At 45.8% G+C, this 72,089-nt stretch overlaps 1 protein-coding gene across 1 annotated transcript; it reads left to right on the forward strand.

The window, feature by feature from the left end:
• Positions 1 to 27,692: 27,692 nt before the first annotated feature.
• Positions 27,693 to 50,590, forward strand: LOC144755571 (uncharacterized). The gene is made up of 2 exons (XM_078644645.1): positions 27,693 to 30,753; positions 48,439 to 50,590. Exons 1-2 carry the CDS (start codon positions 28,501 to 28,503, stop codon positions 48,631 to 48,633), a joined length of 2,448 nt encoding a protein of 815 aa, XP_078500771.1. The 5' UTR covers positions 27,693 to 28,500; the 3' UTR covers positions 48,634 to 50,590.
• Positions 50,591 to 72,089: the final 21,499 nt, after the last annotated feature.

The following is a 72,089-nucleotide window of genomic DNA, read 5'->3' on the forward strand; positions in this document are numbered from 1 at the left end:
TGGGTCTAGAAAGCCGTCGCTGGGAGGAAATGCTTCCGTTGGCCCTCTTTGCTATCCGTTGCAAAGTACAGAGCAGCACAGGGTATTCGCCATATGAACTACTCTACGGAAGACCCCCTAGAACCCTCCTGGATATGGCACGGGAGGCATGGGAAGCCGAGCCCGACCGTACCCGTCCCCTGCCCGAATACGTGGCCAACCTTAAGACTCACTTGGGCCAGATCAGGGAAATAGTGAGGCAGAACCTATCAGCCGCCCAGGCTACACAAAAGCGCCAATATGACAGAGGATCCAAAGCCAGAACCTTTGCCCCCGGAGACCTTGTACTACTCCTCCTTCCCTCCTCCGATCATAAACTACTGGGACAATGGCAGGGACCGTATCCGGTGACGAGACAGGTAACCCCTGTTACATACGAGATAGAATTAGACCATACCCGTAACCAGAGACAGATCTATCACATCAATCTGCTTAAGAAATGGGAGGGTCCCCAACCTGTACTGTCCAACGCGGTTGTTCCTGGAAGCCCACTCTTCGAGAGTTGTGTAGACCCAGACCTATCCCCGACACAACGAGAAGACCTCAGGAATGTCTTGTCCCCCATACAAAAAGTGTTTTCCACTTCTCCGGGACACACCACGGTCATAGAACATGCAATTCATACAGAACCAGGAAAGGTCGTGAGACAGCGCCCCTATCGCGTCCCAGAAGCCCGCCGGAAAATAATCCAGGAAGAAACCAAAGAAATGATGAACATGGGAATTATAGAGCCGTCTATCAGTTGCTGGAACTCACCCATCGTGCTTGTTCCCAAACCCGATGGCTCCACAAGATTTTGCATTGACTTTAGGGAAGTCAATAAAGTGTCGAGTTTTGATACGTATCCGCTACCCAGAGTAGACGAGATGATAGAACGCATTGGTCGGGCTCGCTACATCAGCACGCTGGATCTCTGCAAGGGATACTGGCAAATCCCCCTGAAAAGTGAGGACAAAAAGAAAACGGCGTTTTCTACGCCTGATGGACTATTCCAATTCAGAGTCATGCCTTTCGGGCTTCATGGGGCCCCCGCAACTTTTCAACGGGCTATGAATATTGTCCTGCAGCCCCATGCCCGATACGCAGGAGCATACCTTGACGATATTGTCATATACAGTGATGACTGGCCGGAGCATCTGTCCCACCTGACACGGGTGATCACCTCTCTGGGGGAACACGGGTTCACTATTAACCCCGCTAAAACCACTCTTGCTGCACAAACAGTCAAATACCTGGGTTACCTCCTTGGGAAGGGGGTCATACGACCCCAAGATAATAAAATAAAGGCTATCCAGTCAATACCCTTCCCCCAAACCAAAAAGGATCTCCGGGCTTTCCTTGGGCTTTTAGGTTATTATCGGAGGTTCATCCCTAATTTTTCTCAGTTAGCCGTGCCCCTAACAGACCTCCTAAAGAAGAACATAGGAACAGAATCCTTGTTACGCCATCCCTCCCTTCAGATGCTGACAGCTTTCCGGTCCCTTAAACAAGCACTACTGTCTGAGCCGGTTCTCATCAGTCCTGATTACACGCGTCCCTTTATTCTCCAAACCGACGCCTCAGAACAGGGACTGGGAGCAGTCCTTTCCCAAAAAGACCAAGCAGGCATAGAGAGGCCCATCCTCTACCTTAGCAGGAAACTCTTCCCTCGTGAGATGAACTACGCGGTAGTCGAAAAGGAAGCCCTGGCCATTAAATGGGCCATAGAGAGCCTGCGGTACTATTTGGAGGGGCGGGAATTCGTCCTATACACTGATCACGCACCTCTAGAATGGATGGCACGTAACAGGGGACATAACGCCAGAGTGCTCCGTTGGTTTTTGTCCCTACAGCCCTACAGATTCCAGACCTTGCATAGGAAGGGGGCCGAGCAGGGCAATGCGGATTACCTGTCCAGATATCCCCCGCCATCCTCCCCCACAAGAAAGACAGCTAGGGAAAGGGGATGTGGAAGGGGGATACCGCCTACCTCAACCGGGCGACGCCCGTGTGGGGGTACCACGACCTCTAACCCTCCCGCGTCTCTGACGACCGGGAGTCCTTCTTCTTTGTGTCCTGTGCAGGTACGAGACCAGAGGAACAGACACCGGCCCGTCCCAGAAACGGAGAACCCCGAACACCCGGAACCCGGAAAACCCGAACCGGAAACAGCCTACAGGGGAACCGGAAGTCCTGAACCGGAAGCAGTCCACCGGGAAACCGGAAGTCCCTCCCCCTGCCCAGGACCTGGACGTACAAAAGCCGACGACGAAGAGAGGAGAGCGTTCCAGATAGCCGACTCGTGGCAGGAGACAGCGCGCAGCGAACCCTTGGCGGAGAGTGGAAGGAGTGAGAGGATCGAAGACGGAGAGTTGGAGGACGTCTGGACCGAGGAGTGGTGGAGTCCTCTGGAGGTGGCTGGAGAGCGGCCGTAACTCTCGGGAGAGTTACGGCGGGGCACGTGAGTACCTTGTTACCGTCTCCGTGTCCCCTTTGTATATAGCTGTATCTACTTGTAAATTGTATAGATATTGCATGCACTGAGAGAGCACCCTTACGCACTGTATATATTAGAACGTAGAGACACTGCACTTAGACCTTGTATCATAGTCCCTATACCCCGACCCATCACCGGAGCACCTCGTCTATACCCTTTCCCCTCCTACTTGATCCCCTCCCGTCTACCCCCTTCCCGTTCCCATCCTCACGGTCCTCTTTAGTCCCGCACGACCCTGGTGTTGGTAACGGTACATGTGTAGTCCATACTGAAAGGACTAACCCCTGCTTCTCTATCTCCCTCCGAGGTTATCCCAACGCCCGGAAGACGTGAAGACCTCCGGACGATCCATCAGCCGGTGTATACCAGAAAGGCGACTACGGCTTCACCCCAACCCTCTGTACTGACTCCGGTTTTCCTTGTTACCCCGAATAATAAAAACATCTACCATAGCCCAATACATACGGCCTCCACGCCTGTTATTCCGGTCCGCCGCAACCCCCACTCCACAGTACACATTTAGTTTCTCTCAAGATGTGTACATTCCTAGCAAGCAATGATGTAAAACATTTTAAAGTTGAATTGTACTCACCATCTTCCCATGGGTTGGTTGAGAGAGCAAACAGATTAATAAAGGATGATATTCAAGCAGCTCTCTCGTCCTGCCAGGATGTTCAGAATTTTGTTGAGACCAAGGTATGGTCCTATAACACTTCTCCTACCGGTGTTTCACCTTTTACTCTTTTGAGAGGGAGAAAAGCCCATACAGATTTATGTCCAGATTGGCTTTTCATCAAGCAACGTGTAGAAAAAGCAGGGCAAGAAGACAATGGTCTACTGTCCCATGTTGCACAAAAGCAAGAAACTATTAAGTTTAGGAAAGATGATGGAAAAAAATGGAAAAATATAGATTTGTGCATACATGACTGGGTCCTTATTAAAAATACCAGAAAGCTCAATAAGGGTTTGTCCAAATTCTCCTCACCAGTTCAGGTAACGAACGTTAAGTAAAGGATCTGCTCTACTTGGTGAAAGGGGTTGGTGGAATAAGAGGTCATTGGTTAGACTCTCCAATACACCAGCTTGTTCCTTAATGAAAGTTAACAAAAGAGAGTTAGATACATGTGACTGGTCTAGTTGGTTGCACTATTTAACGTCAGTTGCTAGTCAGTCTCTGATTGATAGTAGCAACAAAATTTCTGTAAATACTCAGCGTGATACATCTCATGAGCAACTTGATCCCTTGCCTGTTGTTGAGGGAACTTCCAGAGATCTTTCCACAGATACCGGATGAGTAACCTCAGATAATGCAGTGATGGGAAGTCGCATGAGGAAAATTCCTTCAAAATTCAATGATTATACTTTGTTAAAATATGTAATTTTTCAGTTATTCATGATTTTCCTTGTTTATTCTCATGTTGTTATTTGTATCTTTCACTTTATTAAGGGGGGAGAAGTTGTGGTTGTAGGTGTCTCGCGCCCTCCATGCGCGTGGACATTCTCTACCAGGAGCTGCTTGCATGTTTTAATTGTTGTTCCACGATCAATGCTGGAACGATGTTTGCGGGGGACTCTGGAAACGTTTATAAAGTTTCCAGAGGTCTACGCGAGCATCGAAGCCTCGATCGGGGGTGTCTTGAAATCCTGGTAATAAACTTCGTTTAAGCCTACCTGCTACGTCCAGACTTTCATTTACCACAATACCTTAGATGGACAAAAAATTATGGGGGCCTAAGCACCAACTACCCCAAATTCCAACATGGCTGCCCGGAGCTTCAGCTCCGTGGAAACTCTGCGCACAACATCCTAACGCGGCCCTCCAAGCCCCAGTAAATTTTCTGGAAAGGGCCAAATGCCAAAATCCGACGATCTGGAGCGTCTGCCGCTGGGGCTGCCGATACTTCCAGCGGCGGCTCTGCCATGATATCGGCAATATCCACCGCTGGCAATAACACCTCAAGATGGTGCCCGAGGTGAAACGGCGGTAGAAGTGGGGGGGCCCCGGTAAAACGGACCCACGTTATGAGGTAACAATGCGGGGGCCGCGACATCAGGAGCAGGCCCCATGCTGCCCTTTCATCTTCCCCGGCGGGTGTCCGCAGCTGGTGCAGCCCGTGATCGCCGGATCTGCAGCCTTCATCCGCCTGTGTGGCCCGACCGCAGTGTGTGGATAGGGGCCTGTGGCCACAGCAGATGGGCAGGACAGGTTACACGACCGGGAGAGAATTTTAATTACAGCACTCACCCCCTACATATGACGAAGCCGCTAACGCCCCCTGGGAGACCCAAGATAGACATCAGCTTTTTGTTGAGCATGAAAGCTGGGTGGAGACCTGGGGATTTGTTTTAACATCCCTCACAAGTAAATATGTCTGCCTCCACATAATCTTTTGGGAAATAAGTGGTGAGACTAAACACAAACACAGAATGTGCTGAATTTAGACGGGACTGGGAAATGAAGAATGAGAGCCGATTTATTTCCGCAGTATTTTTTCTTACCTACCTGGGAATTTGATAGACGCGAATGTGCTGTTGAATACCCGTTCTTAACCTGCCGAGTTTAACTTCTGTTCCGGCAATTGACTTATTCTGCAACAGAAGGTGAGCTTGCAGAGTTGTGCAGGATCCATCGTGAGTGACTACACTCCGAACAATGAAGATTGTGTCAGAGACGCCACAAACCCCATCTCCAACTTCCACGCTGAGCTGCGGCCTTAATTGTTAAAGCAAGGCAAAGGTTGCGACTCTGCCTGTCTTGGGACTCATGGGTGCCGCTCGTGAAAGCAGTTTCTACTCCCTTCAGGCAACTGTGTCTGCGGACATTACCTGCTGGGGGTCACTCGGTCTGGAGAAAGTGCCTGCCACATCGGAAGGACTCCAGGGACCAGGAGCCTCTAGGACCGGCACACCTGTGCTCTAGCCTGCGGTCCCGCCTCCACCACCCTTATCACGCCTCGCGGCGCTCGTGAAAGCAGTTTCTACTCTCTTGGGGCAATTGTGTCTGCGGACTCTACCTGCTGGGGGTCACTCTGTCTGGATACAGTGCCTCTAACATCGGAAGTTGCAAAAAACACAGTTAGTTGATGGACAGAATGTAGAACAATGTCATACATTCACCCCAGTACAAGGATCTGGGCCTAGATCCATCGTTTTTTTGCACTCCACACCACCCTGGCTTAGACACTGGCTATATGCAAATCAGCTCTGACCCTGTGCCTCATGGGAACAGTTCAGTCCGAGCTACCAAGCCATGTCTTTCCCAGACCAGAATCAAGCATCCAAGGACCGGTTTCTGGCTATCAGCCTTCATCAGCCTGGATAGCTTGACTCCAGTGGTGTGGAGAGCCTGGGACTCACGTCTGAGCATACCCAGCCCACTCGGGGTGAAAATTGCAAAAAACACAGTCGATGGACAGAATGTAGAACAATGTCATACATTCACCCCAGTACAAGGATCTGGGCCTAAATCCATCGTTTTTTTGCACTCCACACCACCCCGGGTTAGACATTGGCTATATGCAAATCAGCTCTGACCCTGTGCCTCATGGGAACAGTCCAGTCCGAATTACCAAGCCATGTCTTTCCCAGACCGGAATCTAGCATCCAAGGACCGGTTTCTGGCTATCAGCCTTCATCAGCCGGGATAGCTTGACTCCAGTGGTGTGGAGAGCCTGGGACTCACGTCTGAGCATACCCAGCCCACTCGGGGTGAAAATTGCAAAAAACACAGTTGATGGACAGAATGTAGAACCATGTCATAGATTCACCCCAGTACAAGGATCTGGGTCTAAATCCAACGTTTTTTTGCACTCCACACCACCCCGGGTTAGACACTGGCATTATGCAAATCAGCTCTGACCCTGTGCCTCATGGGAACAGTCCAGTCCGAACTACCAAGCCATGTCTTTCCCAGACCGGAATCAATCATCCAAGGACCGGTTTCTGGCTATCAGCCTTCATCAGCCTGGATAGCTTGACTCCAGTGGTGTGGAGAGCCTGGGACTCACGTCTGAGCATACCCAGCCCACTCGGGGTGAAAATTGCAAAAAACACAGTTGATGGACAGAATGTAGAACAATGTCATACATTCACCCCAGTACAAGGATCTGGGCCTAAATCCATCGTTTTTTTGCACTCCACACCACCCTGGCTTAGACATTGGCTATATGCAAATCAGCTCTGACCCTGTGCCTCATGGGAACAGTCCAGTCCGAGCTACCAAGCCATGTCTTTCCCAGACCGGAATCAAGCATCCAAGGACCGGTTTCTGGCTATCAGCCTTCATCAGCCTGGATAGCTTGACTCCAGTGGTGTGGAGAGCCTGGGACTCACGTCTGAGCATACCCAGCCCACTCGGGGTGAAAATTGCAAAAAACACAGTTGATGGACAGAATGTAGAACAATGTCATACATTCACCCCAGTACAAGGATCTGGGCCTAAATCCATCGTTTTTTTGCACTCCACACCACCCCGGGTTAGACATTGGCTATATGCAAATCAGCTCTGACCCTGTGCCTCATGGGAACAGTCCAGTCCGAGCTACCAAGCCATGTCTTTCCCAGACCGGAATCAAGCATCCAAGGACCGGTTTCTGGCTATCAGCCTTCATCAGCCTGGATAGCTTGACTCCAGTGGTGTGGAGAGCCTGGGACTCACGTCTGAGCATACCCAGCCCACTCGGGGTGAAAATTGCAAAAAACACAGTTGATGGACAGAATGTAGAACAATGTCATACATTCACCCCAGTACAAAGATCTGGGTCTAAATCCATCGTTTTTTTGCACTCCACACCACCCCGGGTTAGACACTGGCTATATGCAAATCAGCTCTGACCCTGTGCCTCATGGGAACAGTCCAGTCCGAACTACCAAGCCATGTCTTTCCCAGACCGGAATCAATCATCCAAGGACCGGTTTCTGGCTATCAGCCTTCATCAGCCTGGATAGCTTGACTCCAGTGGTGTGGAGAGCCTGGGACTCACGTCTGAGCATACCCAGCCCACTCGGGGTGAAAATTGCAAAAAACACAGTTGATGGACAGAATGTAGAACAATGTCATACATTACCCCAGTACAAGGATCTGGGCCTAAATCCATCGTTTTTTTGCACTCCACACCACCCTGGGTTAGACACTGGCTATATGCAAATCAGCTCTGACCCTGTGCCTCCTGGGAACAGTCCAGTCCGAACTACCAAGCCATTTCTTTCCCAGACCGGAATCAAGCATCCAAGGACCGGTTTCTGGCTATCAGCCTTCATCAGCCTGGATAGCTTGACTCCAGTGGTGTGGAGAGCCTGGGACTCACGTCTGAGCATACCCAGCCCACTCGGGGTGAAAATTGCAAAAAACACAGTTGATGGACAGAATGTAGAACAATGTCATGCATTCACCCCAGTACAAGGATCTGGACCTAAATCCATCGTTTTTTGCACTCCACACCACCCTGGGTTAGACACCGGCTATATGCAAATCAGCTCTGACCCTGTGCCTCAAGGGAACAGTCCAGTCCGAACTACCAAGCCATGTCTTTCCCAGACCGGAAGCAAGCATCCAAGGACCGGTTTCTGGCTATCAGCCTTCATCAGCCTGGATAGCTTGACTCCAGTGGTGTGGAGAGCCTGGGACTCACGTCTGAGCATACCCAGCCCACTCGGGGTGAAAATTGCAAAAAACACAGTTGATAGACAGAATGTAGAACAAGCTCGTTTCCGGTCCAGGGAAGACATGGCTTGGCAGTTCGGGCTGGACTGTTCCCATGAGGCACAGGGTCAGACTGATTTGCATATAGCCATGTCTGAACTGGGGTGGCAGATTGGGCTAAAGAACGGTGATGGATTAAACCCAGATCTTTTGACTGGGTGTGAGTGTTTGATTGATTCAGATGCTCCGTCCATCACCACCCCCTTTTGTACCGCTTTTGGCCGCCATAAGTGTGGCAGGGTATGCTCAGACGTGAGTCCCTTGCTCACTTTGCCACTGGATTCAAGCAAGCCGGGCTGAAGACGGCTGGAATGCCAGAAACCGGTCCTCGGAAGCTTGTTTCCGGTCCAGGGAAGACATGGCTTGGCAGTTCGGGCTGGACTGTTCCCATGAGGCACAGGGTCAGACTGATTTGCATATAGCCATGTCTGAACTGGGGTGGCAGATTGGGCTAAAGAACGGTGATGGATTAAACCCAGATCTTTTGACTGGGTGTGAGTGTTTGATTGATTCAGATGCTCCGTCCATCACCACCCCCTTTTGTACTGCAACATCGGAAGGACTCCATGGACCAGGAGCCTCTAGGACCGGCACACCTGTGCTCTAGCCTGCGGTCCCGCCTCTACCACCCTTATCACGCCTCACGGCCCCCGCTTCGCAGGAGCCGCTCGTGAAAGCAGTTTCTACTCTCTTGGGGCAATTGTGTCTGCGGACTCTACCTGCTGGGGGTCACTCGGTCTTGAGACAGTGCCTGCAACATCGGAAGGACTCCAGGGACCAGGAGCCTCTAGGGCCGGCACACCTGTGCTCTAGCCTGCGGTCCCGCCTCCACCACCCTTATCACGCCTAGCGGCGCTCGTGAAAGCAGTTTCTACTCTCTTGGGGCAACTGTGTCTGCGGACTCTACCTGCTGGGGGTCACTCGTCTGGAGACAGTGCCTGCAACATCGGAAGGACTCCAGGGACCAGGAGCCTCTAGGACCGGCACACCTGTGCTCTAGCCTGCGGTCCCGCCTCCACCACCCTTATCACGCCTAGCGGCCCCCGCTTCGCGGGTGCCGCTCATGAAAGCAGTTTCTACTCTCTTGGGGCAACTGTGTCTGCGGACTCTACCTGCTGGGGGTCACTCGGTCTGGAGACAGTGCCTGCAACATCGGAAGGACTCCAGGGACCAGGAGCCTCTAGGACCGGCACACCTGTGCTCTAGCCTCCGGTCCCGCCCTCACGGGATATATATTTAACGATAATCCCCGCTAAGCGGGACGCGGGCGGGCGCCGGGCAAAGCCCGGGACAAGGGAGGGACCGTCTGCGGCCGTCCGAGGCCGGATGAGGCTGGGCTGGGCCACCCCTCTAACGCCTTGCCAGGACACTTGGGAACTGCTTCTGAGGTGCTTGTAATTATGCATATTTTATTGGCCAATTGTTTAAATATTTTATAACTTTAGTAGTAGGACGCTTTTTGACCCTAAAATGTTATTGTTTGTTTTTAGATTTTACGACTATTTTGGTGTATAAGTTTGGGTAAAGTGCATTGTGTGACCTTTTAACATATTGTAGCTATGAGTGACAAGGGTAACATGCCTAAGTCCTCTTCCTCTCGCCGTATTAGTAGGCTTCAGGTTGCTACAGCACAACCCCTTCCAAGTCTTACTGCCATTGATAAGATGTTACAGAAGACTATTGGAGTTGTGGCTTCTGCAATAGAGAATACGGAGAGGCGATTATCTATCACTCCCGCTATTCCCCCTCTTCAAGCCGTTGGGGATTTTTCAGCTGGTACAATTAACCCCCCAGACTTTAGTTCTTCTATTATGTGCTCTTTTGCTGAATTGCCTTGTGCGCAAATAGTTCAAGATGTAATTGATATCCCAGAGGCCTCTAACTCTCCCCCGCAAGCCGTAGCTAGAAAAGCCCCTAAGCCTCGTATGAAAAGTAAGTAAAGTAAAAATAAAAAAACGGTTAAAACATCTGCAAATGTATCAGATGATGTGCAGCCTGTTGCTGGTCCTCCCTTACATAATCTGGGAACTCCAGTCTGGGTGACGCATCTCCTATCTGATTTAGCAGCCCATATTGAGCAGATTATTGGTCCTTACTTTAAACCACTGTCATCTAGATTAGATAGATTGATTTCTACGATTAATAATGCCGGATTAGGGAGAGCCCAGTTGAGTAGCCCGTCTGGGAACCCCAGTACCAGTAAGCCTACTGTTATCCCCAACCCAAAAATATTACCAGGCGGCAAAAATATATCAGCCCCACTGGCTCAGGGAATTGCTAATTCTACCCATGATTCTGTGTTACCCTTGATTAGTGCTGGTAAAGTTGAGAAGGGGAAAAGCACTGTGCCGGGGGGGTCTACAGAAAACAGAACAGATGCAGCAAACCGCCAATCCGAGATTTAGTAGAGTTAGTCTGGAGGAGGGGACCCAATTAGTTCTGCCTAATCTGGACCTTACGGCCGAGTCCCTACCATATGTTGTGGTCCTTGCTGGGGTTCCCCCTCTAAGTCAGGGGAAAAGCGAGGATCACACTAAATTAAAAAACAAATGCATACAATGGCTTAACTCAAACAGGCCACTTCCCCCAACACCTCTGGCGAAATATTGAATGTAAGAAGGGTGGACTGGATAGGGACTGGGCCTAAAACTATTGCGGGAAACTGCGTAGTAATTAATTTTAGGAGTACCCAGGCAGTAGAATACATTTGCAACAGGTCACAATTCTGGACACACACCCAAATTTTCCGTCTACATTTAACATATTTCTACCCTAACCCCATTGGAGACCTGGTCAGAGGTGAGGTATTCTACAGGAGGAGGGCCAGATTATTGTGACACCAAAAACTAGACAGGGAATAACACCTCGGGAGGTCTACGAACCGCATTCCTCTTTACTCTTTCAATTTCCACAAAGAAATAGGTACGGCGTGTTGGATCAGGTCGAATGACACAGGGTGTGGCAGAATCCCTTAACTCAAATACGTAGCGGTCATGGGGAATTGGTAGGTAATGTTGCCAGTAGTACCCCTCAGGATCAATTAAGTACTAGCACAGATAGTGTTGAATCAATTCCAAGTGGGAGAGACGGGAGTAAGGGAGTTATACCGGCTGTCCCTGCAATGAACCAGAAGGTGATACAATTACTCTCCTGGAACATTGCAGGGCTACAAAAAAAAGTGGTCTTACCAGAATGGAATAACTTCATCGACAAATTTGACATTTGGGTATTCTACTTTTTATATCCCTGCAACAAGCTCAGGGAAGGGTAGACCAGCAGGGGGCCTCCATGTTTGGATTAAGATTGCATTAAACTGGAACATCACTGTCCACAAATCAGTATCTGATTATATGTTACATCTTTCATTCCAAGGGCGAGATAGGGACAGCAAGATAGATTTATACAATGTCTATGCAAGGGGATCTGCTGGGGCCCAAATGTCATACACGATAACAGTTCTAGAGTCAGAAATAGCTAACAGACCTCCGCTATCTAAAACTATTGTAGGAGGTGACTTTAATTGCACCTTTGGACCCCTAAGTAGGGAAGATTCCCTGGGGATAGAGGAGGAAGACTCTAGACGGTTTATACCTGCCCTGACATTAGAACCAAATAAAAAATGGTCCCCGAGGGCAATTCAGGTCAATGCCCTGACCCTGGAATACAATCTGAGAGCGCTAAATGGAAGGACAAGCACTGATCCAGATGGGGCAAATACCTTTAATAGGCTTATTGGCCCATCAAGAATAGACTATATCTTACTGGACATTGATCTGTGGTGAGATCTAATTGATATGGAGGTAATACCATCCCAGGATAGTGACCATAACCTCTTGTGCATGAAGTTAAGGTGGGGCCCAAAACATGAAACAAGAATTAAAGCCCCCCTAATGCAAACCAAGGAAGTTGTTCCCTTTAATTCCAACCGCAGACTAAAATGGGAAAGGGTGCAATCCCAGGAAGGGAATTTGAGCAAGATTAGTGAGCACTTAGTAGAGATGATCGCTGACCTAGAGCAACCTGCAGTTGAACCTGTAAGTTTACAGGGCCTTTCTTTCCCACTAGTGTACAAAAGCTCAATAGAGAAAGTGGGCCAATATTTCACCATACAGGGTAGTAGTGGCAGACAGAACCACACTCAGGTAAAATCAAGTAATCCCTGGTACTCGGCTCTTTGTAGGGATAAAAGGAAGGCGCTAACTGCAGCTTTGCTTAAAAAAAATCCTTGACTAGTTAGAGCGGCTAGGAAGGACTATGCCAGATGCCTAGTGCTAGCTAAACAGGAATGGGAAGAACAACATTGGCAGGATCTTAAATCCGCTTCCCAGATGAAGAACTCTTCCCTATTCTGGGATCTAATCAACAAAGCCAGGAGGGGGGTGTAGAGCCCATTTCGAATCATATAACGGAACAACAGTGGCACTCACATTATTATGAGCTATATGGCGGATCAGTCGAGCCATTCTCTCTACCATTAGTACTTGATAGTGTTGGCAGAGTACTCATGGTTGCCGAAGACCCCTTCTCCGTTAATGAGGTAAAAACGGCCATTAAACATCTGGCCCCGGGAAAGGCGTCAGGGCCCGATGGGCTCCCCGGGGATCTCCTTCTAAATGACCCTGCAACATGGGCAAACCTCATTTCCCTAATAATGAACCTGATTTCAAGGGGCCACCCAGTCCCGGATTCTTGGAAGGGGGCTGAGGTGGTAACAGTGTTTAGGGGGGAGAGATGACCCTGCCAACTACAGACCAATCAGTCTGATAGATGTGATTCAGAAAGTGGTTGGCAGGGTCATTATCTCCAGGGTAGGGTCCTGGATAGAAGAGGAGAACATCCTTTCCCATTTTCAAGCGGGATTTAGACAGAAGGTGGGCACGATGGACCAGGTCTTCCAATTTTTTGCTATTTATTGGAAGACCGTGACCATCGGAAAGGGTAGCCTGTACTTGGCGTTTATAGATCTTAAAACAGCTTTTGATCTAGTGCCACGCTCCAGATTATGGAATGTACTACAAACAATGGGGCTCCCTGTCTCCCTCCTTGATTTCATTATGAAATTACATGAGGGGAACTATGCAAGGATTAGATGGGGATCCCAGGGCCACCTGACAGAGAGGGTGACTGTGAGTAGGGGAGTCCGTCAGGGATGTGTGATGGCGCCGACTCTGTTCTCCCTCTTTGTGAATGGGGTGGTGTACCATTTGAGGGAGGAACCAGCCGATGCCCCATCCCTGGCTGGGGAAAAAACACCTACCCTGCTCTTTGCGGACGACACCCTCCTGATTTCTAAAACCCCCTCTGGCCTTCAAAGCTGTTGGACCGCTTCAGCTTATTTTGTGAGGACAGAGGTCTTACCATTAATACCTCTAAGACAAAGCTTATGGCCTTCTCCCCTTCTAAGAGATTTAAGAATAATGTCTCCCTTAATGGCAACCCACTGGAGTTGGTAGACTCATTTGACTATTTGGGGGATGGGTCAATAGTCGGATGAATTGGAGGGACCATTTCGCCAAAATGCTTTTAAATCATAAGCGTGTATCTGGAGCGATCCTGCGGGAGCAGCGAGAGTCAACGAGCAAACCTGTAGCTCCGGCCCTTTCTGTGTATGAGGGTCAAGCTCTGCCCTCTGCACTCTACGGATCAGAGTTGTGGGGGTTCAAGAATACTACTCCCCTAGTGAGATCGGAAAATAAGTTTTTCCGTGAACTGGTGTCACTCCCCACCTCCACTCTGTTAAAACCATTACGACAAGATATGGGTAGGCGGTCATTAAGGGACATAGCTTGTCTGCGCCCATTACTTTACTGGGTTCGATTAAGGAGAACCCCAGAACTCTCAAACTAGGCGGCTGTCTTGGACGAATTACTCACACTCAATTTGAGTAACAAGATCAAGTGGTTGAATAATACAGACAGCTGGTCTTAAAATTAGGATTGTATGAAGTATGGGCCAGCCAAGCACCTCCCCCCAAGCAAGTAATGAAGAAATTATACTGGGATTGGGTACTGGAGGAGGATCTATGTAGAAGGAAAGGGGGTACCCTTTCAGAGCGGTTCCTAGAGTTTAAACCTGGAAGGAAACTTGAACCGTTTCTCGATTTTATACAAAAACCCCTGAATAGATTACTCTATTTAAAATTAAGATTTGGGACCATCCCGGTGAATGAATTTACGGAAGGGTGGAACAATTTAAGCTTGCCAGCTAAATCTTGCCCTGGGTGTGCTGCCCCTAAAGAGTCTGTGGCGCATCTCGTTTTTGCATGTCCAGAATATAGGGGCGCAAGAAAGACATGGCTAAAGCCAATATGTAAGGAGCTGGGCCTTAGGTGTCACCGGATGGCCCTGCGGGTATTTATTACTGATAATTCCTCCCTAGTCCTGATCTGTGGAGTAGCAAAGTTTTTGGGTAGTGCATGGCAGACTCGCATGCGCAGGATAAAGTTCAAGCCCCAATAGACGACTCTTTATATGGACTTTTGTACGTTGTTTTTATGTAATTATATATTGTGTTTTTATTGTATATTTTACCTTTTTTTTTAAATTGTGCGTAAATTTTTGTATTTTTAATCTATAGCTGAATGTACGTATGGTTTGGTGGTCTCTTTGGTACTGTAATGAATGTCAACTTTTATGATAAAAATGTTATCGAATAAAGTTACTACTACTACTACTACATCCCTCTAGCTAATGACACGGGTGGACTGTGGTGCCCAGTACAGAAGCATGGGAGCATTTAGATCAGGGATCATGTGTGTGCAGCAGTGGTGAAAGGAGGTGCAAATACTGAAGATGCTCCTCCTCTTGACAGTCTGGCTCCTTTTCCCCTCTTGTTCTTCCTCCGTTGGGTCGGCTGCCTGGTTTTCTTTGGACTTGGCCCTCGTAACTTTTGGACTGGAACTCGTGTGCGCCCCGCCATTTTGGGACCCTCTCCTGTTGTCGCTCTTGCTTTGGGTGCATATTGCCATGTTGAGATGGTTTCCATCGATGCCCACGACCTGGGTCCGCCATTTTGTTTATTCTGGTCCCTTGGATTCCATCCTGCTGACCTTCAGACATTTCTCTTACGCTGGACTGCCTTATCTCTTTCTCCCCCTCAGGTCCCCCCCTCTTTCCTCTCACCAATCTCAGCCTCCAACTCTTCTCCTCCACATACCGCTCTCTACCCCTTTTTAGGTTTCGCCTGGCGAACAGCTGCGCAGCAGCGTTTCGCGCAGGCGAAATCTTATGTTAGAAACAGTGTGGCCTTAGTTCCGCCTCTCTCTTCCATTGGCTAGCTCCATAAATGGAGGCTAGCCATTGGAAGAGAGATCTGTCCGTCATTTACCGAGGCGATCGGTGGGCGTTCCGCTGATTTTTTTCCCTCTCCGCCCCTTTTAAAACGTCATGCGGCAGTGGGCGGTGGTTTTTTTTTTTTTTTTGGGTTTGTTGTGCTCATTTCTCCGAAGATGGCGGCCGGCGGGGGTCCTGTTCTGATGAACGCCCGTGCTCAGCTCGGGATGTCCTCGATTCCGGTGAGTGGGGAGCACTGGCACGTGTTCTTGTTGACTTCGTCTCATGGCTGTGCTTTTGCATGTTTGTACCGCGAAAAGATATTTCCTTCCTCTTGTGCATGTCCCAGTGACTCTTTGCTTTGTTTGCCTTTTTGATGTGTGCATAAGGCTCTCCACCTCTTTTCTGCGTTCCCCGCCTCTCTCCACCCTCTTGTTCTGCTTGCTTCAACCGTCGTTGCTTAAACTCATCTACCTCCCATTAACTTTAAGCTATGTTGCACATCATTCACAGTGCTGTAAAATAAGGCTAAAAACATGTAAACAAAGCCAACAGCTCTCATAGGGGAGAGCTACTGACTTTGCCAGTGCTCGTTTCAGCACACCTTCACCCCCCCTCCACCCCACTGAAAGCGCCCCCACCACCACGTCAGCCCTCCTTTCTTCCCCCTGATAACCACAGTGATCCAGAAGTTCACACAGGGCTCCCCCGGAATTTTCATAAAGTTGTCTCACCCTCTGGTTCCTCTTCCGTCACATGTTACAAACTGGCTGTTTTAATTACACTGCTCTCCCACATAGCGGTTTGCCTGTACACGGTAGGAGATGTGAATGAAATGCTTTTAGTAGCACATGCTCTGTGCTGAGGACAGGACAGTCTGTACCAGGTAGCAGAGTGAGCAGTCCGTACAAGAGATAAACTCACGCAGTCTGCATTATGGTGTGGCACAAGCAGTCTGTTATGGGTAACAGTCTATACTGGGGATCCATGGACCGCTTGAACCACGGAGCAGTGCGAGCAGTCTGTACCGGGAAGCAGTGTGCTCGGTCTTTTGGGAGCAGTGTGCTCTGTCTGTACCGGGGATGAGACTGCCAGCATTCTGTAGTGGGGATCGCACATACAGCATAAGTAGTCTGTACAGGAGATCAGTTGTGAGCAGTCTGTCCTAGGAAGGGCTGCTAGCACTCTGTACTGGATAGCAGTGGAGGCAGCCTGTACTAGGTAATAGCACAAGTAATGTATCCTAGGAAACACTGCCAGCATTCTCTACTGGGGAGCAGTGCATACGATCTGTACTAGAGAGCAGCGTAACTGGTCTATACCGGAGAGCAGTTAGATCAGTTTGTACTAGAACCAGTGCGTACACTGCACTAAAGAACAGCACAAGCAGTGTGTCGTGGGTAGCATTGCTTGCTGTCTGCAATGCTGTACCTGGCTGTAGCACATCATAGGCGACCATTACAGTACTTCCCAACTATTTAGCTAAAGGTGTACATGTGATCTATGGCCACTGTAATAGTAGATAATTTTAAATATTGCTTCATACTTTTAAATTTTTTAAGCGCGTTAAACTATAGATGTTGTTACTGTGCAGTTGTGCAGTGCCGTTTTGAATGTATTCATTTGGATTTCCAGTTGTCTGTAGAACTTAGGCTATTGAATGAGTGTTTTTCTCCATGTAATTTCTAAATAATTTAGTCTAGTTACACTTTTTGGGGCAGCTGTTTGCATTGTTTTTCTCTTACCTTCTAGGTCACACAACAAGTTAGCCCGACTAATGCACAGAGCAAACTTCATCCAAGCAATCACTTCCTTGCTACTCGTAGTGTCGGTACAAAATGTCCTGTAGCAGTGTTGTGAAGGGCACGTACACTCACTTTCAGATGTAAATTGTGCAGGCAGTCAACACCTGCAGATTAAAGCACTGCGTTGAGCCTAAAAAGAGATGCAATTCTCATACCCTGGTACTCTACCGGTTTAGGGCGATGCCCTTTACGTTCTGGGTGGGTGGGTGTGGCTCTGGGTGGGTGTGTGTGGCTCTGGGTGGGTGGGTGTGGCTCTGGGGGTTTGTGTGTGGCTCTGGGTGTGTGTGTGTGTGGTAGTAACTGCTGTCCGCTGAGCTCGTCCGTAGGGTACAATAGGTCTCACATTTGCGAGAGATTAAGCTAATGACAATGCAAATGACAATCCATTTATTCACCTGTTTTCATAACCAACACTTAAATACTAAATTTTGTCATTTACAATGCCAAGAGCTCTAACTTTTCCAAAGGCGAAACCGTTGCATTGTAAATGCTTGTTATTTTAATTTAATTCAATTTTTATTTTTTTTATTTCTCTTTTCACTCTATAAATATGTGATATATACTTGTCCATGCCGAATCGCTGGTAAAATGGAATCCTGAGAAAATCTACTGTTTGTATATATATTACTGGAAGCATGTGGTGATGGAAGGGGGGAGCCTCTACCTGACATTTGTGGACCTCAAATCCGCATTTGACATGGTGGACAGAAACCAACTCTGGAGTATATTAACAACAATGGGGATTCCACCCTATTTATGCCACCAATTCAAAAGACTCCATAAAGGAACCTATGCAAAGGTTCGTTATGGCAAATACGGCCAGCTAACAAGAGATTTTCCCATTGAGAAGGGAGTTAGGCAGGGATGCGTACTGGCCCCTACACTATTTTCCCTTTTTTTAAATGGCCTTGTTGATGACCTAATTAGTGTACATAACAGTGACGCCCCTAACTTAGCTGGTGGTAAATTTCCTGCACTCATGTTTGCGGATGACACCCTGCTGCTCTCAAAAACATCTATGGGGATGCAGCGGGTGTTAGACCAATTCACCAAATTCTGTAGGAACAGGAATCTGGTAATTAACATAGATAAAACCAAGTACATGGTGTTTAATGGCACTGCAACTAATTGTCCACGCCCGACAATGGATGGACGAGCCCTGGAAAGGGTAAATAATTTCACTTACCTAGGCCTGACCTTAAACGATAAAATGAGTTGGGAAACCCAAATGACTAAGGCTAATTTAACCCTTTCTCAGTCTATGGGGGGTATCCTTAAAGTGCAGAAATCTTGTGTCCATAAGCTAGTCAGCGTACCGCTGGAAATATATAAGGTTCAAACCAGATCATCCACCCTTTACGGGGCGGAACTCTGGGGCCATTGTCCAGCGAACGAGATCAGCACAACAGAGAATAAATTTATTAGACAGCTGCTCTCCTTACCAATTAACACCCCTCTAGTTCCACTAAGGTTGGATATGAATCTGAGGCCCATTGCAGAAGTAATTGCCTCACGCCCGCTTCTCTATTGGCGTAGATTGTGGAGTGTCCCGGAGCTTGAGTGCTATAGAGAAGAATTAAAGATTGTGATGGCACGCCCGGGCGCAGGGAGGATAAAGTGGTTATCTTTTATAAGGGGGCAGGCGTCTAGGATCGGCATGGAGAATCTCTGGTCCAACCCGGAGGACACATGCAAATCCATCTCAAAGAGAACCCTGGCTGAGTCTATAAAATATTATAACTTAGAAGAGGTCCTTCGATCAGCCAGGCCTTCTAGCCTCACTGACAGCTTCTTGGATTTCAAGAATGTCTACAGTTTTGAGAAGGAATTATACATTATAGAACCTGTCTTAGCAAAAAAACTGTATTTACAGTTCAGATATGGTACACTACCCCTCCATTCTTACACTGATAAATGGAAATTGGGTTTAGCTCGCCCTTGTCCAGGTTGCAATGACCCAAATGAATCCTTAATCCATGTGATCTTGTTTTGCCCTGCTTATTCTGTCAGCAGAAAAAAATGGATCATACAGCTATGTGTGAACCTAGGAGTCAGGAATTATATAGACTATTTTAGAATTTTAAAAACTGATACTAATGCACTGATAGTTACTGCTATTGCTAAATTTTTGTTTTCGATGTGGTTAATTAGACGAAGACTGATTCGGTAGTAGTAACCTTCTTAATGTAGGTAGACTGCTCTGCCTCAGTAATAACTAGTCTTCCACCGTGTTTTCATTTTTTTTTATCCCTTGTATTCTACTGTCTTAGTGTTTTTATCGTCACATTATAAACCGCACGCTAACTGATTTATTGCAAACATCCAAAATGAAATGTAACTGTGTATTAGTTGAGTTGTAAACGTACTTTTTCTATTTTTCGATGTACTTTTATGGTTCATAAACAAACCGAAATAAAGTTAAAATGATGATGATATATATTTTTATAGAGATATGTACAAGTTGTAAAGTCACTCAAGGAAGAGATACAAATGGATAAACTCTATCACATAGGAGTGGTAGTGAGTATAAAGGTCTACTACATATACTAGTGCTAACCACTAGTATATGTAGTAGACCTTTATACTCACTACCAATCCTATGTGATTCTTAGAGTTTATCCATTTGTATCTCTTCCTTGAGTGACTTTACAACTTGTACATTTGCATTTTTTAGGTTTCGTAACCTGGCGAGGGGCGAAGCCCCTCCCAGATCGAAATCTGTTGTTTTTAATAGTGAGGTTAGGACAGCCTCTGTTTCCAATTGGCTAGCTCCATAAATGGAGGCTAGCCATTGGGAGGCAGAGGCTGTCAATCGCGTTTTCTCTCGAAAACGCGATTCGGGGGCGTTTCTGGTGCTTTTTTTAAGCCCCGCCCCTTTGTCCCGGGCCGCGCTGCCATTGGCTGCCGGCCCGGGACACCCCGTGACGTCATTCCAGGGCCGCGCTGTGATTGGCTGCCGGCCCGGGACACCCCCGTGACGTCAGCCAATCACAGCGCGGCCCGGGACCTGACTTGTTCCCTTTTGTCACTGTTTTACCTTTGGTGTTTTAGTTTCTCCCATTTCCACTATTTGGTCGAAGCCTGGTAAAGCAAAAATAATTTATGGTCCCTACCACCTGCAAATATCGTCACAAAGTAGGCACTGGGGCTAACGCCGATGAGCGAGGGTTAGTCAGGAACAACTCTAGCCACTCGTGTTTAAAACGGTGTCTGCCGACAAGTCTCTTATATCACCCTATTTACTGTAACCATCTGACGTCTTGCCACATCAGGAACTTGAGAAACCTTGCTCAGGCACACAGGGCAGTCAGCGTTTTAGGTGTGACATTAGGTCGCCAAATGGACAGATGGGTCTGCATATTCACGCAATGACACTCGCCAAATTCATTCCCTTACTTTAATTTCTTTCAGGTTAGTTCTGCCCATCTGTCCCAGAGTTCCTGTCAAAACAGGTGTCTGAGGTATTTTCGTGCCAGCCCTTCCTCCGAGGCTGGCAAGTTCACTGACATCACGTGCCATATACCGGAAACCAAGCACTTACTGTCCGGAAAAGTGAGCATTCAGAAACTGACACACCGGAACGGAGGGAGGAAATCATCCGTCTCCGCAAACCGCTCTGTCGGGTGGCCTGCTCTACGCCTTTGCTCGAGCGCGAAATACTCTTACGTCACTCAACTCGTCAAGGGACAAAAGAGTCCCAGACACCTGTTTCCAGCCACCGGGAAAAATGTGCCTAGGAATTGTTTCAGGGCTATTGCTAAACGCCCTGGACTGCTACCATGACAGAAGATGACATTGGACGCAATTAATAATGTAATTGCATTCGTCCATTTGCAGCCGTCACCGCGTTCTGCCCGTCAGTGACCACAGCGTGCAACGTCCGCCTTAGCTGCAATTGCAGGTACGCATCCTGCCCACGGTGAGGACATTTCTCTCTGCCAGTCACCGGGTCAGACTGCTGTCTTCAACTTTCAGCTGCTGCCGCGTTCGCCTTGGATATCTGTTAAGTATGAGTTTATTTTGTGCATGATATTGTCAGCATGCTAAAACCGGACGTTCGCTTTTCGCTCTCTTAAAGGGTATTCTTGTTTAATCAGACTTTACTGTTCTCTATCCTCAGTTAAGCAGGTTCGTGATTTTTGTGGGCAGGGCTTGTTTTGTATTTTCTTTTGGTAGGGCGTGCGCTTGTTTTGGATTTCATACCTGGCAACACGAGTGGCGAGGTGAGACGCAGTCGTGGTATCTGTGCACAGACTCTGTCCATGGGACGGCTTGCCTGCCCCCTCCACTAGCTGCCCCGGTGTCCCCTTGCAGAGCCTGCGGGGGCTGGACGCCCTGCTGTTGTCGTTGGTGTGGCTGCAGCCTGTGGCCGGTAAGGAACTGCAGCTGTGTCTGCTTTGGGTGGAAGGAAGAGGATTTGGGGGGGGGGGGTAGATAATCGAGGCAGTATTGCAGAGTGTATTATTTTAGAGGATATACGGGTTATGGGCTTCTGTACGGGCATGGGAGACTTTGGCGGAGACTATGTGTTTTGGGGTATATGGTACTTGAGTAGTCAGTGTTCGGTCCTTTATGAGGGGGGTATGCGGTGGTTTTCTTTTGGGAAGTATTTTCGGTAGGTTGTGCTCTTGTGCATTGTCTACGTTTTTTCGGGATTTGTGTTGCTTTTTAAGGCTATGAGTTGTTTACTTAGAAGTAGTCTGTGTTTTTGTCCGTTTCCATTGGAGAGAGGGTATGCGCAATGTTTTCTTTGGTATGTTTCTGTTCGGGGTGTATGTTTTAAAAGTGTAGGCTTTTCTTTGAGTGCCGTTTTGTGTGTGTATGTGGGGTACGTGTCTTCGGGCGGGCATGAAGGGTATTGTTCTTGCATTACAAAAACCCGCGCACTAAAAATGTATTCTGGTTCAATGATGTGGAACTAAGGAGGGTGACTGCTTTGCAGGTATGGGATGTGGGAGGAGGGTTGAGTTTAGCAGGGTCCATTATGCAGTAGTTCGTGGGTAAAAACAACTGTTATGGTTGGGCTGCGGCTAGCAGGAAAATAGATGGGCAAGCATGCATGGTATCGGCGGACCAGTCATTAGGGCTACATGTCTGGTTTCATTCGGAACAGTCTATTGATGTGGAGAAGTGTGGCTCAATGGTTAGAGCGGAAGACCCTGATGCAGAGGTCTGGCCCCGGACCAGGGTTCTATTCCCGCCTCGGCGGGTCTTGGGCTCAATCTCCCCGGACCTGATAATTCTCGCCTTGGTGCCTAGTCTAATCATGGGTCCCACTCTGTGACTCTGGGCAATAGCTTGCTTAATCTCCACAACGGCCCCAGCATGCACCACCTCGTTTTATTTTATTCTAATTGTAACAGATCTTTGTGTAGTGTGCAGAGTAGTGAGTGTGCAGAGTAGTGAGTGTGCAGAGTAGTGAGTGTGCAGAGTAGTGAGTGTGCAGAGTAGTGAGTGTGCAGAGTAGTGAGTGTGCAGAGTAGTGAGTAGCTAGGGAGTGCAGGGGGAGTGCAGGGGGAGTAGCTAGGGAGTGCAGGGGGAGTAGCTAGGGAGTGCAGGGGGAGTGCAGAGTGAGTAGCTAGGGAGTGCAGGGGGAGTGCAGAGTGACTGCCGACATTAAGCTAATGGCAATGTAAATGACAATGCCATTTATTTATCTGTTTTCAAAACCAACACATAAATACAAATGTTGTCATTTACAATGCCAATAGCTCTAACTTTTCCAAAGGCGAAACCATTGCATTGTAAATGCTTGTACTTTCAATCTCACCCATCATACCTCGTGCAACCCTGTCCTTTTTAGTGCTGTATTGGCATAACGGGGACTTGGGTCATAGCCCTGTTAGCCCCCCTTCCCCCCTCCCAACCACCACCCCGGGTATGATTGAGTCTGCAAACACCATATATGACAGCAGCAGCATACTGCATATCAGTATATTGCCGCCATCTCTGCTCCAATGCGTGCTTCACTGCTCGAGATGCATAGGTGCAGACAACCAGGGCATACCCAAGCTGTAAATGCACGTGTGCGCAAAAAGCAGAAGTGCCTGTGTGTACCTCACTTTAAAGGAGCACACCCTCACAGTTTGTTGTGTATCTTAGTTAAAATGTTTTGCGTCCTGGAGTGGAAGCTGTGCCGCCAGGCTTTCGCCTGTCCCTGCATTAAACCTTTTTTGGATCAATACGGCGTAATCGCATCATTACACAGTTGCTGCAATAATTAAGTGCCGCATGCAAAACACGACGGACAGACGGGGATGAAGGTCAGCGGAAGCAAAGTAACCACAGGGTTGGAGTATCAAGGAGCCCACGTGCATGTTTTATTTCACGGGGTCAATTCACTTTAAAGGGGAATGCCCCTATATGGCCACTCCACCGTCTCGATGTCAAAGTCCCATTAATATATCTATCTGACAGAGGAAATTGTGCTCTACCATCACAGGATGTTGAATGTCACAGGGACTCGAACTTGGTTCTACAGTTCCAAAGCCGCCTCTTCTCCGACAATATTCCCAACATTCTTGCATTGCATTAAACGCATCTGCTGTCTGTCTCTTGATCAATAGACACCACCTTTCCGGCTCAGCCTAAATACAGACAAGCATACTCATCATGCCAACGTCAGGATATCCAGTTTGTCGTGGAGTATGGCAGCCCTTACTGCATCACACCCCCACGGTGAGTGACTGCAGCAGCAACGCTCCTCCAATCACTCATTCGCCTTCGCCTGTTATCCTAATACAGTACTCCTCTGCCTGTGGACGAAGCACTATACAAGTGCATACATTTCGTCCATCTACATATCGCATCCTACAGACAAGATGCATTAAATACTGGATTAAACAAAACACCGAGCAGATCAAATAACTTTTTCAGTGCACCCTTACGATTGCCGCCGTGAACAAAGATAAATAAATCGCACAGGTACCGGTGAGTTCAGGCTCCGTCCATAGCCCCCCCCCCCAGGACCTCCCCTTCCCGCCCCCCCCCCCCTCCCCGCTGTCCGTGTGCCCGTGCTGTTTTTCCCGTCCTTCCCCCCCCCCCCCAGAACTGCCCCGTCCGAAGAGAGGAGAGCGAGCCAGGGAGCGGATTGCCAGACTGGATGCTGCCTGCTCTCCCGCCGGTGAGTGCCTGTTCATTCGTTCCGTCTTCGGATATCTCATTTGTTTCTTGCTGCTGGGACGTGGGTTTTTTATTTCTCCTTGTCTTTATATCAAGGCTTCTCTTTCACCCATCCACCTTTCCTTACCTCTTGCCATCTTATGTCTGTTTCACAAACTCCGCCTCCCATGTATGCTTTGTCTCTTTCCCTACAGCCATCTCATCCGCTTTCTCCTTTCCTCTCCCCTCCTCTGCTTCCACTTCATCCCTCTATCCTTATCTGTACGTATCTTCCCTTCCCTTTACCCTTGTCTCGTTTCCTCCGTCGCCCCTCTTCTCTACAGTTTTTCTCTCTCACACTTACCCTCCTTTCTATATAGTTTTCCTTCATGTTCTCTTCACCACCACTACATCATGTGCCTAACCGTCCAACTGTCTCCACTCTCCCTAATTCCCTTTAACTTGACCCTTTTCTCTCCCTCGACTCTTCATTGTCATAAACATAAGGTCGAGATGGCAGTAGATGAAAGCACCCATGTAGTAGTATGTCCCCGGCTTGGGTCATCTATTTTTGTACCACGCCTTGTCAACTCTGCTCCTCTCCGACCTAGAAGGTGTGACACAGGTGCACCAGGTTTCTGCTGGCTGAGGGTACTGATACTGGCCCTATGGCCAGTACTTTAATAAGGCGAGGTAAGCTTATTGTTAGAGGACAGGGAGCACTCCAGAGTCAAACCTTCATTTTGCCCGGAGCGCTAAACATTCATGCCTCGTTCCCGAGTATCCCATTTCCGAGGTGAGTACTCTCACCAAGCTGACTTCATTCAGGTGGCCTAATTGGCAGCTGTTTCTAGTTTTTGGTATTCAGCATGATGTGCATTACCCCCTTGTGGTGTGCCCAGCAGCCAGATAAAAAGCACATGGTGACCATTATTGTGTGTTTGAGTCACATTAAGTAGATTCTTGCCTCAACGAACTATAATTAGTACTCCTGTCCTGTCAGAACCCGGAACGTTGTCTAGATTACATTTCTGGTTGTGTCTCTGCCTTTGACTCAGTACCGCACTCTACTCACTTTCGACTAGGTTTATACCTCACAAGTATGTACAAATATACATTGTGGAGCAATTAAATCCCATGTGTGTCCATCCCCCAAACTTCACTAAACCGATGTAACTTTATAAGGAGTCTCTTTTTAGAGCTGGCTTGACAGCACAGCTGTCTCATTACCTCATGTAATTAACATAAAAGAGTTACAAGAAACACTACTTAGAGAGGAGCTTTGGCCCTGCCTAAATGTTGGTTATCTTCAATACAGGATATGACTGGGCAGATGTGTTCTTTCACTACAAAAGAGTGCTTAAATTGCACTTTATGCCGTATTGGAAAGCCTAGGCCTCAAGTTCGTTATGGGGATAAACAATTTATGCCATGTTAGATGCCCAGGATCTGGTAATCTTGGAACCTTAAAACAAAGGCAATGGAATTGAAAGGCTTTTACGGGTGGCTTGTTATTCCACTGTTGTCAAGCCTGTAGATGAGTGTTTCCAATTTCCTATCGAAAAATGATGTCTGATGCCATAGATTAAATCTGTTTATTATGAAATGGTTTGACAAATGCAGTAGTCTAACATTTCTTATGAAAAGCATAAGGTTAAGCTAACAGGTCTTTAAGGGTGGCTTTTTGTTACATTGTGGTAAAGTCTGCAGAAGTATTTTGGAACATGGAATCTCACACATTACAATAGTCAGCAAGAGTTTTGGTGTTTAGCCTCGTCTGACAAGCCCCCCTGAGTAGATTTTCATTGTGATAATCCAATTTTATGCATGTGATTTAGCTTTGTGTGTATATTAATCCAATTTTTATGGTCCGGCTTGTCATATTTAGCTATTTTCCAGGCTCTTGTAGTCAGAAAAATGTATTAAAAACATGCATCCATATACATTTCGAGAGGGGCCATGGAGCATTCCTTTTCGTTGGTCAGTCTGTTCTAATATCACTCACATTCTGTTTGTGACGTGTTAGCATATAGAATGTGACAATGGGTCAGCCCACTTCTGCCATTGATTCTCATGGCCTGTGAGTGACTGCAAGGCGGGGGAGATCGTGGCCGTCCTGCTGGCCCTGTCGGGCTGGGTGCTGGTCTGCTCCACGCTGCCCACCGACTACTAGAAGGTGTCGAGCATCGACGGCACAGTCATCACCACGGCCACCTTCTGGTCCAACTTGTGGAAGACCTGCATCACCGACTCCACCGGCATCTCAAACTGCAAGGATTTCCCGTCCATGCTGGCCCTGGAGGGTGCGTCCTGACGGGGGGGGGGGGGGGCTGTGTGTGTGTCTGTGTATGTGGCTCTGTGTATGTGTGTGTGTTGCTCTGTGTGTGGCTCTGTAGGTATGTATGTGTGTGGGACTCTGTGTGGGTCTGTGTGTTTGTGTGTGGCATTTGCGAGAGATTAAGCTATTGGCATTGTAAATGACAGTGCCATTTATTTATCTGTTTTCAAAACCAACACATACATAAAAATGTTGTCATTTACAATGCCAATAGCTCTAACTTTTTCAAAGGCGAAACCGTTGCATTGTAAATGCTTGTTTCTATTTGTATCTCTTCCCTGTGTGACTTTACAACCTGTACATTTGCAAAAAAATATCTGTTTGTATATTTTATGTAACTCATGTAATCCTAAGTCTTTATGTATCGCAACTGGGTAATGTTCGCGCTATAGAAAATCGCATTAAATAAATAAATAAAAGATGGGGGGGGGGGGGGGTCGCGTGTCGGAGGACGATGGCTGGCAGCGAAGGGGTTACAAGAGAGGAAAGCCTAGTAAACAGCACACTACAAACGGCCATAGCAGTTGTAGTCCTACTTCGATGTTTATGCCATGTCTCGGTTTTTGGTTTTCAAAATCAGGGCACTCTAGTCATGCTTACTGATGCACATAAGTGTGTGTGTAACTTGAGTTTACACATGGGCTACCATAGCTGTATTCGTTCTGTATACTAAGGACGCTCGCAAGTCTGCACTGCTACTGTCCATGTTTATTCCTCGTACCGCAACCTGTCTTGTGTGCGTTTGCGAAGTGTGTACTATGTCGATGTTCGTTCTTCGCTGTGCCTTATGTTCTCGCTTTACCTAAGTAAACGTGCTTTTTCTCACCCCTCACAGGGCAATTCAGTGAATACAATTTGGCGGCGTCGCACGCCCGGTTTCAAGGGTTGCCTTAATCACGTCGCATGCGCAGCACCGCTCCGGCTGATGCAACCCACACTAAAGAGGGAGGGGCGGACACATAAAGTAGGGCTTGGTGAGGTATTTCAGATTCGCGTGAACGCTTTTGAAATAGAAAAGCCAACTGTAATGACAGAAACAGAAAAGCCTCGTTATTAGCTGGAGCAGCAGGGTGGGTAGGTCTGTCCTCTCAACAGAACGTGGAGCCCTGCGACCAGAGGCTGAAAGCAGACCCGCTTGCCTGCGTGGGAAGCGCCGTTTGAAGGCGGAGCGGGCTGCACCTAGTGACAGGCGCCAGTTCCGCCCACAACGCTCCTTGGCCCTCCCCGACAGCCTACCTCCGCTGCGACGCCATCTTCCTCTCCGCACCGGCCCAGCAGCTGTCGGACACGGAACGGAAGGGGGCTGCCGTCTGTCCGAGAGCCTGGGGAGCCGCCCGCCACGCTACGAGGAGGGGCCATCTAAGTCCCTCAAAATACTGGAACCCGGCTTCGACGCGGCCGTTTAAGTAACCTACCAAGCAACAAGGAACGGAGCTGCCCTACACCCTTGTCCTATGAGTATGCTGACCTCCGGATTGCTGTGAGTAATTGGGCTCGCGCCTTCGGGACAGTGCGTTCTGGCTCCCCTGCTGTTGGTGACAGTTGGCCTCGCGACCACTGCGGAACTTGAGGAAAAGTCGCCTCGAGCCCCTAAATTAACCAATCGGAAGCAGCGCCCCTCGGAGGTGCCTCGCGTTCGTTTTCCTGAGAAAGGCCTATGGTTTCGCAGAAGGCGCTTTGAGGTCGCCTGAGCATGGAGGGCACTCGTTTAAGCGCCTTGTTCGTCCTCTCTCCCGAAACGCCCCAGTGCCCGGCTGGGCCACAGCAAAATGCCGAAGTTCCAGGCTGTCGGGTCTGAGGCGTGCCGGCTTGGGCGGGCTCCGAGAGGTGACGGGATGGATGGCCCCAGCACTTCTCCCGGGCGCCCTGGGGCTTGGTTCCGCTCTCTGGCCCGACTTTTTCGGCCGTTACCCGCCTTGCTGCTGCGGTTGTTGCTTGGTCTGCCCGCCCGCTGGTTGCAGCTGGTCGCCCTAGCCTGGGGGGCCCTGCTGGGCAGGGACCGGTTGCTGCTGCAGGCTGAGGAGGAGGAGAACGAGTGGCAGGAGATGCTTCAGGCCTTGGGCGGAGGTGGGAAGCACTCTCAGGGGCTCTACATGGGCTCGGACCCTCTGCTGTGGGAGTCCGGGGGTAAGGGCATGTCAGCAGATGTCTTGGAGGGGCTTCCTTCCGAGCTTCTGGAAGGGATCCCCACTGAACTTCTGGCGGGGCTACCCGCCGAGTTGATGCACCGTCACCTGAAGATGATCGGGGCCGATGAGGGACCGCTACAGATCCAGACCTTCCCCGGTTTCGGCCTAGTGTCCTGTATGCTGGGGGCGCATTGGACAGAGTATCAGGCATGCGGTAAGGACACGGGTGCCTTTTCCAAGGCATACAGCCAGGAAGAGGAATTTAAGGAAGCGGGTTGTGGAAAACAAAGTCCGTGGCAAAGCCTAGACGGAGAGCTGCACACTTCTACTGTTAAACTAGGTTCAGAAACGGCCAAAAAGTGGACAGATGCCACAGAGTTTGTCAGCAGAAGAACCGAGCTCCCCAAATCTTCCAGTAAGTTGTCAGAGTCAATAGAGTGTGTCAATAAAAGGACTCGGCCCCACAGACCTGCCGGCCAGTGGACGGAATCACCAATGATGGCGAATAAACAGGCCGAGCTCCACGAATCCAGCAGCATAACAGACCCCATGACATATGCCAACCAGAAGTTACAGCCCGCCGTGACTGCTTGGGAACAGCGCCTTCTAGATGCTAGAGACCAAACACAGTCTAACATAGGCGTTTCTGAAATCAGTGGGGTAGACCCTCCTGTCCTGCTTACCGAGTTCCAGCCATCTTGCTCTGATCATGTCCCACTGTCCCTTGTAACACAATATGAAACCCCTGCCCAGGCTGTGACCGAAAGCCCTGGATCTCTGACCTCCGACTGTGACGCCACAAAGCAGGCGATCCCAGAGCTGCAGCTGATCCGCATGAAGCGCCTGGACTTCCTGCAGCAACTCAGTAAGTTCGACCAGCTTCCAACCCCTGACCAGGACCACGGCTACTGCAGCTTGGAGGAGAACTTGTTGTTTCAGCAGTCCACCAGCACACACATTTCTAGCGACCCATCTCTGCCCTCGCAGCATCAGGACCACGACACACCCACTTGTACTAAATCTCATCCCTGTTATGATACTTGGGTCCCCTACGCTTTCAAAGCATCTCAAGCCTGTCCGCACCAGTACCCAAATACCTCTGCGGACGAAAGCAATTGTCAGAGATTGGTGGACACACGTGAGTCCTTGAACGTGTCTGGCCAATTGTATACACAACTAGCTGCTAACCACGATGGTGATGGGATAGATTCTGACATTGAAGAGGATCTGCCTGTACCAGTGAGACCGGTTTGTAGCAACAAGTTGATTGATTATATTTTAGGAGCTGGCTCCAGTGACGAGGAGAGTTCTGATTCTGATGGCGACTGGGATGATGAAGAGGGTGATGATGGTTTTGGTAGTGAAGGCAGCCTCTCAGTCCCCGAGGACTCTGGGGATCTGCTTATTTGGAAATCGTTTTGCAGCCAGGACCCTTACAACCCACAGAACTTTACAGCCTCTATTGAAACGGCTCAAAAGTCTAAGGAAGAGCCAGCTGTAGAAAGGAGTGACTTGTCAGATTCCTCTGACTCGGAGGAGTCTTCCTGGGGGGAAAGCAGCCCAGGGTCTGCTTGCTGCACCTCCGACGATGATGATAGTGCATCAGAGTGCAGTGCAGACGAGGAAGAGAACTTGAAACTTTGGAACTCTTTTAATAATTCAGATGACCCCTATAACCCTCTACATTTTAAAGCTTCATTTCAGACTATACCAAGTACCAAGCCGGTGGGATGTACGGACAAAAGTTTTAAGCTGGATACCACCGGCCCCCACTCATGTGGTGTATTGCCCTTTCAAGTGCAGCCTAATGAACTCATTGGTGTCGGCCTTGGCGACCCTGCAAATTCCTACCCCAGCTGTGGAGTAAGCCTCAAGAAAACCAAGCAAAAAAAGGTATATTTCACGCTTTTTGCTGTATGTGATAGCCATTAACCAAACTGTGTTTACCGCGGTGTGCTGTGAATTTTATGCTTTTAAGGACGGCGGGTGCTTCGCTGTGCCCCTGCCACAGTCTATTCCTGGAGGGTCCAGACACCTTTCCAGCCACTGTCAGTGCTCTCCGACACATGCTGGCACGTAGTTTCGCATGACTAGGCTGGCGACTGTCTCCGAGAGTAACCATCAATCCGTAGAATATTTATTTTTAAGTCCTGACTGGGTGACCATGGAGGAAGGTGAGGCACGAATGGCTACATTATATTAAAGTCTTCGATCAGAGATATTGTCCCACTGCCCCGCTCAACAGTTTGTAACAGATTAAGGAGAATATAGTGAAATATGGTATCTTTAGAATATGATTTGCATGGTCCATCCAGATTACAGCCATCATGACCGATTCAGAAGGGCCATTTTGAGAATACTGTAGGCCTAGGTTTTTAACAGTACGCTGTTTATCACGATATCTGGTCGAGCGTAGGTGGATAGCTGGCCGTCCTTGCATATTATGTCCACTTCCGACACTATTAAGAAGTGTCCTTTGTAAGCATTTTTTTTTTTAGCTCAGCGTTGGAGTACTGACTGCGAGGGCATACTGTATGAAGGGGGGTGAGTTTGCATGTAAAGAGATGGGCTGACTAGCGAGAGAGGGAGAGATCTCGCGAGGCTGGGACTGCTGAAAGACAGGCCGGGCATGGGTTGGGTCACAGGGATGTCCGATGATCTTTGCAGTGCGCATCGCTATTCACTTATGGCGGCCATTCATTTCCCATTTGCCAGATAGGCAGTCCACTCTGCGTTGTAAGTGCTGCGCCATAAAATGGGTTTCTCTGCCACGTTAAGACCGGTAATGTAGCACCGAGTATCCTCTTAAGCATGACCTGGGTTAGGGCAAATATTATTTGTGGCGAGGAGTTATTATCAAGATTAGTCAGTTAACACTAGTAACAGCAGCAAGTTTCATAACCCGCTTCTGCCTTGTCTGTTAGCTGTTGTCATGGTTCCATGTGATAACGTACTTCAGGAATCTGTCTAATTGGCAAATGATTTTACAACACTGCTGATACACCATATTACTTTACTGGAGTAGTGAGCCATATGGTAATATTTTAACGTATGCGCCTGCTGGACTTAAATGATTTGTATGCGCATCCGCCCATTTTCAGTTGTAATATGTATTTCTGTGCCTGTACCCACACAGTGCACAAGCTGTAAAAATTCATAGGTTTGTTAACCTACTACTATGTGTAGGGCTACAAACAAAAGCAGGACTGTTTTTTCATGGCATCTTCCAAATGCTTTCTAGAAGTAGGCTTCCCCAGGCTGATTTACAACGGGTTCAGAATGCTGCGGCGAGGGCGATTGTTGGTTTGCCCAGATTCTGCTCAGTGACAGGTGTCATTCGCTCCCTACACTGGCTTCCGGTTAGGAAGCGCATCCTCTTCAAGGTCTTGTGCCTTGCTTTTAAAATCTTGAGAGGTACAGGCCCGGAAATCCTGTCGAGTTGTCTGTCTTTTTATGTCCCTGCCCGTAGCCTCCGCTCTCAATGTCTGGCCCTTGCGGTGGTTCCCAGATTCAGGCTCAGCCGCATGGGAGGCCGCTCGTTTAGGGTAATGGCTGCGTCAGCATGGAACTCCCTGCCTGTTGAAATCCGCTTGCTGGAGGACCTTCTGACCTTTCGGAGGGCTATAAAAACCTTCTTGTTTTAGCTGTTTCTTAGTTTCTGTTCTTAGCCTCTCGTTGTGTTACGGGCTACCTTGTCTCTGCGCCAGGACGCTCCTTGGCTGGAGTATCTGTGCGCACAATAAATAGTCGTAACATAACATAACATTTAGTTTCGTTTAGGGCTGCAGTTATTACCTGTGAGAATCTAGGTCATCAAGGAGCAAGTGCACCTGCTTTAGTCTCCTGCTTCATCCAATGGCCTGGGGCTTCTTTATCAAGCTGCTTAGCGCATGCGCTGAAGTAGTTCACTCAGTTAATACAGTGTGCAGTGAGCAAAGGAGTCAGCAGACTAGTTCTTGAAGCCTTCTTTTTACCATGTACATCGAAGGAGTGTGGATTTTAATTAGTTAACCTTTGGTTAGCCATACCGGCAATGATTTTTCACAATAGGCTAAGATCTCCAGACAACAATGTCTTTAACTTGTGCAACTTTTACAATCGGGATTTGATGTTACTATTCTCTGGATGTAGCAAGTGTCTGTCAATAGTGCGATCATTACGTTCCAATGGGCAATTTCCCATTTGAGCATGCTATTTCTTTGGTAACAAAGCGATACCAAAGGGGATGATGGCTGGAGTTTTGAGCAAATCACTCACCCCCAGTCAACTTATCTGGGTTTAATCCATTATTATTCTTTAGCTCACTCCACCACCCCAGTTCAGACATGGCCATATGCAAATCAGTCTGACCCTGTGGCTCATGGGAACAGTCCAGCCGGAGCTGTCAAGCCATGTCTTACCTGGACCAGAAACAAGCATCTTGGGACCGGTTTCTGGCTAATCAGCCAGGCTAGCTTGAATCCAGTGACAAAGTGAGCAAGGGACCCGCGTCTGGACTGTTCCCATGGGGCACAGGGTCAAAACTGATTTGCATTTGGCTGGATTCAAACTGGAATGGCATGGTGAGCAAAAAACACAATGGATTTAGGCCCATTTCTCTGTACTGGGGTGAATGTATGACATTGTTCTGCATTCAGACCATCAACTGTTGTTTTTGCATTTGTCACCCCGAGTGGGACGGCTATGCTCAGACATGAGCCCGTGCTCTGCATGCCACTGGAATTAAGCTATCCCGGCGGATGAGGGCTGAAAGCCTGGAACCGGTCCTAGGATGGTTGTTTCCAGTCCCGGGAGGACCTGGATTGGCAGTTCGGGCTGGCCTGTTCCCATGTGCCACAGAGTCAAGACTGATTTGCATATGGCTGGGTTCAAACTGGAATGGCATGATGAGCAAAAAAACGATGGATTTACGCCCAGAACTCTGTACTGGGGTGAATGTATGACATTGTTCTGCATTCTGTCCATCAACTATTGTTTTTGTATTTCTTTGGTAACTGCAGTATGGGAACTGACATCTGCAACTGTGATGTGCACTGGGCAAGTGGTTTGCTGTCAAGTGTGTAAGTTAAGACCCACCCACCATGTGTACCAGTTGTCCATGAAAACAGTTTGCTTTTGAGACTTGAGAATGCTGTGCATTATCCAAAACATTGCAGCACAAACTTGCACCCCATGTTTCCTTCAATGGGAAAGTTAGGGTGTTCAGTGGCAGCATAGTTCTAGGGCTTCAAAGGCCTAATGGTGTGAGGTAACTTGTTTTAGAAAACATTTCTTGTTATGCCTTTAAATAGTGAAAGTTGTTCGCTGTTGTCAGGTAACTGCACAGCAGCGAGCACTGAGCCACTGTTGTAGTCTGTCTGCACTACATTTTATGGTATCCAATATACTCTAGGGAAGTGGGAGAGGCCCAGTCAAACGTTCCTTTTAAGGTGGGTTAGTAGTGGCCATGCTTGTTTCAGTCTAAATAATTCGCATCATTTGTGAGACCACGTAAAAGCATTCTAGTCTATCTCTTGAGCTGCCTCTTGAAAGAAGTTGCGTGTGTCCTGCAGATGTTAACTAATTTTTAGGCTAACTATATTCTAAGCTCTAGAAGAGAGGCATAATGCCTTTGGATTAGGCCTGGGCGTAAAACTACGCTATGCTCGCGTAGTTTGCGCAGCTTTTCGAGTTGCACAGTGCAAACACGCTTAGCGTAGCAGGCATTTTTTTGCTTGCTCGCGGTCCTCCACGTAACATCAAGTTGTCGATCGCGAGCAAGGAAGAACCTCCCGGCTAGATTCTTAACGCGAGAGGTCAGGTTTCCCATTGCGAGTGGTCGTGTATGCTTACGATGAGAAATTACCAGTCCGCGTTGAGTACTGCCACTCAAGTACACTTCTACTCAAGCGGCAGAAAACGACCGCTTGCACTGTGCAAGATGCCGTTTGCAAAGATTGGACAGTGCCGGGTGCTTTTCCTCACTGTGCAATCATTGCAAACAGCAGTGCCTACCGCACTACACAGTTCGTGTACTGCTACGTGTAACTCGCGTAGTGCACTTCGCGTAGCTACGTGTAGCGCCACTACGCGAACTACGCCCAGGGTTACTTTGGATTCCTGATTCACCTTTTTGTTGCTGGTGTGGGCCTGGTATGTGATGTATCCAAATTCCTGCCCTTAGCAGGAGGCATTTCTTTGAGGATGAACAAGTGGGATTGTATTTGGGATAGAGGTAGTAACAAGCTTTGTTAAAAACATTAGTTTTGCCTATGTGATAAATAATAAGCAGTTTTTTGTTGTGAGTTGTAGCTTGGTAAGCAGTTGTGCATTTTAAGTTACTGAAATGTATTGTGCTGGACATAGTGTGTCTGGAATGGCCAATAATTTGGCTGGGGCAAAACATGCCCTCTCCCATGAGGAATAGGATACTACTTATTAACCCATTTACCTTTGTAAGAAAGATAGAATACAGGCAGTAGAAAGACCACCTTCACTGACAGAAGTTTGAGTAATTAAGGTTTGCAATGAGTAATCAGACTAACCTTTTGGGAGTAAGCAGGCCTGATTGCTTTCAATACCTCCTGCATGAGCAGTATAGTTAGTTGAGCCTGCAGGTGATACAACGTCTGCTCCATATCTAGATTCAGATGGTTCCATTAGTAGCATAGGTGACGTATTATACACTTCAACTTTTTTCTTGGCCATTAACACTGCTTTCCTGAACTGTAAATGGCTGCTTGTCACAGATCACTTATTGGCGCAGCCATTAAATAGCTGGACACATTTTTTTTTACATCCCTTGGTCCTCGAATGGGTTAAATGAAAGGTTGTATGCTTAACGATAGTTTGTTTCTTACCTTAAAGAGAACATGCATAATTCCGATTGTTTATGAAAGGTGTCCTTTCGTGGAATAATGTGGTAATCATTTTTAGGTCGAGCTTAGTGGAGCGCGTGCGCTGCACTAGGAAATTGGCCTCTTGGAATCACTTCATCTTGTCTAGAAGCTCGTGCATGTGGTGCTCACACGCTATTAGCCTTTGCGTCTGGCTTTAGCACGCAATTGGCCAAAGGCAAGTGGATGTCCCAGCTTTTTGGGAAATGTTTACTCCCAGAGCGGTTTGCTCTCGGGAGCCAGCAGCGGCACGCAGGCTGCAATCTGTTTTGGGTCAGGTTTCAGCCTTTGACTCCGCTTCTTCATTTCAGAGGCTTCCCTGGGAACGCGCAAGCATTTAAGCATGTCTGAACTCCGTTACTGAGAGCAGCCCCACACTAGCTCGAGCTTCGGCCTCTGGGCCCCCCAGGGAGATTTTCTCTGGTACTTTTACCTTCCTGCTTGGGTGCCAGACCCGCCTGATTAACATTAAAAATCACGGCGCGTGCTCCCATAATGATATACCCCGCAACTTGAGAACAGAGGCAGCGCCCGACTCGCGCATCGTTAGGTGGTTGTCGCCATGGCAACAGTCCATCTTTGGATCCTAATCGTCCACTCGCGTTGAGGTCCTGCCTCCCCTGACATCCCCATGCCAATTCACGCTCCTCACAATAGGAGCCCCGTGCCACTCTCTCCCAAGGGTTAACGGGACTCAACTTTACTCTAAATTTTTGCTTTTGTTACCTAAAGCCGCATAACATAATTGCCCCGTTCCCATAACAACTTGTGCGTTTTGTGGGGAGGGGGCCAGACCAGCCCACTTGCTATTTCTAATTTCCTTGTGTCTTGTGGCCTGCAAGGTGGGCACTAGATCCGAGGTTCGCTAACCACAGTGAAAAAGGCATTTGGCCTTGCAGCGTGAGTCTCGCTTCTTCAAGCGCGCTTTGTGATCCTCTACACGTCTTTGGTGACATGGCCCTATTGAAAGTCACTGGTCATTGATTGGAGAACGGTAATCTGGGCTCTCGTGAGCGGGACTCGACATAGAGGAAAAAATGCTACTAACAAATGATGCAAACTTGGAAGCAAGCGGGAACCTTTTACCCCTTGGGGGTCACTGCTTCACTAACAAAAAAAAACCTTGCCAGACCTTAGCACTAGTGCTTCATTTGTATAAACAAACAGTGAACGGGCCAGACTTTTTGTTAGGATCCCGACGCCAGTGCTGATGTATGAGAGGTTTGTCGAGCACCCAGACGGCCCGTCCTTAATGCCGTCCCGTGCCTCTTCCTTCCAACACCCACTGGTCCCTGTCTCTTAATCTCATTCTTGGAGGTGCTTTCTCACTCTTGTTCCCTCCCTTTCTAGTTATGTTCCATTCTTTCTTTGCCTCTTTATGTTCTGCCTTTCTCTCTCGTACCCTGGACAGGGTTTTAAGTGGAATAAAAAAAGGAAGGGGGTCCCTAAAAGGAGTGGGGCCAACATAATTAGGGCATGGCTTAAACACATAAACTATATTTCTGTGCTTGCCATAGTGTTAACTCCGACCGATGGTTTGGTTGCTCTGAGTTTTATTATATCCAGAAATATAACACAACTGATATAGACCCCTAAAACCACACAGAACTATTGGCGTTGTCAATGGGTATTAGCTGTTTAAGATATGTGAGTAGCAACCATAATTCTGTTCTTAATAATATTAAGTCATTCAATTCTGAAACTGAGATTGTGAATTAAACATTACTGCAGCGTGTGTAGACTGGGAGCTGTCTCCAGAGGGTCTCAATCACTCATGTGGTCTTTCTGTTAGACATGTACGTCCTCTCCACATCTCCTCCATCTGCACATCTTGCACCTCATCTCTTTCCTCCTCACCACCCTCTTTTCACTTATCCCTGAATGCACTTCTCTCATCTCCTTTGTCACCCCACCACTCGCCTGTAAGCACTGCATTGTCTTTTTCTATTGCTTGTCAATATTTTCATAGCTGTGTACCTCTTTGACACACGTTTTCTCACTCACGATTACAACTGAGATACAAGACAGTTGCTCTGAGCACTCCTTAGAGAGGCCAAGGATTGGATGAGCATGTACTCTGGGCACGTTTTTGACCCACTGACAATCACTCGCACTGCCTTCAGCCTCAAATCCAGAGCTCTCCATCGTGGCCCGTTATAACACCTGACGGTGACTCTGTTCAAAGTATGCACTACCCCAGAATAGTATGCTGCACTAAAAACATATAGAAACCCAACATCCTGGAAAATAGTTAACACTTCAAGAATTCAAAATTAAGTAGACCTGTAGAATATAAACCAAAACTAAATCACTGGTGTGGATTGACAAAACGTTTCTTACATTCTTTGTCAGAAATTAATTAGTATTTTGATGGCCAAGTTAAGGACATAAACCTACCATTGAATCATGGATGAAAAAGATTGTCATGAAACTAAACAGAAACAAAACTTGCTGCACTTATCATCCCCACTAAGTGCACCTTTTACTTCTCGCCTGACTCTCCTCTTGGTCAGTCCGTCACCACCTGCACCAGGTTCAGCCCTGTCCATCTTACCTCGGAAGGTTCAGCATGTTGTGACCACATTATATACAACGAATACCCGCGCTACCCGCGCTGGTTTCATGCTATGGTTTTAATGTATCGAAGTTGCAGCGCTCATGTGGCTATTGGCTATGTTGAGTGTGGGCATGCTAATAGGGATGCTACATGGCTAAACTTATATGGTCCCAAAGTCGAGACCTATTGGCTATGCCAATGCTTGTTTTTCTTGAGAGCTTGGAGCACGCGTCTATTATATACAAAACATTCAGGTGGGAAGGGAACACCTCAAGGCTCAAACCAGTTTGATGTGTCCTTCAGTACAACAGCGCCTGATTCTTTAACAAGTCTGGTACTTCACTACAGTCTGCTGCTCTTCCTGTTTGTTTTTTCCCTGCTAACTCTGTACTTTTCCCACTCCCATCAAACGTCAGTGGGAATATTGTTTAATTACATATCAAGACCTGCAAATTCCAGTCTCCACCTTTCCCACTTTCAGCAGCTTATTAACATTGTGTTTACACCACTGGACGCAAAACAGGACATTTTAAGACCCGGAAAAAAAACTGATGGGAAAATACGTGCCCCCATGTTTTCACGGGCAGTGTACGGTACGGGAGGGGACCATCGAATGGCACCGGAGAGGGGAAGCAACGAGGTGGGACCTGCGAAAGGCTGTACAACCATATAGAGTGAAGGGGTCGAGCCAAAGTAGGCTTTATTTTATTTTATTTTTTTACTGAGTTTTATATAGCGCGAACTAGACGCGCCCTGATACCTGATTCAGTTCGGTTTACATAGCACCAGTTACGTTACATGAGGACACGCATTCATTTTAGGCACGGGGAGATTAAGTGATTTGCCCAGAATCACAGGAGGTTTTTGGCGTCGTTACCGAGACTCAAACCCAGATCCGAGGTCGAGCGCCCTAGCCATTAGGCCAACTCCTCTCCCCTAAGGCATTGAATGTGTATGATCAAGCCAGAGGATCTGGCTCTCTGCTGTCCCCAAAACAACAATAAACTCTGTGCAACAATCAAATTAAAGAAGGTCCACCCATCAAAGCAACGAGGGGTGGCTGTGAATGAGTACTTGGGCCACGGGATCCTGATAAGAGAAAAACACAGGAAAAGAACACCTACAACCAATAGAAAGGAGGAAAAGAAAAATGACAAGTAGACGGACCAATAAGATGGGAAGGTGGGATGTAATCCCCTTTTAAGATATATTTAATACAATTGATTTCACAAGCTCAGCATAAGCGAAACCTAAAAATAAAGGAAATTAAGTGAAACGGGGTGGGGTTATGACCAAAAATGGGAATTATAAATTACTTTCCCGTTAACTGAACGTCTGCTTAGGGACCCTTTTTTAAATTGCCTATATTCATATATAATGTGGAACAGAAATCCTTAATGATTTCACTTTTTTTTTGTGTGCTTGTCTTTGAAAAAGCCTAATCTTTTCTCACAAGTATGGCTTCAACTCATCAGTTGGCTACTATGCCTTTAGGAAAGGATGTCTATGCACAACATTTTCTCAGTATTTCAATCTCTTACCTTATACCTAATTGTGGTCTCTTTATCTCAAACTGCTTTATCCTAATACAATAACCAGTAAGTAACATTCACCTCACGCGCCTACTTCCAGGGCCTAAACTATACTAGTGAAATCTGTTGGTCACCAAATACTTGTTTCCTTGCATGGACTCGTCAAGGCCATGTAATTTAACGAAGTAGTGAAATCATTGAGTTTACTCATTTTTATTTTACTTTCTTAGCGATCTTGTTCCCCATTTTCTACTTTTGCTTAGAGAAAGATACAGCAGGTGGTGATATAGAAGCATATGTAATGAAATTGAATCTATTAATGCTATTTATTCTTAGTTGAGGCATCAGGGTATCACTTGAATTGCAAAAGCTCCACTTCCCTTCGAGTGCTTAATACATCTGAAGTATACATTGATGGTGGGGTTCTGGTTTTTGGTCTTAGTGGGATATGTTCAAATTGTTTGTTTGGGACTGCTGGGTGTAGTGTGACTGCCCTACTCTTTGAGACCAGACATTTTCACAAAAGTCCTTCATTGCAGATAAAGGCCAAAAAGAAAATCCAGTTAGCTAAGTTTAATTCTATGTCCACCTCAATCATAAGTTTCTTGCATTTAGTTCTGTATTGCGCAGTCCAGATTTCAGCTTCTTTCAAAGCCATTATTTATACATTTGTTTGCCATGGATGAAAGTGCACAAAATAATAATAGTGGTATTTGTAAAGCGCAAACAGCTACCTCAAACCGAGGTGTCCCGGTGCTATGTGGAAGTCAGGTGTGTAGACTGGGACCTAGGAGCTAATCTTGACTGAAGAGCCAGGTCTTCAAGATCTTTCTGAACTCAGGTTCTGTGTCCACCATGCGCAAATGCTGTGGTAAGGAATTTCATAGCATGGCTGTCCTAACTGTGAAGCACCTTCCTCCCCTTTGGGCCTTTGCTAAGTGAGGAATGTAAAGTAGGTGCTGGGAATTAGATCTCATCGTTCGATTAAGTTGGTAAGGGCGAAGCCTGTGTCTGAGGTATCTCAGTCGTTTGTTGCTCATGGCCCGAAAAGCTAAGGTCAGGGACTTGTATTCTATTTGTTTCGCAGCCGGGAGCCAATGAATGAGCCTGATCTGCGGGGAGATGTGATGACGGAATGGCACCCATCGTATAAGTCTTTCTGCCGCATTTTGAACCATCTGCAGTCTGTGAATCGGGTACATCGGTAGTCCCAGGTACAGACTGTTTGCATAGTCCAGCTGGGATGTACCTAGAACCAACTTACCTGATATATATTTCAGCTAGCTGTTCATAGCACTGAATAGAAGGGTTGCTGCAAGACCTTTGGCAAAGATTATGGCATTAGTAACCCATGCAACCCAGCTACAAAGGCACTAGTTGAGCAGATGAGTCTTGCTAGTCCCATCAGTAACCCCATTGAATCTTGGCCTGCAGTGACTCTTGCTAGTTGGAAATCATTGGTGAAATCAATATTTCCACCTGCAGCGGGTCAGTTCCCTCAGTAACAATTAAAATATGTTGAGTAAAAACACTGAATGACTTTCACTGGAAATTATTTAGATGGTGATGTAGTATTTTTGTCCTGAAAATGCATTAGCAAGTCTTTTTCTTTTTTACTTCTCCCCTACCAGATAGTTTTAGCTGTCTGGTTGCAGAGGACCTCTTGTGAACTGTTCTAAAACCTAATGAGCTTAGAAGCCTACCCATGGTTGGCTTTCTCACTTATTTCCGTGCTTCTTCGGTGGCATTCTTTTATCTTCTTGTGTTTATCCTTAACCCTGGAGCAGAACCTCTTTATCGTTCTTTTAACTGGATGACCTGTATCCTTCCACTTCTCACTTTTAGAGATCTACTTCTTTTTTTGGTAAGAGTACATGCGTTTTCCAGCTCTCTACCTCTCTCCCTGTGTTGCACTCTCCCTTGTGTGATGCTTTTCCACACATTTGCTGGGGGAAGTAGACCACAATAGCGCGAGCTACAAAACTCATGCACGTTCATAGTGCTGAATAAAAAAGAAGAGTATTTGACTGAATGTTGGGCAGTGAAAAAGACTCAAGATGCGCATTAAAAGGGACGATAAAGAATCTATGTTTAAGGGGAGGTACAAACAGGAGTAAAGAAAGCAATTGAGAGAAACAAGAAAACCAACCAATGGAAAGCAATGAGTGGGTTCTATGTTAATGGATAGAATGATCAAATTCGTTGCTTGTAATTACTGTGGGTCACGTTTATCCTTCATTTGTTTTGCTTACTGCACACCCCAGACAGCAGCCAACTTTCTGCAAATCAGGTTTTGGTCTGCCCCAGGTGTAACAGTCGCTTTGCTGTATAAACTTTTTATTTAAAAAAACAGTAGAAGGGCTGTTTTGTCTGTACCAATGCTTAAGCGTGGGTTACCTGTAAAGGATGCATTTGTGATTCCTCTTCTAAAAATGTCGCTATTTTGTTCAATTTACACAGAAGGGTGGTGCCATGGACCCTGTTAAAATCAGCATTGAAGCCTATGAAATTGAGTTACCTTTTTTTTCTGGCCTTAAATTGCTGATTAATAGAAGGCACGTCTAATTTTTCATTAGTATGTTTTAACTATTTGGCCGTTAATGCGTCCTTGACCCATCTTGTAGGCACGAGTTTTAACAGCAACTCTAATCTGAAGCAAAAATGTTTTGAAAGTAGACTGAACCACAAAACACACACTCATGCTTAATTTCCACCATTTCATCTGAATCAGGATAGTTACAAGGTTTTTTTTCTGTTTGTATCGTAGTCCTTGGAAGCACAAACCTTTACTTTGAACATAGACAGAAACTGTTTGGCATTTGTCAAAAAGGATGAGATCCTATACCTTCTGAATAGAACTTCTGGGCAGATCACTGCAGGGTAGCGCAATGACCTCCTAATTGAAATTTGGAGTGGAACGCCTGAAAGACTTATCTTGGAAATGCAACACTATCCAAAAAACAAGCACGTTTTTATGCCTGTCCTAAAACTGAAGTCTAAACTAGGATTTCTCTAAACTGATAAAGTGTTTCTCGTGTTATAAAGGTGTTCTTACTGCAGTACTGGATGCTTTTTGGGAAAATTGCATGTAACAAATTGTATATTAAATCACAAATGTAAGTTGTGATGCACATGTTGCATTGCCGAAACAAAGTGGAGGGGGGCAGGTTTGGAGGGGTGCATAATCGGCTAGCATTTAGTTACTATTGTTTTTTCCAATCATTAAACTGTATGAGAGGTATACATATTTTTTTCTAGTAGGCCAACCCTGGTTGGGGTTACATTATAGCTGATGTCACATAACCTGGTAATTATGCCGATGGGGAATGCATCAGACTGATGTAAAAGGATGAAACTGATTCTCTGCAGTGGGACTGGGCGGGCTGATGTAACATGAACACATGCAAATAATTCCATAGGGATTCGAATAGAAAAAAACGCAGGCATGGTTTTATGCGGTTGTTACTTCTACTCTAGGACGGCAGTTGAACTAGAGCAATAATTGTATCCAAACTAGTGAGGGTGGGGCGGACAACCTCCCTAATTTAGATAGTAAAACTTCCTGTTTAGTTTAGCTTGGGATGTCATGTTTTCAGATTCTCCCCATATTAAACGTCATGCATAGTGTGTAATAAATGCAACATTTCGGGGAGGAGCGGGATGTAGTTGATTTTACTTTATTTTTGTAAAGCGCAGCGTATGCCAAAGGTGTTTTGGCACTAGGCGTCTTCTGTCAAGTCATTTACAACAACAGTGGTAAGCTAATATGGAAGAGCAAAACGCCAGGTTTTCTGCTGCGTTCTGAAAATCGGTAAGTTGGATTGGCCTCGCAAGTGCTTTGGAATGATTCAAGAGCTTGTAAGTGTGGCAGGCAAAACGTCTTACCACCCCAAGAGACTTTACAAAGTCTCTACAACACCACGTTCCTAGTTGCACATCGTAAATGCCTATTTGGTACATGCCAAGAGGAGACTCTTTTGAGGTAGTCTGGGCCCGTCAGGTTAAGAGCGTTGTGAGCCGTACAAAGTGCTTTACAAGCTAAATTGCTTACATTATTAACTTTTTTATTCGAAACTTACCCATCAGACTGCAGATCTGAACCAAGATCAACATAAGAAAATACATACCAAGAACCTGAGCTGTGATGAAGCTATTTGTAGCAGCAGCAGTGGTTTGTTCTTATGTACTACATGAACCAGCTTACATTTTCTGAAACGAGGACCTGTGAAAATGCTAACCATAGCAGCTTTCATCAACCTGCTATGTGCTGCTAAGAATGCTCCGCAAAATCATTCCCCTTCTTCCTTTTGAAGCGAGAAGAATAATGGTCCAGGCCCTTATATTGTCCCGGCTGGACTATGGAAATGTTTTGTATCTAGGAGCCCCGCAGGCTACAGTAAACAATCTGCAAGTGGTCCAGAATAGCGCAGCAAGGATGCTTCTACAGGTCCCAAGGTGGCAGTCTGCAAGTCCAGCTCTCCGACAACTTCACTGGCTACCCATGGCTGCCAGAATACAATTTAAGGCTATGTGCATTGCACATAAAGCCATGTGGAAAACTGGCCCCGCAATCCATCATCCATAAGTCCAGCTCTCCGACAGCTTCACTGGCTACCCATGGCTGCCAGAATACAATTTAAGGCTATGTGCATTGCACATAAAGCCATGTGGAAAACTGGCCCCGCAATCCATCATCCATTACTAACACCTTATATGATGCCGAGAGCTTTACGCTCTAGCTCCCTGCATCTTGCCGCTCCCAAGAAAATGAGGAAGGCAAGATGGGGAGGACGCTCCTTCGCATTCACTGCGGCTAAATTGTGGAACTCTCTTCCTCAAGCTTTGCGAGAGAACCGCAATCTGTTGACTTTTCGCAAGCTTCTAAAAACACACCTGTTTGGATTGCCCTTTTAAGTGGTGAAATCTGTTGTGCTCTGCTTCTTCTTCCTTAAGCGCTACGAGGCCTCCTGGTAGCTAGGCGCTATAGAAATACTTTTTCATTCATTCATCTACATCATGCACCACGCTTCTGTCAGTACACGTCTTCTGGATTCAAGTATCCACCGATCTCCCTGTGCTATTTCCACAGGCTCTCCTAAATTCAAACTAGAGCGGTTGGTACTGAGACACTCACAGCTCTTTAAAAGTAGTTTTAGCCAACTTATTTTTGTTGGAGAGGTGACTGTTTTTTCGCCTTTCTCTGTTAAACGATTGTGCCTTGGATTAGTGCACATTCCTTATTAACGTCACCTGTGATCCTTCCTATGCTGACAAAAGGAGGGTCATTAACTTGATAAAAACATATCAAGACTATTCTGTTTAAGTGTGCTCTTCAAAGTGATGACCGAATAGGCGTTGAGCTGGTACTGAAGCAGTCTGTTTGTTTCCAATGCCAATAATTAAACTCTAGTGGTCTATGGTTGGATCATCTCGGTAAAATACCTTAATAGCTTAATGCGCCTGCTGTGGAGATTGGAGTATAATCTTCAAATCACATTCTGTTGGAAAGATTTGTGTTTGTACTGCAGATGCAAGTTAAAATCTCAGCAAGATCAATAAGGGCTACTTAACCCACTGTGCATGTTACATAACCTGCTGGTCATAGGTTCCAACACTGGTTGGGTGACTCCGGATTACAGTGCCTGCTGCAAAGGTCTGGGTGTTTTACTGGTTGCAAACCACTTGTATGTAAGGACATGTGATGAGTAATGTCCCTGTAGTGGTGATATGCAGGTCACTGCATTTCAGATTCGTAACCCAACAGGATTAGATCAATTTTTGCACCTAGGTAAAGGTCACAATTATGACATGGTCTTTCTGCTCTCGAGTTTCGGTTCTTTTCTAGTCCGCCGCACTTTAAAATGGAGAGGTGGATGCCTGTGAATTTAACCTGTTCACCATTCCATTGCCTCAATCTCTAGCAATTGTGGCGCTTATAAGTGGAATGTTTAATTTTCCAAAATATGTGTAGCGCCATTTCCTTATCCGTTGGCTTCCTCACTGAAACAAAAGGGATGGAGGCATTTTACTGTTTCCAAGCCTAAACAATTGGCCACCACCCACCCCACATGGAAACATGCATGTTAATTTTGTAAAGCACGTAGGACTGACATATTGAAAAACTGGAGGGCTTTGGGAATCTTACCCACCCCAGTCTCTATTGAACCCAGTTCTGTGCTTGCAGTTACTAAGTAAACGAGGAGCAAGCTCGCTCGCACTGTTTGCCTACATCTTTAATTACCTTCGGAAACCTCCTGTATCGATCTTTGACCTTTCCTGTCTCTCAAAATTGACCAGGCACTATATAAACTGATGTTAGACAAAACTTTTTGCTAAGAAACTTAGCCCCTTCGCCGCTGGCCGGATTCCCCCGCTGTGCTGGGGGGGCGGCGGGCGTGTACAGTGCCCCCATGCTCATGACCAGGTCAGCTCGTCATGAGCCATGGCGCTCCGGTGCTCATGACGAGCTGAGCTCGTCATGACCGTGCCCGTTCCAATGGAACGTTCAGCAGAGCAGGGGAATCAGCCCAGCGTGCGAGCATTCCAAGTAACGGGCGCGGTCTTGATGAGCTCAGCTCGTCATGAGCGCCGTAGCTCATGACGAGCTGACCTCGTCATGAGCGCTGAAGAGGTTAATAATGGTGTGTTTGTTCTGTTGCCCATTGTTGAAGCAAATGCTGTGGAAGGTATTGACCGTTATGTGAATCCATAGAGTAGAGATTGGATGAAACTATGATAGGCCAACAGGACTGCCTGCTTTGAAAGTAAAATTGAGGCTGAAGTTCGCAGAGCCTGAGATGAAGAAAGAAAAGTGGTTTTGGTGATCTTTGTGCGGTTTTCAATTTTGTCAGTTGCTCTGTTGCCTTCACCTCTAAACCTACATGCCTCACTCTTCTCTTCTCCGCATTCCCCGAAATAGATACAGGAAATATGTCGGGACTGCCCACGTTCAAGGCTAATTCTTGTGGACTACTCTGCCACCACACCTGAGACTTGAAGATGTTTCCTGAATTCAGGAAATCTGTGGAAAGTCACCTCTTCACCTATGCCTTTGGCTAACCCCCTCTGTTACGGGTTTTGTGACTTATTATTCTTGACACTACATTGTCACTATCCTCGTACTCTTTGCCAGTCAGATGCCCAAAACAGGCAAAAGAGGAGGTCGTTCGGAACGTTTAAGGCTTTCGCATTGTTCATCTGCCTACAAGAAGGGCTTCTGTCATGAGTCTCATTTGATATTTCACTTACTGTTTTTATCTTCCTCCTTGTATCGTAGGTGCTTTTGGAATGCCCTAGGTGGTAGGCAGTGCGTTACTTAAACCTACAAATATGTAAACCTCATGTTTGTTTGCCCAAAAGTAAATTGAAAACTTTGCAAACTTTTGATGGCAGAAATTTATGACGTTGCAAAAGAAGAAATAAAAACTTTGTACACCCTTAGTCCTCAGCACATTTTCCTACACTCTCTTCCGATGGTCAAAATACTGATTATTTAGATTCCTTACCTAGAAACCTAACAGAGCTAACGTGTAAGTTAGAGCAAGATCACAAAATATAATGATGGACGGAGTGTTGAAAGTTTTCAAACACTCGCCCCTATTCACAGATATGGGTTTAATCCATCGTTATTTTAAAATCAGTCTTGGCCGTACTCCTCATGGTAACAGTCCAACCTGAACTGCCAGGCCATGTCCTCTGGACAAACAAGCGTTCTGGGACCGGTTTCGGGGTATCGCCCCTCATTAGACACTCTAGCTTGAATCCAGCGGTGCAGTGAGCAAGGGACCAATGTCTAGGCATACCCATAGCCACTTAGGGCGCACATCGCAAGCTCTCTAAATAAAATAAAATTAAATGAATCTGCACTGGTTTTGTGGATTCAAGTGCATTACGTCTTTATTAGTTGTGTACATGAAGTATCGGATGCTAGTATACTTTGTGTTGCTCTCCAGCAAAATTGCTTCAGTTAAATATATAGGCTATTTCTTTCAAGAAAGTGACTGCTGAGCAAATCTTTTCGTACCCGTCTGTTTAAAAAAAAAAAAAAAAAAAAAATTTAAACTGTAACAGATTCTGGTTCTTTTCAGGACTATGTTATGGTACACCAGTCAGCTCTTCCAAAGTACATAAAGGAAACTTTGTTATCTCTTTTAACCTATGCGCAAGTAGTCACGCTTTTCTCTTCAGTTAGGGTGGATGGCATTTTGTAAGAAGTGCAAGCGTGGTGTCGGCTAGCTATAACCTCATGCGTTTGAACTGTAGTAAACGATTCCGTCCTAAAAAAAGAAAAACGCCCTGTTGAGCCACATGATAAACATGGGTATCTAACTACATATTTGCCTTTACTAGGATCTTTATTGGCATTAAAAATGTAGCTCTTATGGTCTGGCACATCAAAAAGTATTATTGAGTGTGAATAAGCATTTTTGTGAACACGTGGCATAATACTAGATTTTCAATCATTCTTGTTGCTTGTGCATAACATAAGGTAAATCAGTGCAAAAGGTATACACTGAATACGTACTGGAGAAATTCCACTTTTCTGTGCAGTTGTTGTGATACATTGGTGCTTCTGAAATTGCAGTGGGCTGACATTTTGTATTTTGCTTCATAGGTTACGTTTCTTGATGAAGTTACCGAGCACTACGTAGGCAATGAAGACCGCAAGGGACCGTGGGAAGAGTATGCTCGAGATCGATGCCGGTTTCAGAAACGCATTCAAGAAACTGAGTGTGCCATCGGACACTGTTTTTCTCCTCAACACAGAAGGCAAATGTGGTGTCGAATACAGAAAGAGCTTTGCAGCTGACGCTGGAAACGTCGAACGACTGACTGTTTGCTGTCCTGTGATGCATTGTGCTATGAGAAATGTAGGCTGCAGTTTTAAAGGCATGGAATAAAACAAATCAACATTTAACCACTGAGGCCTTTCAATTGTGATGTGTTATGACCAAAGCAAGCATTGGCAGTGTGCATTAGGATGTACTGTAACTCAATCTGATTAAACCTACCAAAGTTTAGGAGTTAAAAAATCGACCTGCATATTTTTTCACACCATTTCTTTCTAGTTCTAAACATTTGACTGTAAGGTTTGTTCCATTTAACATCTCGATTCAGAAGCTTTTCGGTTTTTTTGTGTGCATTTATCTAAAAGAAGCCAGTGACTATTTCTTCCAGATATCTTTTTATGTAACACTTGCTTAACCTATGTATAAAGCCATAAACCTCGCATCCAGGAAGCAGTAAACCTGACATTGTAGAATTATCTGCTGCCTTTTTGTTTTGTTAAAAGTTCGTCTAGTTTTCAGGATGAACAATCCCGCCCACCATTTCCCTCTCTGATTTGGCAATGTGTTTCCACAGTTGCCTTCATTTTAGTGGGTTGTCTCATCCTACTCCTTGTTAAATCAGATGGTATGTCTTTTTTTAATCATGTAAGTTAGGGGCTGTGGCATAATCTCTGCTTTTTTAACATGCAGTGCTTTGAACACAGCATTGAAAGTTGGTACAGTCCTCGCAGTTTTAGCAACACCCTTTGTTTCTCCTTTTACCTCCCAGCAATTATGATGCAGTTCTTTTAAAAAGGGACAGGTTTATCTTTCAATAATTCAAACTTTTAAGCCCGCTGTTTTAAGACATTTTTTTTCTCCAGTTTTTAGTTCCGTGATTTAATATTGGTACCAGTTATTCCAAATAGTTTGTGAAATTCAGTTCAGCCATTAGCCCCCGAAGTAATTTGATCGGGTTAAATCAGTTTTGGGAAATTTAAAGTCCGGCAATATGTATGCACATTAATATGCACATTATTACACTTTTTGTGCAAAATGCTTTTCTAAGTTCATTTATAGAATGTTGCCTTGGGAAGGCTTTCATGTTAAGTATTTTGTAGTTACACTGCATGCTTAACAAGAAGACACTTTACCAAAATGCATGTTCAAACTGTGTTTATACACCGGTAAGCTAGACAGCCTTTTGCTCATACTACCGTTGATTATTCCCAGAGTGCTATGAGATTTTAAAAGTTTAAGTGGCATCTGTTCTCAGTTTTTTTTGGTGGTACATTAGGATGAAGGTCTGTAGATCTCCAATTTGTTCTAGACACAAGCATGGAGATCGTACAGTTTCCTGCTTCCATAGTGCTGTACCATTTCTGAATTGGTAGAACTTATTTTGTGCCCCTGCCCTCCATTTGTTTCCTCCTCCTTCTCCTGTATTTATTAATAAACAGAACAATAGCAAGTTCTACATTTGCGAAGAAAACCTTGATGTACCACTCAATTATGAATGGATTTTGGGCAGTGTGCTTGAAATTTGCATCACATTTTTGTCAGCCTGAGACTGCAGATGCGTTTGTCTTTTTTTTTTTTTTTTTTTTGTATGCCAATAGCATCTTTGGTTGGGGACTCCAAACAACGGCAAGCATTCAGAGAAGTTCATCATCACTTCTCATGATCGCGTTTAGATCGAATGATTTGTTTTTTTGCAAATATCAGTGATAATATTATGGACTGTTTCAAGATGTGCTGGATTGTGATTCTAAAGCAAGGAAAGATAAGAGGACTTGTCATATATTCTATTTGAAATTTGAGCTTTGTAATTATGAGATTTTATTTTTGTATTCTGGTTGTAGGCCAACAACCTTCATTGCGATCATCCTTTAAAAAAATTACATTGTATCCAATGTATTTGTTTCTATTTAAATAATATATTTCTTTGTTAAAATTATAAATGTGTACATTGTAATAAAAAGATTCACTAATGACTTACCCAAATGCTTTTTGATAGCGTATATTCTAGAGCTATCTTTATAGTTCAGAGGTAGTACTCTGAAACTTGGTGATAGTTCAGTAATTGTGACATACCAATCTTATTTGCTGAGACCAATCTCTGTAAAGTACTGTGGATGGACGACTCCTTGGCGTGAGGAAGCAATTGTTGCTCAAGAGCTGACAGATGAGTGGGTCTTTGAAGATGTCTGCTTTCAACTTAATGAGCATCTTGTTCAATGATACCTAGAAGTCAAATCGTGCCCTAATCTGATTGGTGCAGGTCTAGTTACTAATTTTTTCCCCCAAAATGTTGTTGATAATTAAAAAAAAAAAAAAGAAAGGGGATAGAGGTTGTATAGTGTATTAATGACACCATTGCCCTAGACATCGAGATCTTCCAATGTGTCTTAAGCCTGATCATTATTCTTGGTTATGAGTTTTTGGAATATTCCCCCAGTATTGGCTGAGTGGTATATAAAAGTTCTTTGTGATGTATGATCAGTGGAGCATACCGTTGGTTGAAGGAGTCCATCCAGTTTTTATAGCAAGAGCTAATTGTATAGTGCTCGATACCTGAGAATAGAAATAGCATATTTTAGGTAGAAGGTCTAGAGAGACTGAAGACGGAATAAGAAGGAAAGGTGTGTGTGGAATATAAGAGTAAAGAATAGTGGGAGGATTAGGCAGGTGTAGGTCAGTCGAGGCTCTGTTTTATTTATCTCTTGGGTGTTTTAAAAAAACAAAAAAAATGTAATGGATGGTAGGCTACTTTCAGAGTGTGTTTTTGTAGTAGGGTAGATTACATGCTCTGTATTTAGGGAGGTTTGTATTTCTGTAGGTAAAAATACATTATTTTCCATTGTCCTACTGCATGTAATTAATGTGTTTGTAAGTATAGTTATTGGCACTTCTGAAGATACCAGCGAAAGCCACCCTGTGTGGGAGAATACGTTTGCTGTGTTTTCCATTCTGTTACTGCCAGTTTATTCCCCAATACTAGGAGAAGAGTGGTTGGGAAATAGTCTGGTAGGCTAAGACATGGCTTGGATTTACACAAGAAGATGCCTAATTCTATTGTATTATTTTCTATGGTTAGTTGAGTATTGAATGCTTTTTGTAGAAAATCTGGCATCTGAAGCCTTTTTTACGTGTTTGCAGCTAAATAACATGTTTTAGATCTCATATACATTCCCAGAAAGCCAACATGGTTGGAGTAAGAAATGGGATTGTCCTGTTTGCCTAAATCCCTGATTGAGTTATTGCCCTTTGAGGCCCATCTCTCCCGGAATATGGTTCTGCCATCTGTTTTGATCTGCCACTGGGTGGTGGAATGTGATTGGGGTGTCTGTAATGGGAGTGTCGTCCACGTTTTTGAGAGCTTTTATCGGACTATGGATTATATTGTGTGAATGGTTAGTTTTGATGTGGTTGGTTTGATTGATCGTCTGGGTTGCAAATAGTTGGATAGTGTCAGTAAGGGCCAGCTCAATCCGCAGCCAAATGGGTGTCCCTTGAGATTCAGTATCCAACGAGTTGGTATTAGGGAGAAAGCAGTTTGGTATCGTAGGAAGTCTGGCATGTGTATGCCTACTTTACAGTTATTCATTCGAGTTTATTGGGGGAGGTTGTTGTCTCTCCAGAGGAAGTCTTAGCTTTATTTGTCTGTTGTTTTGATGAAGGAATGTGACAGTGTATTGGGGAGCATGACTTCAGGAAGTTAACCCAGAGGGGCTATAATCGTCATCTTTTTTTTTTTCTGCCCCACCAAGTGATGAATTTCGGAGACATACATGGAGTGAGAGTATCTTTAGTCTTTGATAGTTTGGTTTCATTGGTTCTTTTAAATCTCTGCCAAACGAAATGTCCAGATGTTTAGTCATGTTTTGTTGCAATTTTAGACCTGTTGCGCCCATGAATAAAGAGAATCGGTGAATATTTAGAGGAAATATATCTTGCATTTTCCTATTGAGGGAGTATCCGGACACCACATCAAATTTGTTTCTCTTCAGTTACAATAGGGATGGACTTGTCTGCCTCGTCTGTGAGTATCAAGATGTCACGTGCATACACTGCTACGGTTAGTTTTCCAGAAGAGAACGGAATTACTTTGATCCGATTAGGTCTCTCAGTGAAGACAGGAGTGGTTATATTGCTTGACGGATTACTAGAGGGGATAGAGGCATCCCCAACGCGTTCCCTGGAAAAGACTGAACGGTTTGGAGAGATTATCATTGACTCTTATGCTTGCTTTGGGGTTAGAGTAAAGGGCAACAATCCTATGAATGAAGTCTTTTATGAATGAAGTCTTCTAATTTGAATTTAGTGAGCACAGCCTTCTGAAAGGTCCAAAAGACCTAGTATGAAGCATTTTAGTCCTCTAAAGCAATAGCCCCTTTCTCCAACATGTGGGAGACTAGTCTAAAACTGTTGCATAGAAGTCTGCACTTCAAGAACTATTTGGGCTGGGTGAATTAAGTTGTACAGAACGTTCTCTAGTCTTAAATCCTTTATTTAATATATAGTAGTCCAGTAGCTGATTCAAACATTTGTTTCATTTCTCTCAATTACCTGTATTTCAGTTTACACCGTATGCAAATATTTTTGGAGTATAAAGTCCCCAGTTTCATGCAGATATAATTTTCTGATAGATACATCTACCAGTGGATTCCTCGCCTTGTGAATATCCCCTTGCGTCAGCAACATTCGGAAATTCTTTTTGTAGCTTCGCGACGACAACACAGAGGCACGCATCGCGCGCGACTCCGCTGACGTCACCGACACCATAATAGGCCCACGCTGGCGTGATGACATCAGTTCCCTTTTTTCTGCGTCGTCTATGCTAACTGTTTTCAAGGGATCATCTGTAGCTGTAGTAACTTTGTTACTTTGTGTGTCTTCTAGTGTTTTCTTTGTCTTCTGTTGTGATGTCTACGAAGCAGACTGGATTTAAAGCGTGCGGAGAATGTGGCAAGATGATGTCTATCACTGATCCACACGAGTGCTGCGTTTGGTGCTTGAGCTCCGATCATGACATCGAAGATTGTCCTTGTAAAAAGATGACTCCGAAGGCACTTCGGGAGAGGGAGACTAAACTCTTCGTAGCGAAGTTGAAAAACAAAAAGGATAAAAAGAGTTCGAGGTCATGAACTCGGCGTTCGAGGTGTCGTTTGAGATCGCACTCTGAGTCGTCTTCGGTGCATGCTTCGAGGAAGAAGCGTAAGAAGAGTCATGAATCTCGCCATCACTCTGAGAAAGACTCGAGCTCAAGTCCGAAGTCACAGGTGAAGTTACTTCGAAAGGAGGCGGTGGCCTCGGCTTCGGAAGTACAGGTCTCCGAGGGTGAGGCTTCGCGTGCGGTTTCGCCTGTGTCACCGAAGCAGTTGCCGAATTATTCTTCTCTGAATCCATCCCATCCTTCTGGTCAAGAAGATGAAGTTGAAGGTGATGAGGAAGAAGGAGAGGGCGAGGCTTCGTTGCCTGCGGGTTTGTCAACCCCGGTGCACCAGCCTGAGGCCGAGGTCGAGAAGACTCCGCTCCCTCAAGAGCAACCTGGGGGCTTTTATCCAGCCTTTCCGGCTCCAGGTCAGGATCCTACTCAGTTCCTGAATGCTATGTTTGGAGTTTACTCCAGGGCAATGTACCCCTCTGGTGCACCGGTTGGTCCCACGGGTCCACTAGCATTTAATCTGGGTGTACTCCAGGCTTATGCTCCTGCGCCTTTTATGCCTTTCACGCCGGCTACAACTCCGCATTGACACTTTCTGGCGCCACCGAAGCCTTCGATGCCGAATCCAGTTCGTCCTCGGGTTAAGCTGCCTCTTTCGAGTTCAACGTCGGCTCCGGTGGAGTCGGTATCTGATCCGTCGACTTTGTTTACGAAGGAGAGGTCGAGGCATGAGGCACAGAGGCTTCTGGAAGAGGAGAAGGTATCGTGATGAAAATTTGGAGGAAGGTGAACTGCAGGATTCGGAGGATCCTTTTGATGACCTGAGAGAGGCTAGTGGTCTTGAGCTGTCTCCTGAGTGGGATTTGGCCTCTGTATCTGACGTACCTTCTAAGGATGTAACACCGTATCACGTTATTAAGAAGGGTGGAGACTTGTTGAATATTACTCCGCCTACTGCTGAATACAAGTCTAACATTCTAACTGAGATCCTTCACTCGCCTTCCTCCGTTATTGAACCAATGCTCCCATTTAATGACGCTTTGGCTGAGCCTATTAATGAGGTGTGGAAAAAACCTCTGACCGCTCCTGCTGTTTGAAGGGCGGTTGCGAGAAGGTATAGTGGCACCCGGTGATCCGGACTTTTTGTCAACGCACCCCCTGCCAGAGCGGTTTAAAGACAGCCGAGCGACGGCAAAGTCTTTAGGCCTTCAGACCAGGGGCTCTTTTGGAAAGCGATTCAGAGGATTTGGCAGATCTTCCTTTCGGGCCTACAAACAATCACAGCAGCAGCAAAATACGCTGTACAAGTCGTACAGGGGCAGACATAGAGCTCGTCCTAGAGGTCGCCAAGCCTCCTCCTCTTCCCCTTCCCAACCTCCTGCCAACTCAGCAAAGCAGCCCTAGATCCGCCATTCCGGATCATGTGGGCCCAGTGGGGGGGTCGGCCTACCCATTTTCTGCACGATTGGGAATTGATTACATCAGATCATTTTGTTCTCAATCTCGTGGAGAATGGGTATGCTGTTCCCTTTCGGGAATTTCCCCCAAATTACTCTCCTTGCCAGGGTTATTGTTCTTTGGACCACCTGCTGCTCCTGCAGGAAGAGGTCCTGGCACTGTTCAGAAAGGGTGCGATAGAGGTGGTTCCGGAGCAGGAGAGGGGTCAGGGATGCTACTCCCGGTATTTTCTGATCCCCAAGAAGGATGGCAGACTTCGTCCAATCCTGGATCTCAGGATCTTGAATCTTTACCTGAAGCAGGAGAAGTTCAAGATGCTCACCCTTGCACAGGTTCTTCAAGCGCTGCTGGAAGAAGACTGGATGGTGTCAATCGACTTACAAGATGCTTATTTTCATATTCCCATCCTGAAGTCGCACAGGAAGTATCTCCGTTTCACGGTTGGATTGCAACACTACCAGTTTGCGGTCCTTCCGTTTGGTCTTACTACTGCACCTCGAGTCTTCACCAAGGTGATGGCTGTGGTGGCTGCACATCTCAGAAGATCGGGGATACCGGTATTCCCGTATCTGAACGATTGGCTGATCAAAGCAGAATCTCCAGAGATGGGTTTTTCGATAAATTTACCCAAATCTCACCTGGTGCCCTCCCAGTGCAACCTGTTCATAGGTGCGGTACTGGACACTACTGTGTGTCGTGCATTCCCTCCTCCTCAAAGGATTCGCGACATACAGGAAATGATTCCTTTATTTGACAATGGAGTGGTTGTTCCAGTCCTGAAGGTCCTTCGTCTGCTCGGTCTGATGGCTTCTTGCATTCTGTTGGTCAGCCATGCACGCTGGCACATGAGGGCACTCCAGTGGTTCCTCCGCAGGCAGTGGTATCAGCATAGCAGAGATCTCAGGGAGTCAGTGAGGATCTCGAGAGAAACTGCAGCGGATCTGTCTTGGTGGAGCGTGAAAGGCAATCTGTCACAAGGAAAGCCTTTTCAACTACCTCCATCAGTGGCCACAGTGATAACCGATGCATCCACTCTAGGGTGGGGTGCTCATCTGGGGGATCTGGAGGTAAAAGGTCTTTGGTCTCCAGAGGAAAGGTTGCTTCACATCAACCTTCTAGAGTTGCGGGCTATATGTTTAGCGCTCAAGGCCTTCCTTCCTCCCTTCCCGGTCAGTCAGTTAAAGTCCTGACGGACAACATGACCGCGGTATGGTATGTCAACAAGCAGGGAGGAGTGGGGTCGCAGTGTCTCAGCAGGGAGGCTCTGCGTCTCTGGTCCTGGGTTCAGGACCATCTGATTTGTCTGGTGGCAAATCTGGCCGGGGTTCTGAACGTTCGTGCAGACAGTCTGTCTGCAGTTCTCCGTTGACCACGAGTGGAGGCTCCATCCAGAGGTAGTTCATTCTGTCTTTCGGATGTGGGGATCTCCTCAGGTAGACTGGTTTGCCACTCACGAGAATGCTCACTACCTGTTGTTCTGCAGACTCCAGTTTCTGATGCAAGGAGCACTGGGGGACGCGTTTCAGTCAAGTTGGGACTCTCCATTCCTTTACGCGTTTCCTCCCATACACTTGATTCCTCGGGTTCTGAGGCAGATAAGCCAAGACCGGGCCCAAGTTATTTTTGATCGCCCCGGATTGGCCAAGAAGGGTGTGGTACACAGATCTTCTCCACCTCTCCTCGTGCCCTCCGCTCAGTCTCCCTCACAGGACAGATCTCCTCTCCCAGATGGAGGGGCAGGTTATACACCCCCACCTCCAGACCTTACACCTTCATGCCTGGAGATTGAGCGGGGCAACCTGATTTCCTTTTCTCTCCCACACGATGTGGTGGATGTCATCTTATCGGTCAGGCGTGACTCCACCAAGTCCATTTATTCTTATAGATGGTCTAAATTTGTTGGTTGATGTGGAGAGAAGTCCATTGACCCTTTAAGGGCTTGTTTGTCCAATATACTTCAATTTGTACTTTCCTTGGCCCAGCAGGGTTTTGCCGTGGCAACTATCAAAGGTTATTTGTCAGCCTTATCGGCTTTCCTTTGTTTGCCGGACCAGCCCTCTTTGTTTAAATCTCCTATTGCATTACGATTCATTAAGGGCCTTACCAATAAATCTCCTCCCAACACCTTTTATTGTGCCTCAATGGGACTTGAACCTTGTTCTTACGTTCTTGATGGGTTCGGCTTTTGAACCTTTACACAAGTGTCCCTTGAGACTTTTGTCTTTTAAGACAATTTCTTTAGTGGCAATTACCTCGGCAAGGAGGGTAAATGACTGCAAGCTCTTAGTTCAAAGCCCCCATTTTTGTCCAGTCATGCTGAAAGAATGGTTCTCAGGACCAGGGCTGCTTTTCTGCCTAAGGTGGTAACTCCCTTCCATATGGGGCAGTCTGTTACTGTCCCTACCTTCTATCCTCCCCCCTCACCCTTCCAAGGAGGAGGAGAGACTTCACCGCTTGGATCCAGAGAGGGCGGTGAGCTTTTACCTGGACAGGACAAGAGAGTTCAGGTTGGATGACCAGCTGTTTGTTGGTTTTGCTGGCTGCAAGAAGGGGAAGGTGGTGCACAAGCGCACGCTCTCGAGATGGATTATCCTCTGCATTAAGATCTGCTACACCCTGGCGGGTAAGGAACCTCCAGAGGGTTTAAGAGCTCACTCTACTAGAGCAAAGTCTTCTACATCTGCTTTGTCTAGGGGTGTACCTGTTGAGGATATTTGTAGAGTGGCGACTTGGGCCTCCCTCCACACTTTCGCGAAGCATTACTGTTTAGATTGCGAGGTGAGGAGGGACGGCCACTTTGTGCGCTCTGTCCTCCAAGACTTTCTGGTATAGAAGAGTGGACACCCTCCTCTGGGAGTGGGGACTGCTGTGGGACTCTATTCACAAGGTGAGGAATCCACTGGTAGATGTATCTATCAGAAGAACAAGTTACTTACCTTCGGTAACGCTTTTTCTGGTAAATAAAATATCTGCCTGTGGATTCCTCACTGACCCACCCGCCTCCCCGTTGTCCTCTCTTCTATGCCTGAGTTACTGTAATGTATATATTTTTATTGTCAAAGGAAATTTTTATTGCAATTTGTTTTCCTGCATTGACTTCACACTGTGTGTGCTGTGTATATATCTGCTGTCTTCGGTCTGTCCGTGTGCCTCGAAGGAACGGAAAAAAGGGCAGAACTGATGTTATCACGCCGGCATGGGCCTATTATGGTGTCGGTGACGTCAGCGGAGTCACGTGCGATGCCGTGCCTCTGTGTCATTGTCCACGTCGGCGCGAAGCTACAAAAAGAATTTCCGAATGTTGCTGACGCAAGGGGATATTCACAAGGTGAGGAATCCACAGGCAGATATTGTATCTACCAGAAAAAACGTTACCGAAGGTAAGTAACTTGTTCTTTTGTTTCTTTGTTTGGCTTATTTGTTTCTCAAACACATACTCATCAAATATCTCCTGTGCCTAACTCTGTACATGTGCACAATTATGACACTTTCCAATCGAATTTTTTGTGGTAAGAGGAGTATAATGGTTACCATTCTGGAAGTTGTGCACAGCATGTCCTCTATCTAATGGCTGAAGGGTTCGCTCATGAAACGATCGATACTCTAATGGTGTTTGTTTGAGAGGGATACTCGGTCTATAGAAGAACCCAATGGAAGAGTTTTAATCTTGCACATAGGTGATATCATCTGAGCAAAGCCATGTAACCTTTCTACGAGATGGGGACTCCTGAAATGTAAAATTATATAATCCCCTTCTCTGTTCTTTGGATGAATATCAAGCCAGGCCACACTTCTCACGAGCACCAGCTCCTGAAACAAATCGCTACCCAACCCGAACTAATTTTCAGCCAATACAATGATTTGTTTATCAGTGTCACATAGTCTTCTTTAACCTCTATTTATAATTCGGGAACATTTGTCAAAATTATAACCTGGGGTACATTTGGGTGGTAGTTGTGGGCAATGCAGGTGGTTCATGCATAGCAACGCGCAATGGCTAATGGGTAGGAGGAGCAACACTCCCACGGTTCTTACTTTGTAGTACTACATTATCAACAATTAAGCCTCATGATGGGGCCCTTTGCACTGAGGGGGTATTGGATACAAGAGATGCAGAAGGTACATTTCCATCAACAATCCCATTCTTTGTGACCGTGACAAAGTTGAGCATCTCTAGCTGTTGTGCTTGGCTCGGCACTAACCTAGGGGGGGTCATTTCCAGGTCATTAATCTCACACCTAAATCATCTGGCTGCAATTTTTTAAAGTCGTTATGTGGGTGTCGATGGTATCCAGGCGTGAATATATGGGTAAGAGTTACTGTTTTAACAAAACCTTAAACCAGTCATCCAACAAGCATATGCAATGGTCTCGGCATTCTTAAAGTTAGAGCTATTGGCATTGCTCATGATATTATTTTTATTTATGTTTTTGTAACATAAATAAATGGCATTGTCATTTACAATGCCAATAGCAGGGCAGGAGAGCAAGCACAACGAACGAGGGGGCAGGACCGCAAGCACAACCAACTAGGGGGCAGGAGAGCAAGCACAACCAACATGGGGGGGCGGCAGGAGAGGCCGCACAACCAGCAAGGGGGCAGGACAGCAAGCACGAGGTGGCAGGAGAGCAAGCACAACCAACGAGGGGGGGGGGGGGGCAGGAGAGCAAGCACAACCAGCGATGGGGGGGAGGGGGGGGGGCGGGCAGGAGAGCAAGCACAACCAGCGATTGGGGGAGGGGGACAGGAGAGCAAGCACAACCAGCGAGGGGGGGCAGGAGAGCAAGCACAACCAACGAGGGGGGGGCAGGAGAGCAAGCACAACCAACGAGGGGGGGCAGGAGAGCAAGCACAGCCAATATGGGGGGTGCAGGAGAGCCAGCACAACCAGCGAGGGGGGGGGGAAGGAGAGCAAGCAACGAGGGGGAGGCAGGAGAGCAAGCATAACCAATGAGGGGGGGCAGGAGAGCAAGCTCAAGCAATGAGGGGGCAGGACAGCAAGGACGAGGTGGCAGGAGAGCAAACACAACCAACGAGGGGAGGGGGGGGGGGGGCAGGAGAGCAAGCACAACCAGCGATGGGGGGGAGGGGGGGGGGGCGGGCAGGAGAGCAAGCACAACCAGCGATTGGGGGAGGGGGACAGGAGAGCAAGCACAACCAGCGAGGGGGGGCAGGAGAGCAAGCACAACCAACGAGGGGGGGGCAGGAGAGCAAGCACAACCAACGAGGGGGGGCAGGAGAGCAAGCACAGCTAATATGGGGGGTGCAGGAGAGCCAGCACAACCAGCGAGGGGGGGGGGAAGGAGAGCAAGCAACGAGGGGGAGGCAGGAGAGCAAGCATAACCAATGAGGGGGGGCAGGAGAGCAAGCACAAGCAACGAGGGGGGGCAGGAGAGCAAGCTCAAGCAATGAGGGGGCAGGACAGCAAGGACGAGGTGGCAGGAGAGCAAACACAACCAACGAGGGGGGGCAGGAGAGCAAGCACAGCCGAGGGGGGGGGCCAGGAGAGCAAGCACAAGCAACCGGGGAGGCAGGATAGCAAGCACAAGCAACGAGGGGGCAGGACAGCAAGCACTAGGTGGCAGGAGAGCAAGCACAACCAAGGAGGAGGGGGGGCAGGAGAGCAAGCACAGCCAACGATGGGGGAGGAGGGGGGGCAGGAGAGCAAGCCCAACCGAGGGCGGGCAGGAGAGCAAGCACAACCACCATGGGGTGGCAGGAGAGCCAGCACAACCAGCGAGGGGGGTGGGGGGAGGAAAGCAAGCGCAACCAACGGGGGGGGGGGGCAGGAGAGCAAGCACAAGCAACGAGGGGGGGGGCAGGACAGCAAGCACAAGCAACGAGTGGGCAGGAGAGCAAGCACAAGGTGGCAGGAGAGCAAGCACAACCACGGGTGGGGCAGGAGAGCAAGCACAAGCGAGGGGGGTCAGGAGAGCAAGCACAAGCAACGAGTGGGAGCAGGAGAGCAAGCACAAGCAACGAGGGGGCAGGACAGCAAGCACGAGGGGGCAGGACAGCAAGCACGAGGTGGCAGGAGAGCAAGCGCAACCAATGAGGGGGGGCAGGAGAGCAAGCACAACCAATGAGGGGGGGCAGGAGAGCAAGCACAACCAACGAGGGGGGGGGTGCAGGAGAGCAAGCACAACCACGAGGGGGGCGGGCAGGAGAGCAAGCACAACCAACGAGCGGGGGGCAGGAGAGCAAGCACAAGCAACGAGGGGGGCAGGAGAGCAAGCACAAGCAACGAGGGGGGGCCGAACAGCAAGCACAAGCAACGAGGGGGCAGGACAGCAAGCACGAGGTGGCAGGAGAGCAAGCACAGCCAACGGGGGCAGGAGAGCAAGCACAACCAATGAGAGGGGAGGCAGGAGAGCAAGCACAAGCAACGAGGGTGGGCAGGAGAGCAAGCACAAGCAATGAGGGGAGGGGCAGGAGAGCAAGCACAACAAGCGAGGGGGGGGCAGGAGAGCAAGCACAACCAGCGAGGGGGGCACAAACAGCAAGAGGGGGCAGGAGAGCAAGCACAACCAACGAGGGGAGGCAGGAGAGCAAGCACAACTGAAGAACTGTAATCTTCATTCTCAGGGGTCTCACTAATACAAAGAACTTGGCACAGAAGCTGAAATATGAAAGGACATCTTTATTCAACTTAATTAAGTGAGACTACGTCACACAGAAGCCTTGGCAATAGAATGAGGCAGTCTAAAGAGTACAAAACACAGAGGCCTTTTATATGCTTAGGGTTACAAACTCAGCATAAAAGTCCTAGCTTCTGCAAGCATGCAAAATACCTAATATGGACATACAAGATCTGCAAAATATTAGCCAATAGAACATTAAAAAAAAAGCATCGTATAACCAGAACGTCCCCCTTATGTCGTGTTTCTGCCCAACCCACAAGTAAATTAATTACAGCACCTATAGGTCAATCAGTAATGGCAGGACATGTCTGTATGCAGTTAGGCCAGCTGGTGTCTGAGATTGATTTCAAAGCAAGGACAGAGGGGGGTTTTCAACACGTTGCAGTCCAAAGGGCAGAGACACTTCATGAATAGAGCAGCCTGTGTAAAGGCAACACAAATTGATGACAAATGTAAGATGGAGTAAAAATGAAAGAACCTCAGACCCTGCTTTTGCCATTACACAGGCAAATCCTAAAATTATTTTGCAAACATTTTCAGGGCTCCTAGTTATTTCAGTGACTATTGACAATGCCAGTAAAACAATAAGAATCAGTCTCCAAACACCCATTCTATGCAATCGCACGGGAAATACCCAGAGTCCGTCGAAGCCTCTCTGGCAGGCTTCTATTGTCCATCAAATCTGCTTCTGTTGTTTTCTTCCGCATGGGCCTCTTCATTCAGGCCTTTCCTGAAAAATGGTGCTTCTCAGTATCCGTTGGAGTGCCTTCCTGGCAAACACTCACAGCTCACTTGAAAGTCTCAATGTCTCAATGCAGTGCACCAATATATTTCCTGTGCTGCAGGCACTACAGATATTATGCTCTTCGTTAGTCATGTTATATCAAAGAATAACCGTTCCTGTGGTATAATACTTATTAATATAAACTTGATATGTAGCTTAATAGCAATTGACACTAACACAGAGGGTTGACAGGGATGGCGGAAAGGAATACACAACCAATTATATACATTTCAAAAATGTTTACTTCATTATATCAGTAGTATTCAATCATATTTAAATTGTTACACAGTCATGTGAATATAAAGACACAAACAAGGTGCACAGTGTCCCAAGTGTACATGTGAAACCAAAATGACACTACATACAACATAAACTACATAAGGGCACAGTGGTTTCTTATTGGATACATGAAGAAAGGAAGGAAAATGACCAAACAAGGCATAAATAATTATTATAGTGGTTCTACACGATCGTAGGCACTATTTTAGTGGTTCAATTCCTTGTGGCGTCGACGGCGTTTCGACACTCAGGGATACGGGTCTCATCAGGACAGGGCAATGTGGGACATCTACAATTAAAAGGACGAGGTGGGAGTGAATATAGTGTATGACAATTGTTAACCATTATAAATATGGACAAGGGACCAAAAATACCTGGATAATATCTTGTATTCACCCATGCATGGTGAAGAATAAACACTCACTTGCAGGTAACCCAGCCGGGTACTGTTATAGAAAAAGAGAAAAAGTGGCGGTATAAAAATCAATTAAGCAGGACTAAGGGTTTTGTTCTTATCACACAGCCATATTTATTATGTGTGACTTTCCACCATAATATGTGCAGGTATAGTACTTACCACATGTAGTGGTCAAAGAACAGGGATGAAGTGTGTACATACAATGGCGCTTTCAATATTTTCACAGGACAATGCCTGTTAAAAATAATATATGCAAAACACGATGTTAATGAATACCTTCATTTGCGTATATTGTAAGGCAAACATATTATTACAATGTTTAATTTTAAGTTTAGAATTTTACCTGAGCACATGGGAATTGCGCCAGATAACATAGATTGCACCAGCGTCTTGGATAGAGATGAATTCGATATATTCAACAGGACGATGCCTGTTCAGAAAAAGTAATAATGAACAGAAGAGAACGCGTCATTGATAATGTCAAAAGCACATTTCTCGCCGTATCCCAGGTCGATAAAACCCTTAAGTTATCCGTACTACAAACATTTACCTGTGTAATGTGGCGCCCGATAGCGTGTCACAGTTGTCTCGATCGATGTGTTGAAAGACATCTCCCCGCCCTTCCGGTTACCAACTCTTGACAGACATGACGGTGAGAGTCAAGAAAACTCGATCACCGTCAGGTCTTGTAGTCGAATGCGGAGACAGTTAGTGCTGCCTAGTCGCTTATACCCGTTGCATGTAAAGACTGTCCCGAGTCTGGCATTAGTTGTAACAAAATCGGGCATGGTGGGAATTATTTATATTGAATTTTTTTTTTTTAATTCAGGTAATTTGTGAAAATTGCAGCGGCGATCTATAATATACAACATAGCATCTTTCTTATGGAATACATGTCCACAATGTAGTTATACTAATGGTCATCGCACTACTTTGTCAATTCATAAGGAAAAATGCATATTCATTCAAAAGATGAAGGTCAATTATACAATTTACTCATTACGGAAGACATAGATTAGATCTTCCATCAGCACCTACAGTGATTTATAAAAGGCTATGATTATGTCTCAGTAGTACATTAATTTCGGAAACGAATGAGGGGAATCCTTGCTTATTTTTGGACATATATCCACTTGTCGCAGTATTCAGTATAATACAAATAAAATAACACTTGTAACGCACAATATATATTGTTGCAACCGATACACAATAGAGTATAACTTACTTGTTATGGAAAGTACAATTTACATAGTGAAGACACAATCGGATCCTTTGTCAGCGTCTACAGGGAAATTGTAAATACATGTCTATATAGTATTGCTTCTCAGGAGAACAAGTTAGTTACTTATATTTGACACATATCCTCTCCATTCATCAGCAGAGTTTAGACCATGATCGATAGAGTCAAGTCTATCAATCCAGTGACATTCTCTACGTTGTAAAATCTGTGAGATGTCACCTCCTCTGTCTGGCATCGTTATGCTGTCAACAACCTGCCATTTGATTTGATCTGCAGTATGATTATGGTCTCTGTAATGTGCTACAAGTGGTGCTGTCAGGACTGATTTCCTGATCCGACTCCGATGTTGGCCTATCCTTGCTTTAATGGGCTGTTGTGTCTGCCCAATGTAGGGTAGCCCGCAAGGACACCATATGCAATATACAACACTGCGTGTATTGCAGTTTGAAAAAGCTCCCAATGTATGTGTGACTTCACCGTGTTGGAACATGATAGTCTTGAAAGTGAAGGGACAGGCCACACAATTCCCACATGGATAGTGACCTACTACTGGTGGCAGGCCCCATACTGATTCCAATGTACTTATATCATCTCTTGTCTTCTCATTTGAGGAATGCACAAGATGATCTTTCAGATTCTTGGCTCTTTTATAAGCAAACAGTGGAACCTCAAATGATGGATCGATGTTCTTAATGATATGCCAGTTTTTTGTTATTAGACTGCGATTTTTTTTTGTATGTGTGCCAAAAGTGGTCACACATACAATCTTCTGCATGTCTTTTTTAGGGCGTGTCACCAAAAGCTCCTCCCATGGACAATACCATGCGCGCTTTAGTGATCTCTTCACCAATTTATTGGGGTTGCCTCTACTGAGTAGTTTCAATTTCAAAAATCCTGCTTCTTTCATATAATCTTCCCTACGGGCACAGTTGCGACGAATGCGCAAAAACTGCCCGAAGGGAAGGCCATCTCTTAAAGCTCTTGGATGGTGGCTTTTATATGAAAGTAATGTGATTCTTTCCGTGTCTTTTCTGTGTAGTGAAGTGATCAGTTTATTACCCTCACTCATGATATTGAGATCCAAGAAGGCAAGGGTGTCTTTCTGAATTGTGGATGTAAAGGTAAGATGTTGTTGAATACCATTCAAATGTGTCACAAAGGCATTAAACTTTTCAGTAGTACCACTCCAAACTAAAAAAATATCATCAATATACCGGTACCAACACTTCATGTGGGCACGATATGGATTGGAATCATGGATGGCAAATGATTGTTCAACCTGGTCCATATAAATATTCGCCAGGTTGGGAGCAAAAATTGCCCCCATGCTTGTCCCACAGCATTGTTGGTAGTATACCCCATTATGTACAAAATAGTTCTTTTGGAGGGCAATGCGTAGTAAGGAAATTATAAACGAGGTAGGGACATTCATAGGCTTTGCTCTGGTATCAAGAAGACTTTCAATAGTGGCATTACTGTCATCCTGTGGGATGTTTGTATACAGTGATGAAATATCTAGAGTTGCCAGCCAGTCAGTGTCTTCGTTAAATAGCACAGTGTCGACCAAGTTAATCATGGGCACAGATCATCTCAGGCAGATCCAAGTACTATTAATCGGGAAGGAGCAACAGACTTTCACACTCAGCAACAATTTCAGGCTCCAACACTCTATTCAGTGTCAGAGGATGCTCGGGCTGCTCTTTCATTTAATCATAGGTACCACAATGTAGTGCCTTTTGCCAATCCTGGATCCTCCGGTGCACTGCACTTCCGTTGGAGCAAAGAAAAGGGGGTGTGTGGCCAAAACTCAGGCCAAGGGGCTCAAGGGACTGCACACTGTCAGAGGTTACCAGCACATGACAGGTGGAAAACTGAAGCCTCAATTCTTTCGCTCTTTTGCACTGAAACTCTGGTTCTGTGGCAAAACCAGCTCCTCCTTCTTTTCTGATGTTCAACGCCTTCTGATGAAGCAAGCACAATACTTTGGAGATATCATTGATGGCACGCTGGCGATCGCTGTCTGGGTGCTGGGACTTTTCATCTGTTAGCTGTCACTGATGGGATTGTGGGTGAGTTCCGCAGGTTATTATGACTTAATCCTGCAGAACCTAGTGACGTAGGAAATGTGACACAGTTGTTAGTTTCCTTCAATTAAGTACAAAAACAGTTCATTGTACAACAAGGGGACTGCAAACAGGTGGCCTGCAATCTTTAAAGGAGTGGCCATACGCCATGGGACTATTGTGATCTAAAATGCACTGTCATTCTCAAAGGCAATACAAAGACAAAGGCAGTAGGCAAAACAGTGCCTCTAGCCTCTTCAATTGGTTTCCATGTGAGAGCATATCCTCTACCATCTAAGGGTAGATAGCTACATGGGAATTCTATCTGAATAGAAGTCCTCACACATGGTGGCATTGTCTAATGGGGCAAACACATATTTTTTCTCTAAATGATTACATATAGGTGTTCCCTAATTCCTTATCTAGAACACCTCAAAAGAGAAATCACATGATACAGATTATCAGGGACATGTAGATACCTCCCTTTTAATAACTGTGCATCAGGTGCACTATACAATACACAGGCTAATGATCAAATGTGGAAACAAAAAACAAGAACTAGATAGTCCTAGATAGTCCTAGTATTTCCATAATTAAAACATATCTGCTCCACCAAAAATTAAAGCAGCAGAAAAAAGGAACTAAAAACCAAATTAGAATAGGCATTGAATTTGCCATATTCAAAAAAACGTAAGGTGTCTCCTATTGAGGTTGAAAACTTATCTTACTATAGTATTGAGTCAGTTATGGAATGCGGGCGAAAGAATAGAAAGAAGCACTTCTCATTCTTTATAGAGGGTCAAAAGGTCCAAGCTGTTGATAATTTTTCCTACTTGGGGGTCACCTTCTCTAGTAATAATAATTGGGCCAATGAGCATAAGAATGTCTGGGCTAAGATGGCGAGGAGTTCTCATGGAATATTCACTATGGCTACAAAACTGGGAGATAGGCGGGTCCACGACATGTTAAAAATTTTCCAGTCTCGTTGTGCCTCGATTGCCCTGTATGGAGCGGGCATCTGGGGCCATGCCATGGCAGGGCCTCTTCAGGCCGAGGAGAATGTCTTCTTGAAGAGACTTCTGTGCCTGCCAAGCTCTGTCTCAAATGTTTTAGTGCATAACGAATTGGGTATTAATCATCTTGCCGACTTGATCCTCCTCAGACCTCTGATGCTATGGCGCTCTATTTGAACAAAAGAAGAGACCTCATTGTGTAGAGCCATTATCTCTGATTGCCTTTCTTTGGATCACTATGAAGAGATTCCATGGTTAAAGTATATTGTGGACAACTTCCGTGAGATCTTTAATATCAATATCATGGTGGACCGATGCGGGGCTAATGAGCTGTCTAAAACTGAACTTAAGGGCTGTTTTTTACAACCGTTATCTATAAGGCGAAATCAAAACAGTGCAGAACTTTCTTCCTGTGTTCTTTATCATGATTTAAATGAATTTGTGGGTTTTCAACCGTATTTATCACAAGTGACCTGGAAAGCACATCGGTTTGTGTTGGCTAGACTGAGAACTGGAGTAGTCCACCACCTTGTGGCGCTCCCCTCTCTGCATTTACACCCTGTTGGTCCTTGTTTGTGTGATAATACCTCCCCTCAAAGCACTGTGCACTTTCTTTTGCTTTGCCAGTTGTACAAATATCTGTGGTTTGCTTATCTCAAGCCCTTGTTTGTTAAGTTTGGTGTAAGGACAATACGAGACTCCATGAGCCTGCTTTTTAATTTACATCATCCCGATGTTTGTTTTTATACGGCTACTTTCATTCTCAAATCAATCAATGCTAGGAAAAGTATGCTTTTTTAACTTTTTTTAACTGTTGTATCCTCTGCTTTTTTATGGCTGTTGTTTTATATTGTAATCTTTTATGCTGTGCTTTTATGGACCTGTTTTTTGTTCCGAATAAAGCCTTATGAAATGAAATGAGTCAGTTAACCAGTCCATCACTGCCCTGACAGTCAGACTGGAAAATATCAGAGTAGGCCTAAAGAAAATTCTTGAAAACCAGTCTGGTCATACAAAAGGGAATTATACATAATATGGGTGTCTCTGGTACATTACTGCAATCTGGAAGTGTGAACCTGAACAATACAAAAAACAATAAAAGGGCTAACTGGTGAAAGGAATATGGAAAAGAGAAATGGAACTAGGACACAGCTAAAATCCCCAATAGCCAGTTCCTTTTTCAGGGAAAAAATGAAAAGTTTAGGTCACCTTTAGCAAGAGCGACAAATCTATAATTTATCCTTACGTCCAATCAGGATACATAAATTTAGGGCTGCCTGTTCCTTTAAGGGAAGGGGGGGCAATAGTGTGACTAACAGCAGGTGACACACTTTGATCCTGTATATCTCTTTTATTTTACTTCAATACTATATAGCCAAATTTGACATACACTGGTGAAGTGTTGTCTGTCTTGTTCACAGCACGAAAAATCATATCTGTGAAATTTAGTATCAGCGCAAATTCACCTAACTGTTGTGCAGTGATATACATCGTCATGTAGAACCCTTCACAACACAGGTGAACTTGTAATAGTATCTAAAGCAGCAACATAAAACAAAAACATGCATAAAATAAAAAAAAAACACACATATGCCAAGTCATCAGATATACGCGCTGTATATCAAGCACAAAAAGCATAGACAAAGTACCATAGCATATGTAAATAAGCGGTAACACACAACACCATTGCATGCACTTTATGCACTGTGAACCTGCAGCCCAAAACCCAATATTCGGGCCTGCTTAATTTGTCAGGCTTAAAATCCTCACCCTCCTTTTGACAGCAGATCACCAGTTAGTGGAGATTTGGCTGTCAAACACAACTTACTGTGTCGCTTCTGACACACAGGACCAGCAGGAACAATTCATAAAAGGATAAAATACAAAAATATGTAAAACGCACGAACATTTCTTTTCAAAAGAAGTCATAATAAAAAAAAAACATCTTTTTCAACATACTGCTGACACTGCACATAACACACAAAATATCAACTGTAACCAACCATCTTTTGAAAACATGCTAAACCACCTTAATTGTGACGTCCAAAAAACTCTTTCACAGACACTCTGCGTGTCCAGTGCGCCAACACCCTTTGAGGCCCTGCTTTTCCAAGCAATGATTTCTCCATCTGTTTACACTTACTCCTAACTCTCACCTCACTGACCTTAAGGTCAAAATCTGGCTTGCGGGCTCCTCAGCCCTCTCCCTCTTCCTCACTCTAAGGCTGAAAAAGACAAAAATCCTTCCCAACTCTTTCTAACCTGCAATAACCAACCCTATTTAAAAACACATGATATATATATATTACTCCTGTTAGGGGCTACAATTTATTTCTATACTTCGATTATTAAAACAGTTACTGTGAATAATTCGCAGAACATAACAACACACATACCAGTTTTTAGAACAAATGCTTGTTTGCAATGGTACTCATTTCATCAACCTTAAATGGATTAAGGTCTCAGTTAGGTCCAGCCAAAGTTAAAAGCTTCCACCCTGATATTAAACTCAAACCTCTGCACCAGGCACATTGGCTCACTGAGCCATTTAAAATCAAACCCAAATGGGAACAACCTGCAAATCTGTATTACACCCAAATGTATGCTTTTACTGAAACCTAAAGCACTTTAAAGCTATTGTAAATGGCAAAAATGCCCACATTTTACCCAAATTCTACTTTAATATTTGGGGCACTTAAAAATAAAGATCCTACAATTGCATTACTTATTAATCATCCTCAGAATGTTCTTTACAAATTGCAGAGATTGGACATTAGACATATCTCATGTAATTCCTTAGAAAAATGAGTTTGTCACGCCTATGCCAAGTGAAATTCTTTATGCTAATGTCCTCATTATGCAGTATAACCTAACTTAAATTAAATTATAATGCTAGGAGGTCACAGTATAAGTATTAAGCTTTATGAATAGTAAAAAACGAATTTTGTAGCACTTATTTTTAATAATTATTTTGCTTAATTAATAATTATTTGTAATAAACCCAATAATTTTTGATAATTCCACATATTAAGGTTTTGTAATTCCTCGAATCTGACTTCATTTTCTTTTTTTTTTTTGCTCTGTGCCACGTAGGCCTGCAAAGATAGCCTGACGAACAAGGTGCCCTGGCCTCCCCAGGTCATGTACACAATAACCAGTTTTACTCTGAAATAAACTGCAAGAAACTGACCTCTTCACCCGAAACCGACCTCGCAAAGCCAATTTCCCTGATTGATCTTTATCTGAGATTGCCAATCAATGTTCAAGATATCGTTAACTTTTTAGTTTCCTTGCACTTCCCTATCTTGTTTCAGCATCTGTTACTGTTTCTTTCTTTTTAAATGTTTCTTCATTACATGGGTTAATTAATATTTAGCAACAGAGCCAAGAATATGCTTACAGAAATGCTTAAAGAGAGGAAAACCCTTAATTGAAATGTCTTCCTATAATACAAAATAATGAACCTTAGTTTAGGAACCTTTTTAAAACAACATTTTGAAATGCAAAGTTTCACCCATGCAACTGAGGCCAAAGTCCTGGCTTGAGTAAATATTCCTGTCTATTTAGCTTGTCTCTCAATGTTTGTAACATGAGCACGATGGCAATCTATTTAAAACTAAAACTAAGACATTTCAAGTTTCAAAATGCGTGTGCAATACAGCAAGGTCCAATGTATTCAGATGATGTGTTTGCCTGTTAATATCTAATACAATGTATCTAAGGAAAATGCTGTAAGTTTATTTATTTTTTTGCAAAACTCCCAATTTCGTTTTTGGGGGCTTTTTTATTCCTAGTGAATGTGAATTTACATTTTAGTTTTTAAGCATTTAGACATTTTGCTTAATAGACTGAAAACATAAAACAAAAAACACGAACAGACATTGAGCTCATTTCAGACATAAACAGAAAGGGGTCAAACACTCAGGACACACAATACGGTGCGCTTTAGCCATTTATTTCGTGAATAGCGCCATCGCTATTAACTTACAGAAATTGTACTAATGGGAAAACCACATAGACATTTAAACACACATTTAACCCACAAACCAATACTCAGAACAGAAACAAAGGACAGCCCACAGACTGTACTTAAACCAAACCATTTGTAAATACTAGTTGTAAGTCATATTTACAAGAAACGCTTCTCAATTGTGTTCCAAAAGACTGCAAAAACAGCCCAACAGACTAATGTATGTCCAAGAAGCGAAAATACACTCAATTCACTAGCTTTGGCTAGCAGAACACCAAAAATCGCTCTGCATATCTTCATTCATAAAATTGCACAGAACAAAGGATCCTTGTATGTATTATGTCCATATTTTAATTCCCTGGGGTCTCACTAATACAAAGAACTTGGCACAGAAGCTGAAATATGAAAAGACATCTTTATTAAACTTAATTAAGTGAGACTACGTCACACAGAAGCCTTGGCAA

Source organism: Lissotriton helveticus, chromosome 5_1, assembly GCF_964261635.1.
Source record: "Lissotriton helveticus chromosome 5_1, aLisHel1.1, whole genome shotgun sequence".
Lineage (NCBI taxonomy): Eukaryota > Metazoa > Chordata > Amphibia > Caudata > Salamandridae > Lissotriton > Lissotriton helveticus.

What these genes read in the sequence shown, in the direction of transcription:
- LOC144755571 (XM_078644645.1), top strand. Translation starts at nt 28,501, where the DNA reads ATGCCGAAGTTCCAGGCTGTCGGGTCTGAGGCGTGCCGGCTTGGGCGG. An exon ending in AGAAAACCAAGCAAAAAAAG is followed by an intron (nt 30,754 to 48,438) that starts GTATATTTCACG and finishes TTTGCTTCATAG; the next exon opens with GTTACGTTTCTTGATGAAGT.